This window comes from Cupressus sempervirens, chromosome 7 (assembly GCF_028749045.1).
Source record: "Cupressus sempervirens isolate cs-2001-9-10 chromosome 7, ASM2874904v1, whole genome shotgun sequence".
In the NCBI taxonomy this organism is placed as follows: domain Eukaryota; kingdom Viridiplantae; phylum Streptophyta; class Pinopsida; order Cupressales; family Cupressaceae; genus Cupressus; species Cupressus sempervirens.
Window position 1 is genome coordinate 660564607 of NC_143124.1, and position 72089 is coordinate 660636695.

The 72089-nt window shown below is 33.4% G+C and overlaps 1 pseudogene; it reads right to left on the reverse strand.

The window, feature by feature from the left end:
- Nucleotides 1-14552: 14552 nt before the first annotated feature.
- On the reverse strand, nucleotides 14553-47159 carry LOC149548389 (cellulose synthase-like protein H1; annotated as a pseudogene).
- Between the last annotated feature and the right edge of the window lie 24930 nt (nucleotides 47160-72089).

Genomic DNA, 72089 nt, shown 5'->3' on the forward strand with positions numbered 1-72089 from the left:
TTTCAATCCATTTGCTCATCCTGACTATGGATCATGAATCATTATCTAAAACATTGATGCTAAAAATATATACACAATCAAATCCAAACATAAAAAATTTACATATCACCTTATATATTAGATATTTGATGCAACCTACAAAAATATTCTATAGCATAGATGCTAACTCACTTTTGATTGGTTGCAGGTGGGATGAATGTATGGATCTACAGTTAAGGATGTTATGACAGGAATGAAGATTCATAGTCTAGGTTGGCATTCCATTAGTGTCCAACTAGAAGAACTAGCTTCTATGGGATGTACAACAACCACTGGTCTAGATACCCTTGTTTAGTAAAAGATATTGGCAATAGGACTTCTTGAAATATTTGTAAGAAAACTATGTCCTTTCATTGGACTTAGAAGAGGCATTAGCCTAAGGTAGAGGATACTTTATGCTTATTTCTTCCTATGGGTTGCTTGATCAGTACCAGTTGTCTTACTTCTTACCATAAGTCTTCTATATTATAAACCATTCCTGCCCAAGGTTAGTTAAATTTCATTTTATATTAATTATATCATATTATCTATCTAAATTGAAATATACTATTAACCTATTAGTCACTGGTCTCATCATATGGTTGTGGCATGAATAATATATTCTCTTTTTTATTCAAATCATCTTTAGGACAAGATAAATTTTGAAAAAAGGAAGTTAATTTTGACTATTTAACAATTAGACCTTAGTGTATGATGTTTAATCCACCCATTTGATTCATTGGGTTGGTGCATATTTAATCATACTAGTAAATGAGTCTATGTGATTTTAGATGAACCACCCAAACAACTCAAATCATAGAATGTGTGTCACTTAAATTATATCATGAAGATGGGTGATGAGTCACTAGAACAAGTCAAATCTTAGAATGTGTTGTCTAAACTATATCAAAAAGATGAACTCATTTTAATTTATAGATTTGTATACAATTATTTTCATTTTTTGACACTAGCTTTACTACTAATGCAAATTATAGAGGTTTCTTTCCCAATTGCACTAGCACTCTTCCTTTTGGTCTATGGATATCAACTTGTGCAGTACATTATTCCTGGGTATTCTATGAGAGAGTGGTGGAATAACCATTTCATATGGCTCATTGTGTGTACATCTTCATAGTTCATTACTTTTTTTGATGGTGTTGTGAAATTTTTGGGATTACTTGAGACAGTATTTGTTGTGACTCCAAAGAGGTTAGAGGAAGAACAAAATGGCAATGAGGGAAAGTTTACATTTGATTCACCTACATTTTTCATCATATCAACTACAATATTATTATTAAACTTAGCAACCTTGCTTGGAACACTATTTCAATTGTGGGCAGTGTCAGTGAGATCAAAGAGAGGTTGTTTGTAGATTATTTGTGCAGTGTTTGGGTAGTCATAAATCTATGGTCCTTTGTGAAAGGATTGGTTAGAAAGGGAAAGAGAGGCATTCCTTGGAGTGTTATCATGAAATATTGTGCTTTGGTTATTTTCATATACGCTACCCTAGCTTCTTCCAATCTCACTTATTTAAATTGTATGAATCTTCCTAGAAATATTCTTCTATCACAGAATGATTTATCTTTCATCCTTTCCTGGATCTACAATGAAATAATGGGTTTGAAGAAAAAGCTGGAAATTCTACAACATAACCTGGATACTATCAATGCTAAACTTAGTCATATGGAAGGACAGATGGGAGACATCCCTAACAAACTTAATAACTATGAGCAAAACCTCACAATGTTAATCAAGGAGAGTAGCACTAAGATGGAATAGGTCACCTCGAGTATTTGGGCAGCCGCTGCTAGCCTGGGCAAAAGGGCGAATGAAGATATCATTTCGGTTGAGGGTCCAAGCAAAAGAACAAGGTAGAGCTCGAGGAAGAGTGCTATGAAAGTTGTTGCTACTATGGATGCTATTTCCATTCAAGAGACTGTTGCAATTGGTAAGGAAGTAGCTAAATTGATCCTGAAGCTGCAATAGTGGCACTAGGGTGGGTTCTCTGGTTTGTTGCTTGTTTGGTATTGGTCGTTGGTTGGGGACTCTATTCTTGGTTTCTAGTTTTTTATAGTTTAGACTGTTTGTGGTTCCAGGTCCCTGTAAAACCTGGGTTAGTTTGTTTTTGGACTTTTCTAGTGGTTTCAGGTCCCTATAAAACCTGATTTTGATATTGTTCTTCAGTTTGTTGCAGGTTTTTTCCTGGTTGGGCTGTCTTGCTTTATCTTTCTATTTTTTGTTAAAGGGTTTCAGGGTCCCTTCAAAACCTGCTTTTACCGTAATCTAAAACAATATGTCTATAGCTATATACCATATCTAAATATATATTTGTGGTTCACTAAATTCTTCAAATAAGAACAATTAGAAAATAAAAATCTTTATAATTAAAATTTAAGTTGGAGAGATTCTAGGTACTTGATAAGTATGTTGTGTGTGCAAATTACAATTGATTGTCATTTTCACCCTTGTGAACATTTTTGTAGTTCCTTTCTCAATAGTAGACATGAAATATTGTTTTTTGTGTTACTTGTATAGGTCTCTTATAGGCATTTCTTGATATGCTTGACATGATTTTTCATTTTGAAATATAAATAGTTTCTCTTGTTTTTTTGTATCCATGCTAAAATATTTTGCTAGTTTCAATGTATAAAATGTCAATAGTTTAAAATGTAAATTTGAGATGATAAGTTGTTTTCTTTGAGTATTTTGTTAATTTTAAACTAATGCCATATAACTTTTAAGGATTTTTTTATAACTAAGTAACCATCTTCCTTTTTCTATTTTATTATAGGGAGATGACTTCTCAAAGAGAGATGGTAAACACTTGCACTTTATTATTATTTGATTACTTAATAGCTGGTTTATCTCTTAAGTCTCATGTTAAAACATATTCCCTATAAAGTACAATATGATCTAAATCCAAGAACCTTCCCCTTTCCATATTATATATTGGAATGCTTGCAAGGATGTTGAATGCAAATATAATACTCTTATGACTTTAGGTTTGAGTTCCCTATTCTATGAAGTGCATGTACATGCGATAACTGTAGACACTTTTCTTGGAGTTCTATTAGAATTTTCTAATATCTCTATTAGGTATATGAAGATACCCATGGAGCCCAATGTTTGTAAGAAAACCTTTTTTTATTAATGATTCTTGATGCAGTAAAAATATACTTGAACTCTTGAGATAACTACCTAATATAAACCATAGCTATCTTATTATTCTCAAGAATGCTACAAGCATTTGATCTATTAGGAATTTAGTGTCTCATTAAAAGGAAAAACTATATGCATGTCTCTTTGTAGGTACATTGTATCCCTTAATATTATATTATTAATATAAATTATAAATGTGGATCTATACCAAGACATTCTTTTTTTTCTTTAGTTTCTTGCAATAGTATGATATTAATTCCTTTTAAATCAACAATTTTGTATAAAAGCTAGACAAGTCAATGTATACACCAATCATGTTATTTAAGAATTATGTCCGAAAAAGATAGTGAGAGAAAAAACTACTAACAGAAACAAGTGAAGAGGCATCATAGTGCATCATAGTGAAAAACACATTGAATAACCTAGGTATGGTAGGATACTTCTTGTATTTTTGTTTCTATGATTTAAGTCTGATCATCCTTACATGTAGAAAGAAATTGGTAAAATGCATCTATTGTAATGTCCCCTATAGAATAACTTAAATTCTGTCCTCAGTATAAAAGATATAAAAGGATCCAAGGTTGCAAGAAACCAATAATTTCTAAAGTTTATATAAATTTATATAATTGGTTATAGAAATTTTCTAGTTCACCCTTGGTTTTATTCAAATTTGAACTCCTTTATGCTAGATTTTATTAATAAACATCTTATATGTTGATAGAGGAAGGTAATAGATAATATTACCCACACCCAAGTCTACACCCTTGGTTTTATTCAAATTGGAACTCCTTTACACTAGAATTTATTAATGAACACCTTATAGATTGATAGAGGAAGGTAATAGATAATATTATCCACACCTAAGCCTGATATAATTTAAGGTAATCAGTTTTGAGCACTAGTTCGATATTAAGAGTTGATAAGAGTATGAAGTTATTGTTCTAGATATATTTTGATGTGTATAAGATAGTACTTATCCAATTGTTATTTTCTCATTAAACCTATATATTTTGTGGTGGCCTATAGATGATTTATTTGATATAATATTATAGTACCAATGCATTCGTATTCTAGTCATAGATGGGTCATGTACACCCTTCACTAAATGTGTGTTAGGTTATTGTATCATCTTAAAATGGAAGAACTTATTTGTTAAGAGAATTTAGCCATCTAAGTAAGTGGTCTAGGGTCATGTCAAGTGCCTTGAATGGTTCTTTACATGGATTTGGTAGTTTCCCCCCTATTCTTCTTTTCTCTCTCTATTTTTAGCCTATTTCTAACAAATTGATCTATGAAACTAAGAACTTTGGCCTCTCAGTCAAGGAAAACCTTCTAGATTAAGGTTGACCTTGACCTTGACCTATTTTAAGGATGACCTTGACCCTAACCTACAGTAGGGTCAACCTCATCCATGATTCCAGATCCTATTTTCAATTTTTAGGTATTTCAAGATCTTGAGCTTTGAAAAGTTTATTTTCCTACTTCTGGGTCAGCTATTTTAGGTTTTAGAATGGTAGATTCTTAATTACATTTAATCTAGGTATATACATAGGGGTTAAGGTTAAATGGGATTTAATGCTCCTATGTCAGCCTTCTCTAGGAGCTAGTGTCCTAGATCTCTATATAAGGAAGCCTTCTTCCCTCATTTTGACATCTGCTTTCTATATACTATCTATGAGCGAAGATATGATCTACTATCCATCCACAATTTCATGAGAAAATTTACCTACATGAAGTGAAGATTTATTATTTATCAAGTATTCAAGCATTCAAGTACTCAAGCATCCAATGCATCAAGGAGATCCATTGTTATCCATTGAAGGATTCATTCTCTATGGAGCCCTCTTGTTGAAGATTTCATCCACATTCATCCAAGCCTTCTTCTATGCAAAGATTAATTCAAGATTGGTGTTGAAGATCTAATTAAATTGATTTGAGACATCCTACATCCATTTCTACATACATTTGGAGCATCTGCACTTCTAGATTCAAGGATTCAAATCCTCCACAAGGATTTCCACATAAGCAAGGTGAATAGTTCCATTTACTTTGTTTATGCATATTATAATTTCAATTATATTTCAAGTTTAATTCCAAACTAAATTTTGATTGAGGGAAACTCCCTATCCAAAAAATAAACCAATTTTCTTATAGGTTTGGAATAGAGAATTGGAGAGTAGATTTGAATACCCTTTTTGTTGCACTTACGAGATTTGTGAACAAATTTTTTGTCAAAGTAGTTCAGTTCAAGGTCAACTTTTTGGGATATAAGGTAATCTTGTGCCTTACCAATAGGGTCAAGGTTAACCTCCCTTCAAAAAGACAAAATTTTGGGTTTTCTCCATCTTGACATTTCTAGTGCATAATGGGTTGCAAATTTTCTAGAAACTACATACAGACTTTAAAAAAAAAAAAAAAAAAATTCTATATTCAAGGTTAGTATTTATCTTTTATCTATTTAAGGATTTAAGCACATACTCCCCCACAATAGGAATATCATATAACCCCCCTTTCTCCCTATTTTCCATCACTTGATCAATTTTTGCATTGAACACTCTCTTGTGTTTAATCAATTTGGATCATTTATTTTGGAAATTAGGGTTGTGAATAGGGTTTCCATTTTCTTTCTATTTAGTTATGAATCCTTTCCTATTTAAATTCCTTAAATATGTAATTGATAATTATCCTCCAATTTACTAGCTTATATATATATATATATATATATATATATATATATATATATAGAGAGAGAGAGAGAGAGAGAGAGATGTGATTTTTTTGTCTTTCCTCCTCAATATGTTTCATTGGACTCTTTCTTGAGAACATTAAATAAACTAGAGAACATGAAAGTAGCCATGTTTCACACCATCATTTCCTTGTATAGGTCATGTTAATTGAAGTACCAAAGATGAAAACAACCTTCATTCAATAAAACATTGGTGGGTTCATACAAAATTTTGGGCTTAGCTTTATTATTATATCTTTGGGGGTGGATGGCGTAGCTCACCTGGACATTGTGGTTAGAAATAGTGTAAGCATTGGCCACACTAATTCCACTAAACATTTAGCAGATGCTACGAAACCCTTCCTTGACTTCTCTATATATTTCTTTGATTCCCTACCTCACTCAAACCATCAAATAAACATTGGAATCCATCATTTGAAATTTCATTTAATCATTGATGAAATATATTTCTCATAGGCACATCAAAATCTTAATTGATAGAAATGTTATTTCTTTGTTTGATGTTTCATATACTACTATAGTTACAATGATTATGCTTCATGAGTCAAGATACACTATAGAAATCACAATATTGTCAAAAGAGATTTTGGGTACTATATCACCATAGAATATAGCGAACTCTTCTATCACTATATGGAGAAGGCCTGATCTTGACATAGCGATGAGTGATGAGGAAAGTATATCACTATGACATATAGAAATTCCTTTTATCACTATACAAAGAAACTACAAAAATAATATAGTGATGAGTGCTAAATGAGGCTTATCACTATAACATATAGGGATTGTCATCAAATGGAAAACAAATATAATATTTACAATGATGAGTGATAGAGATGTTGTATTGCTATCAATCATGGCACTAAGTGTTTTTAATGATTGAAATGGATGAGATATCACTATAGAATATAGAAGACTCTTCTATCACTATATGGAGAATTCCTAATCTTGACATAGCAATGAATGATGAGGAAAGTATATCACTATGACATATAGCGATCCCTTTTATTTCTATGCAAAGAAACTACAAAAACAATATAGCGATGAGTGATAAAGGAGGCTTATCACTATAACATATAGTGATCATTGACAAATGTAAAACAAATATAATCATTGCAATGATGAGTGATAGAGATTTTGTATCACTATAATTCATGATGATGAGTGTTTTCAGTGATCGAAAAGGAGGAGATATTGCTATAGAATATAGAAGACTCTTTTATCACTATACAAAGAAGGCCTAATCTTGACAAAGAAATGAATGATGAGGAAAGTATATCACTATGACATATAGTGATCCCTTTTATCACTATGTGAAGAAACTAAAAAAAAACTATAGTGATAATAAATAAAGGAGGTGCATCACTATAACATATAACACTCATCAAAAAATGGAAAACAAATATAATCATAATGATAAGTTTGATAAGTTAGAAGAGTGTGCTAGTGTGTTTGCTAAGCTTGTGAAAGGAAGAGGTTCACTAATGTTGAATGAAAAGATTATATGTGATGATACTTATTGCATTCAAGGTCTGAAACACAATTTGTTAAGTGTGGCACAACTGAATACCATGAGTTATAGATTGGAGTTTCAAAATAGAGAGGTGAAAATCATTAATGTTGATTGAAAATTGATTGGGAATATTGAAAAAATAAGAGGTTACCTATTTTACTTGGACTATACTATAGATAAATGCTTTTTTTGTAAATTTTAATATGTTTGATTATGGCATAAGAGACTTTGCCATGTGAATTTTGATAACATGGTTAAAGTTAGTAGGAAGAATAAAGTAAGAGGTCTATTGAACTTGCATAAACCTGATAATGTTATGTGTAAAGAATGTCAACTTGGTAAGAAGAATAAGTCAAGTTTCTAAAGAAAAACATATTCATCTAATGATATCTTAGAGTTGGTTTATATTGATCTTTGTAGTCCTATGAAATTTGAAAGATCTTATGATGATAAATACTTCATTCTATTTGTTAATCATTATTCAAGAATGATGAATGTAATGCTTCTAAAGTTAAAATCTTATGAATTTAATATGTTGAAATGGTACAAAAAAAGAGTAAAAAAAGAAACTAGTACAAATTTGAAATGTTTAAGATTTGATAGAGGAGGTGAATTCATGTCTAATGAATTTCCTAACTTTAAGTATTGAGCATGGAATTAAAAGGAAATTATCTGCACCTAGAAACACTAACATAATGACATTACAGAAAGGAGAAAAAAAATAATTTTTTAATGTGCTAGAACACTACTTATTAAGAAATGATTTGGACAAATGTTCTAGAGAGAGGTAGTTAGTACTAATGTCTAACCCTTAACTAAGTTTAGTTGAAGATAGTTGTAAATAAAATACCTTATGAACTCTAGTATGGACACACAGAGAATGTAAATTATTTCAAAATATTTGGAAGTAGGTATTATACTCATAACTATTATAGAAATGGAAATTTTTATTCAAAAGGATATGAAGGCATATTCTTAGGATACTCTACTTGGAGAAAGGAATATAAGTGTTTGAATAAGGTGAATGACACTATGGTTGAAAGTGCAAATGTGAGAATTGATGAGTTTACAAATAAGAATGATAAGGAAAGAAAGAGAGAACCTAAAGACTACAATATATTTTTCTATGTACAATAAAAAAGCACCTAACACTTAACCCATACAAAAAACCAAATCATAGCAAAGAATAACCAAACAATAGTAGAGAGCTATAGGGGAATCATTTGTATTACTTGAGAAATAAACAAAGCATACTGAGAAGAATGTTGAACCCCAACCAAATGATGAAAATGTTTGAGAATGAAGAACATATCCTATTTTATAAAAATATGTCAAAAGGAACCATTTATAGAATCAGATAATTGGAGATAAGAATGTTTGATTCATGACAAGAATTAATTTAAGAGACAACATGTGCTTGATTTATGAGTTTGAGATGAGAATTATAAATATGCATTTGAAGATGAATATTGGATTAATACAATGAAAAAATATAGAGTAGATTGGGAAGAATAATACATGAACACTAGTATCAATAATAGAGACCCCTCCACTATCTCACTACCAACTACTAGAATTTAAAGAAAGCCTAAAGTGGGGGCAAAATGAAAGACACTAGGAAGGAAAAAGGTTATTACTATTCGAGAAGAGGAAGTAAGTAATAATATTGTGGATGGAATACAATAGACCATATAGGAAGCTTATTCTAATTAAATTAAATGAAGATCATATCATGGAACATTCATGGCATACATGGGTCACACAAGTAGGATTTAGTTATTAATTTGATCAAGGTCAATTAACCAAATTTTGTTTTGATTCAAGAGACTAAAATAAATAAGGAAAGAGTGGAGGCTATCAAATTTGGAAAATTTAATATTGTTGGATCTAGTTATGAGGGAGCTTCTAGTGGGCTTGTTATCCTTAGGAATTCCAATAAATATAAATGACATATTATCTATGAAGGTGATAACATGAGAAAATTTACTAATGTTAGGGAGGGTGATAGTTGGTATTACTTGAATGTCTATGCTCCAAACACTAAACATAGTACATCTTAGTATTGAGATTGAATCAAAAATATTTCTGGAAGATTTTAAGGTAGATGGATTATAATGAGGGATTTAAGTACCCCCTCAAGAGCTAGGAGAAAAAATGTGTCATGGAGATTGACCTTGATAGCAAAATGAATCACATGAATCTTATTAGTGATTTAGTACTCATTGATCTGGACCTTCAAGGGGTGGACTTTACCTAGTCTAATTGTAGACTTGGAAAGGAGTGCATCCAGGTGAGACTTAATAGATCACTCATTACAATGGATTGGTTGGAAAATTTTTCATGCACCTTATTAGTAATGGCCAAGATAGGGTCATATCACTCCCTAATAGCTCTAATGATAGAATAACTAGATAGGAAAATAAGTTTTTCTTTTAGATTTGAGAGAATGTGTCTAGGGCATCTTAATATCAAGGACAAAATTAAGGAGTGGTGGTCCATTTAAGTTGATGGTACAACTATTTTTAAAGTGGATAAGAAGTTAAGGAATGTCAAAAATAAAATCAAGATATAGAATAAAACTAAGTTTGGTAACATTTTTGAACTTGAAGCTAACTTACTAGAGGAAATTTCCTAGTTACAAGGAACTATCTAGAATCTGGCATATGACAATGAAATTCTAGAGTAATAAAAATCCTTGTTAGTATCTTATCATGATATCATTGGTAAAGAGTAAACTTTCTAGAGACAAAGATCTAGATCTATCTGGTTGTGAGAAAGTGATCAAAACATAAGGTTCTTTCATCTCATGATCTCAAGCACATATTGCATAACAAGATATCTAAGCTTCTCAAAAATAATGAGACAATTACTAATGAAGCCAGAATCATCTTGAAAGATAAGGGATATTTTGAAGAGATCCTTTCTATTTCCCTAACAATATCTATCAATGAACATGAGAGGATATTGAAGAACATTCACTAGTACATTTTGACTCATTTTTTGATGAAAATTGGTCAACTTTTTGACTTATGTTGGTCAAATTTTTTACAAACTATTTTGTTGCTATTTTTTTCATAAAAATTTGGACCAATTTTCCTTTGGTCAAAATTTTGACCAAATTGTCAATGATCACTATATGTTATGGCAATAAGCCTCCTTTATATCATACAACAAAAACACTCATCACCATGACTTATAGCAATATCTCCTCCTTTTTGATAGAAAAGATCACTATATTCTCTAGTGATATCTCCTCTTTTATCATTGAAAATACTCATCACCATGACTTATAGTGATATCTTCTCCTTTTTTATAGAAGTGTTTGCTAAATTCTGTAGTGATATCTCCTCCTTTTTTATCCCCAAAAACACTCATCATCATGACTTATAGAGATATCTCTTCCTTTTCATTATAAGAGTTCACTATATTCTATAGCAATATCTCCTCCTTTTTTATCACTAAAAACACTCATCACCATGACTTATAGTGATACAAAATCTCTATTGCTTATCTCTAAAATGATTATATTTCTTTTCCATCTGCTGATAATTGCTCTATGTTATAGTGATAAGCCAACTTTCTCACTCATCATTTTATTATTTTTGAAGTTTCTTTGGATAGCAATAAAAGGGATCACTATATGTCATAGCAATATACTTTCCTCATTGCTCATCACTATGTCAAGATTAGGCCTTCTTTGTATAGAGATAGAAGAGTTTATTATATTCTATAGTGATACAACATCTCTATCCCCATCATTGTAATGATTATATTATTTTTTCATTTGCCAATGATCGCTATATGTTATAGCAATAAACCTAATTTATTGATCATCACTATATTATTTTTGCAATTTTTTCACATAGTGATAAAAGGGATCACTATATGTCATAGCAATATACTTTCCCCATTGCTCATCTCTACGTCAAGATTAAGCTTTATATAGTGATAGAAGAGTTTTTTATAATCTATAGCGATATCTCATCATTTTTTATCACTAAAAATACTCATTGCCATGACTTATAGCGATACAACATCTCTATCACTCATTGTTGTAATAATTATAATTTTTTTCCATTTTCCAATAATCACTATATTTTATAGTGATAAGTCTCCTTTATCGCTTATTGCTATATTTTTTTTGTAGTTTCTTCTCATAGCGATAAAAGGGATTGCTATATTTCATAGCGATATACTTTGCTCATCTCTCATTTCCTTTGTCAAGATTAGGCCTTCTCTATATAGAGATAGAATATTTTTCTATATTATATAATGATATAGTAACCAAAATCTCTTTTGACCATATTGCAATCACTATAGTGTATCCTTACTCAAGAAGCCTAATCATTCTAACCATAGTGGTACATGAAAAATCAAACAAAGAAACAACATTTCTATTTATTGCAGTTTCTAATACAACTATGTGAAATAAATCTCATTAATAATTAAATCAAATGTCAAATGATAGATTCTAATTTGTATTCAATGGTTTGATTAAGGTGGGGCATCAAAGAAATATATAGAGAAGTCAAGGCAGAGTTTCACAACATCTATTGAATGTTTGGTGGAATTAGTGTGGCATATGCTTCCATGATTTCTAACCATAAATCCAAGTAAGTTATGACATCCAACCCTAAAGATATAAAAAGAAAGATAAACTAAACATTTCATATGAATCCACCAATATTTTTTTGAATGAGGGGTTACAATGTTCGCATCTTTGGCACTTTAGTTAATGTGACCTATACAAGGTAGTGATAGTGTGAAACGTAGCTACTTGTGCATTCGTTGGTTCACTTAATGTTGTCAAGCAAGAGTCCATTGAAATATATTGAGGAGGAAAGCAAGGATACCACACACACACACACACACACACACACACACACACACACACACACACACACACATATATATATATATAAGCTAGTAGATTAGAGGAGAATTATCAATTACATATTTGAAGAATTCAAATAGGAAAGGCTTCATAACCTAGCACACATTTAGTGAAGAGTATACATGACCCATCTATAACTAGAATAAGGATGCAATAGTATTGTGATATTATATTAGGCAAATCATGAGTAGGCTACCACAAAATATAGAGGTTTAACTAGAAAATAATAAATGGATAAGTATTATCTCATACACATCACAATATATCTAGAATAGAAACTTCATACTCTTGTCAACTGTCAATATCAAACTAGTGCTCAAATATATTACCTTAAATCATATCAGACTTGAGTGTGGATATTATTATCTATTACCTTCCTCTATCAATGTATAAGGTGTTCATTAATAAATTCTAGTGTAAAGGAGTTCAAATTTGAATAAAACTAAGGGTGCAGACTTAGGTGTGAATAATATTATCTATTACCTTCCTCTATCAACGTATAAGGTGTTCATTAATAAATTCTAGTGTAAAGAAGTTCAAATTTGAATAAAATCAGGGGTGAACTAGCAAATTTCTATAGCATGCTATATAATTTTATATAACCTTTAGAAATTATTGGTTTTTTGCAACCTTGGATCCTTTTAGATCTTTTAGATTGAGGGTAGAATTTAGGTTATTCTATAGGGGACATTAGAATAGATGCATGTTACCAATGTCTTTCTACATGTGAGGATGATCAAACTTAAGTCATAGGAACAAAACTACAACAAGTATCCTGCCATACCCAGGTTATTCAATGTGTTAACTATTATACAGACTAGAGCCTAGTACTCTATGATGCCTCTTCGATTTTTGATGTCAATATTTTTTCTATCGCTATATTTTTCAAACATGATTCCCAAATAACATGATTGGTGTATACATTTACTTGCCTAGCTTTAATACAAAGTTATTGATCTAAAAGGAATTAATGTCATGCTACTGCTAGGAACTAAAGAAAGAAAAAAGTCTTGGTATAGATCCAAATTTATAATTTATATTAATAATATTTTATTAGGGGATACAATGCACCTACAGAGAACCATGCATATAGTTTTAGCTTTTAACTAGATATTGAATTCCTAATAGACTAAATGCCTACAGTATTCTCAAGCATAATAAGATAGTTACAGTTTATATTAGGTAGTTATCTCAAGAGTTCAAGTATATTTGTACTACATCAAGAATCATTAATAATAAAAAGTCTTCTTACAAGCATTTGGCTGCGTAAGTATCTTCATATACCCAACAAAGATATTAGAAAAGTTTTACAAAACTCTAGGTAAAGTTTCTACAGTTATCACATGTACATGCACTTCATAGAATAGGGTACTCAAAATTGAAGTCATAGGAGTATTATCTTTGCATTCAAAATCCCTGCAAGCATCCCAATCTAGAATAAGGAAAGAGGAAGGTTATTGGATTTATATCATATTGTACTTTATAGGGAGTATGCTTTAACATGAGACTCAAGAGATACACCAGCTATTAAGTAATCAACTAATAGTAAAGTGCAAGTGTTTACCATCTCTCTTTGAGAAGTCACCTCTCTGTAATCAAATAGAAAAAGGAAGATGGTTAGTTAGTTATAAGAAAATCCTTAAAAGATATATGACATTACTTCAAAATTAACAAAATACTCAAAGAAAACAACTTATCATCTCAAATTTACATTTTAAATTGTTGACATTTTATATATTGAAAGTAGCAAAATATGTTAGCATGGATACAAAAAAAGAAGAGAAGCTATTTATATTTTAAAATGAAAATTCATGTCAAGCATATCAAGAAATGCCTACAAGAGACCTACACAAGTAACACAAAAAATAATATTGCATGTCTACTATTGAGAAAGGAACTACAAAAATGTTCACAAGGGAGAAAATGGCAATAAATTGTAATTATCACACATAACATTCTTATCAAGTACCTAGAACCTCTCCGACTAAAATTTGAATTATAAAGATTTTCATTTTCTAATTGTTCTTATTCAAAAAATCTAATGGACCAAAAATATATATATAGAAATTGTATGGAACTATAGACATATTCTTAATGGAAGAAGGGTTATTCACTAGAAAGGATGAAAGATAAATCATTCCATGATAGAAGAATATTTGTAGGAAGATTCATACAATTTAAATAAGTGAGATTGGTAGATAGGAAAAACACCCTTCACTAAATTAAGCCATTGTAGCATATATGAAAATAGAAAAAGCACAAGATTTCATGATAACACTCAAAGAAATGTCTCTCTTTCCCTTTCTAACCAATCCTTTCACAAATGGCCAAAGATTTATGACTACCCAAACACTTCACAAATACTCTGTAAATAGCCTCTCTTTGATCTCATCGACACTATCCACAATTAAAACAATGTTCCAAGTAAGGCCTACTAAGTTTAATAATAATATTATAGTTGGTATGATGAAAAATGTAGAGGAATAAAATGTAAACTTTCCCTCATCACCATTCTCTTCTTCCTCTGACCCCTTTGGAGTCACACAAAATATCATCTCAAGCAATCCCAACAACTTCATTGGAACATCAAATAGTGAAATTAACCATGAAGATGTATACACAATGAGCCACATGCATTGGTTATTCCACCACTCTCTTACAGAACACCCAAGAAGAATATACTACATGAGTTGATATCCATAGACTGAAAGGAAGAGTGCTAGTGCAATTGGAAAAGAAACCTCTATAATATGCATTAGCAATAAAGCTAGTGTTAAAAAATGAAAATTATGGTATAAAAATATGTAAATAAAAATGAGTTTGTCTTTTTTATATAGTTTAAATAGCACATTATAAGATTTGAGTTGTTTGAGTGGTTCATCACCCATATTTATGATACAATTTAAGTAGTGCATTCTATGATTTGAGTTGTTTGGGTGGCTCATCTAAAATCACAGACTCATTTACTAATATTATTAAAGATGCACCACCTCAATGAATCAAATGAGTTTCTTAAACATCACACACTAAGGTATAATTGTTAAATAGTTAAAATTGACTTCCTTTTTCAAAACTTATCTTGTCCTAAAGATTACCTAAATCAACACATAGAATATATTGTTCATGCCACAACCATATGATGATACCAATGGCTAATAGGTTAATAGTGTTTTTAAATTTGGATAGATAAGATGATATTAATATAAAATGAAATCTTGGGCAAGAATGATTTATGATATAGCAGACTCATGACAAGAAGTAAGGCATAGCAGATAACCGGTATTGACCAAACAAACCATAGGAAAAAATATGCATAAAGCATCCTCTTCCTTAGGCTAATGCCTCTTATGAGTCCAATGAAAGGACAAGGTTTTCTTACAAATATTTCAAGCAGTCTTGTTGCCCATCTCTTATGCTGAACAAGGGTATCTGGACCAATGGTTGTTGCACATCCCATGAAAAATAGTTCCTTTGGTTGGACACTAAAGGAATGCTAACCTAGACTATAAATCTCCATTCTTATCATAACATCCTTAAGTGCAGATCCATACATCCATCCCACTTGCAACCAATCAAAAGTGGGTTAGCATTTATTCTATGGAAGATTTTTGCGGGTTGCATCAAATATCAAATATATAAGGTGATATGTAAACTTATGTGTTTGGATTTGATTGTGTATGGTTTTTTAGCATCAATGTTTCAGATCATGCTTTATGATCCATCATCAAAATGAGAGAATGCATTGAAACATGAAATATATAGACCATGACCAACCAAAGGAGAATAAAAAGATAAAGAGGATTGGTCTACATATTTCACTTTTCCATTCTTTCTTTCTCTTATCCTGATGATGGATTGCAAAGTGTGATCCAAAAAATTGATGCTAAAAAAAATACACAATCAAATCTAAAAACAATAATTTACATATCAAATGGATAGTGGACATGTGATAAGATTAATATAAGATGATGGGAAATATTTTAGTAGGAATTATTTTTAAGAAAAAAACAAGGTTATGCATCTTCTACCAATTTCCCTAAGTAGTTTTGGCTTCATAGCTACAACTAGAAACATTCAAAACTTCCTTTGTAACAAGGGAAGGAAGGGTATGGCTATTATATGGAATGTCACATAGTATAGCCCAAGCTGCTTCAACTAGGGTTTGGGATTGTCCAAATGCTTTCTTCAATTCTTCAGATGAATAAGATGATGCAAAGTCTAGAATCTCTACTTAGGAAACATCATACATGTTATTGATTGAATATTTAAAGGGTTTATAAAATAAATTATATAATCCTTTTTTTAGGATTAACCTAAAACAGAAATAACAGTTACATACAAATATAACCAATATTCAAAAATAATAGATTGCATAGAAGAGAACACAAGACACCAAGAATTAATGTGGTTCACCCAATCCCTAGGCTACACCCACCAATAAAAAGTCCAATACTATTATCTTCTAGTGATTACAATCTGTAATCCCTTACAACTCAATGCTACTATAAGAAGCTACAATATCACCATTACATTTTGAAATCCCTAACTCTAAGCCTTTTTTATGCAAGCTTTTTCCACTTACAAAATTTGGGATAGAATAAGTCATCCAATAAGAAAAATAATAGCCAACACCTTTTACAATATAAGGGCATTTTTGGCTTCAACGATGTTGTCCCCGAACACCCCTATGGGGTGTTACCAATCAACCCCACCCTGTACTACGATAGGGAGCACACTTGAGGCACTTCCCTAGGACCCCATAGAAAAAATATGGGGAGAAAATTGTACTAAACAAACCTTCAAGTATGATTTATCCACATCACAATAATATCCCACGTAGAGACTAATCAGACTCCAAAACAATAACCTCCAACTCAGAGACTATTCATAGCACTGCTAAACCTATAGCTCACATTGGAATATCTAACCACCTTGGACTCTACTATCATTTTATTCTCTTCAGTCTAGAAGACCAACTAAAGTTGGAGAGGAGTTAAACTTCTCCCTTTTCACTACCTTTGTAAACATATCTATTGAATTGTCATCTATATATATCTTGTCCAAATTTAACTATCCATCATTCAAAACTAACCAAATGAAATGGTACCGCAACTATATATGTTTTGTCTTTGAATGCAGAGCTGAATTCTTTGCAAGATGAATGACAGTCTAGCTATCTATGAGAAAATAATTATCCCTCTATGGATGTCTCAACTCTTCCATAAATAACTAAAGCCATATCATCTCCTTGGTTTCCTTTGTATTAGCAAAATACTCTACCTCTATACTAGATAAAGCATTAACCTTTTGCAACCTAGAAACCCAACTCACTGCTACCCCATTGACAATAAATACATAACCTATAGTACTCCACCTAATATCAATATCTCTTGCCAAATATAAGTCAACATATCCCTATAAATCAATAGTAGATCCCCCAAAAGTAGACACTTACTAGATGTCCATCTCTAATATCTGAGAATCCATTTCATTGTATTCCAATTCTCAATTCCTAGATGACTCGTATACCTACTAATGACTTCTACTGCATGTGCAATATCTAGCCTAGCACATATTATAGCATACATCAAGCTTCCTATAGCTGAAGTATAAGGTACCTTAGACATCTTACCCTCATCTTCTTATGTCTTTGGACACATCTCCTTAGTCAACTTCAAATGACTAGGTAAAGGTGTGCTGACAACTTTAGCATTCTCCATAGAGAAATGTTGCAACACCTTCACAATATAATCAACCTAATTTCTTGTGCTTCCTACCTCTATAGATATTCTTACCAAGAATTTTTTTTACTACCCCCAAATCCTTCATAGAAAATTCATGTGCTAACTGGCATTTCAACCCCTTAATGTGATCCATTTTAGACCTAGCTACAAGCATATCATCAACATATAAACATAAAATAATGTAGCTATCATCATCCAACCTCTTAAAGTAAACACAATGATCTAAACACCTATTGTATCCATCTTCATGCATAAACCTACCAAATTTTAGATACCATTGTCCAGGTGCTAGCTTTAAGCCATATAAACTTTTCTTCAATCTGTACACTAAGTTCTCCTTACCTTTGACCTCAAATCCTTGTGGTTGTGCCATATATATCTCTTCATCCAAATCATCATGAAGAAAGGTTGTTTTAACATCAAGCTATTCTAAATGCAAATCTTCAGTAGCCACAATACTTAAAATAGTGTGAATAGAAATCATTTTGACAGTAGAAGAGAATATTTCATCAAAATCAATGCCTTTTTTCTATGTAAATCCTTTTACCTCTAACATGGCTTTAAATATTTGCTTACCTTTGTCGTCTTCTTTCAACCTATAAACCCATTTATTTTATAAAGCAATTTTACCTATAGGAAACTTGCATAAATCTCATGTCTTATTTTTCAGCAAAGAGTCCATTTCTTCTTTCATTGTAGACTCCCACTGAATCTTTGTATCCACCTACATAGCTTCATAATAACATTTAGGTTCATTGGCATCTATTAGTAAAAGAGAATACAAAGAGGGAGACAATCTTTTTGGAGTTCTACTTAGCCTTGTTGACCATATAACATTCACTAGTGTGTGTGATATTTTTGTAGCAGTTTTTGCAGATCATGAGAATTATTAGAACATCATCTTTTGGAGTATCATCTAGCACTACATAATAATTTTTTTTTTTCTCATGTTGCTGCAACAGATCTTTGTATAACTTTTTCTCATTGAATATGACATCCCTACTTCTTTCAATTTTACAAATTTCAAAATCTCAAAGCCTATAACCAAATTCATTAATGTCATATCCAACAAATACACATTTCTTTGACTTATCTTCCAGCTTGGTTCTATTTTCAGAATCTATATGAGAAAATGCTTCACAACCAAAGGTTCTAAGAAAATAATAACTCACCTTTTTACTATTTTATTCTTCCTCTACAATACCACAACCCAAAGAAGTAGAGGGACCTTTATTAATCAAATATATAGTAGTATTGATAGCCTCTTCCTATATGTTTAAAGCAAACCCAACACATAACCTCATGCTCCGTACACACTCCATTATAGTCTTATTCATGCATTCAACCACTCCATTTTCCTATGGAGTCCTTGGAATAGTTTTCCATCATTATTAGATCTAATACATTTTAAATTCTTACCAATCTCATTTTCAACCAAGCATTTCCATTTCTTAAAAGTTTTAAATACATCAGATTTATGTCTAAAGAAATAAAACCATACTTTTCTAGTTGCATCATCAATAAATATAACATAACAATGAGACCCACCAAAGGAAGATATCTGGGCTAGTCCCCATACATCTATATGCACGAGCTCTAATCTTTGATTTTTCTTTTCCTTTCCAGTCTTCACAAAACTCACTCTCTTTTGTTTTCCATACACACAACTTTCACAAAAATCCATATTAACACATTTCAAACCTAGTAAAACTTTCTTTGAATGAAGTACTTTCATACATTTCTACTCATGTTCCCAATTCTATTGTGCCACAACTCTATATCAGAATCTACAACAACTATTTGTTCTCCCTACTCAACTACAATAATTGTTCCTGGACATTCATTTTTCTCTAAAAAAATTAAAGTAGAAGGAACAATATGACCTATACAAAAGATATAAGGTGCCTACTTTCACACCTTTTGGAACCTTCCAATTTTTATCATTAAAAGTAACTACACAACTCTCATCACCAAATTTTCCTACTAAATTAAATTCCTACTCAACCTTGGAACATGTCTTACCTCATTTAGTAGCCAATGATTCCCCTTCTACAACTTAATCTTAACTTTTACCTTTCCAACAATCTAATAGGATTCATTATCCCCCAAATAAACAAGCCCAAAATCCCCTTGGAGATAATCAATAAAATAACCTCTATGAGGTGTAGCATGAAATGAAGCACTAAAATCTAAAATTCATGAATCATCAATACTTTATAAAGAAAGAAGCAAAGCATCCTCTTTGGATTTGTTACTTACCACATTTTCCTCCTTGTTCCCTTCTAGTTTATCTCCTTCATTGTTCTTTCAATTCCAACAATCTTTCTTCTTATGCCTAGGTTTACCATAGTACAACAATCTCTTAGTCCTTTGGAGTGAGACCTCTTCCCCTTTGACTTTCCTCTTGATTTCCCATAATTTTTAGAATTATTTCCTCTCTTAGTCATTTTGCCTCTACTTTGTACATTCAAAGCACTTCCTGATGTAGATCCACTTGAGGTTTTCCTACAAGTTTCCTCACTCAAAATAACACTGATCACAACATCAAATTTTAGGGTATTAGATCTAGAAATAGAATTACTTATAGCCATTACTGAAATTTATTTTTTCTGATTTTTTATGATATTAAAAGCCTCTAATCAGATTTTCAAAATCAAACAACCAATATCCACCAAATTTCTCAATAAACCCCAAATCGGGTATGCCAGAAATAGTGCCAAAAACTTCACAGCTTCACATATTATTAATAAATCTGAAAATGAACATTTTTACAAAAATTTCAGCAGAATAATGGCCTAAAAAATGACATTTACAGATCTTTATAGCATCTACACAACAGCTCACAAATGTAGGACAAAAACTATGCTCATCGGGCTCCCGAAATAACACAAAAATGCCCAGAAACACCACAAAAACACTAATAAATGATCTCAAAAGTTGAACCACATCCCAATACATATATTCAGCTCTATTTTAACATCTAAAGGTATAAAATACAGCATCAACCCAAACTGATATGAAATACTCAATCGGAAACACCAAACTCTTACAAAAACACACCCGAAAAACTACAAATGTGCACTATTAAGCACAAAGGCAAACTCTGCATGAGCATGCACATGGAATGGCTTCAAAATACCATCTTTAGCCTTCCTAAAAACCTAAAAACTCCCATTCTTGGGTCTCCTTCTCCACAGGTTTGGCAACCTCTGAAGAATAACAAAGAAATGAGCAAAAATCAAGTTCTGAAATCAGCCCAAAATGCCTCCAAACTCCTTAAAAGAGGGCATAACCCTAACTCACATCCAAGAGGGGTTAATAAAACATATTTTAATAATAATTTTCATTTATTAGTCCATTAGCTTCCACATATTATCCCTTTTTTTTGAAACTTCACCTTTTTGGGCCTGCCTGTCTTAGAAAAGATTATTATTTTTAATTATTTGAAAAGGGAACATGACAAGTCCTCTCCTTCCAAATATTGCTTGTCCTCAAGCAATGGCTGAACAATAAACCAATCAATCCACCTAGATCCCAAATGTAGTCATGAACTATACTATTGTCAATTAACATAGGCTTTTGCAATATCCTCTGCAATATAACCAAGAGGAATCCATAATCAAACTGACAATAACTGCTCAACCAAACTCCAAAGTCACAACTTCCACAGTCAAAAACACATGAGACACAAACTCTTAGAACATCAAAACCCAAGTAAAGTGGACAAATCAAACTACCAACATAGTAAATACCATCAACGCATCCCACTGGCCTATACAGAATGTACAATCCAACTCTGCAACAATGGTGAATGCTCCCGAATGAAATTGTACCAAGTATGGATAATCCACACACTGTACAACTCCTGCAGTCAACACAACTTTGTAGATCACCAGCCACTGTCTCATAACCATAACTCCCATGGACCCCTGATGGTGAAAAGCCATCACAAGATAAATAGTAAGAAATGGAACCCAAACCAAATTTGCCTACCATCAACTCCTCAACACAAGGATCAAATGCTAACTGATGTACATACCTTGCAATATAATGTTGATAAAGAAAACCAACCTCAGTCAACAGCTCACCATGAACAAGTGATACAACCCACTGTGACTGATCACCAGCTAAGTTAGGAGATGTCATATCCAAAGGAGTAGAATCAATAACAACACCCACTAAAGCATCACTCCAAAACTCTTGCTCTAAGTCATGTATTATCAAGCTGTAAATTGTAGAACCTATCACCATGTCATGCCCATCACGAATCTCATCCCGAGGTGTCAAACTATCCCATAACTGATGATAAGGACTAGGAACTGAAGTACATCTCTGTATCATCATCTCATCAACATGGTCATCAAAGGTAAATTGATGAACATACCTCACAATGTAATGTCGATAGAATGCGCCAATCTCAGTCAGTGGCTTAGATTGCAATCCAGATGTAACTAACTACAATCAATCACTAACCAAGTTGGAACTGACTACTACATCTGAAGACATCACCAAGGGAGTAGTATTACTAGAAGGAACCATGCCAACTAACAGCTCACCAACATCACACATGGTATTTGATACAACATCTCTAGTCTCCATGCCATTAGTACTAGAGGTCACCACCATGTTAAGCATATCACAACAATCTGCTACAGCACCCAACTCAACTGAACCTAACTCTAGTGGGGACGAACCCGATATGCCAATGTTAGTATCAAGGATGGATGTGTCCCCATCTCCACTATCTTTGACAATCTCGACCATGGACATCCTCAGATCACCAGACACCATAGCTTGTGACTGTATAGAATTTAGTAAAGACTGTAGTTGCTCTAACTCCATGGTCACCTTATCCAAATAAAACTGTGACTCCTTGAAAGCCAACTGTGTACTCTCAAGAATCTCAAAAGTCACCTCAAGCTGCTAAGTAAGCTCACTCACCTCATCTTCCTTTGCCAACAATGCATCATATGTTGTACTGCCCCACTCCATAAGATAATCTCTGTCGGCTACCAACTGCATATAATCCTATCTCAGAATCTGGATAGCCTCCCATAAAGAGTGGAACTCTGTCAAGGAAAGATAACTGCCTCCCTGCTCATCACTAGTAGGAGAACCCCATCCATAAACTGCTAACAATTGATGAGCAGCATCGAAATGTTGGCAAGTGATAGCAATGTCTCGCTCACTAACTCTCAATTAATTAGACACATGATGGCACTAGCTTGACTGTCTCCTACAAACCTCCTTTGATGCACTATCTAAAGGAGTATCCTCAAAGTTACTAGTCTCTAGAGTATTACCATCCATATCCTGTGAATCAACTCTAAAGCTCATATCAACATACGGAGTATCAAAAACTGTAGCACTACTATCCAAATCCTTTGTACCCAAGGAAACTAAGTCTTCAAAACTGCCCACTGCATCCTCCAAGATGTCATCAATGCCAATATGATCCTGGGACTCATCTATACACACTACCAAATATGAAATATCATCAACACATTCTAGCAAGTATGGTCGACTGGATATATGAACAAAGCCCAACACCGGTGTATAAAATGAATACCAACATTGAACAAGCTGCTAGCACAAGAAAAGACAACACTGTGCAACCTGCTAATCAAATCCATGATAGCACCCAAACAAACACTGCTACCAAAAAGTGTTAAAGATCTCTAGTTAGCTGAATCCCAAATGCCAATATAACAATCTCGAGTCCATATCTGTAAACTAGAATTAGCTGGTAACTCAAGAAAAATCCTCACTTGAGTAATATGACCAATACCAACTAACTCCACATACCTGTTGTGATGAGATAATGAAGTCACAATACTGTCTTTGTTCACTTTCAACTGGCTGGACAAATCGTGTGAAATACTACCAGCCTCAACCTCATGTGACGAAGCATCTAACTGTGTCTGGTACTCTTTCTTAGCATAGTCATGAATGCTCAATGTCTGCTCATCTCTACTAGGTATCTCACCATCATGCACAACAACATCCTCATAATCATCATCTGAACCCACTACGCTGTAGTCACTACCTGTTGTAACTATACCATCCTGAATACCTGTGATATCACCCTTTAATAACCTGTATACAATTGTCTCAATTTGAGTATCAAGTTGACCATTACTATCAATCTACGTAATATCCTTTCTCACTACCTCCTATGGCAGAGTAGAATCTGAGACCTCAGCCTAGCTATAAGCTAGTTTCTCAAACTCCTCATGCAAGTTCTTGGTAATTGTGTCATCTACCCTGTGAGAAAATCTTCCAAATAGAAATCTAGTCAACTTATCCACCTTATCTAGGTCCAACAACATGTCATTCATTATAAAGTGGTGCTCAACCAACTGTTCAGACATGTCATGGCTTATTTTCCTAAGTTTATCTCGAATGTCTAAATAACCATCCTTTCTACTGTTCTGACTCTGGATATCAATTGTCCAAGATCGTGTCCTCTAAGACTCTGTACTATGCTTGTCCATTTTGGATAAAGTAGAGTGTAACCCCAATAGGTTATAACTTCTTCAAACACCAAAAACTAACATGCAATTGATTAGAAGTAGCATGCAACCATAGATTTTGACATGCAGCTGATTAGAAGCAACATGCAACCACCAAATTCACCAAGAACTAACATGCAAATGATTAGAAGTAGCATGCAACCATAGATTTTGTCATGCAGCTGATTAGAAGCAACATGTAACCACCAAATTCACCAAGAACTAACATGCAAATGATTAGAAGTAGTATGCAACCATAAATTTTGACATGCAAGATTTGGGTAGTTGTCAAAACTAACATGCAAACTTCTACAAACCCTCAGGCTAGCAAGATCATAGCTCTGATACCACTGAAATTTCCCTTTTCTAATTTTTTATGATATTTCAAGCCTCTAATCAGATTTTCAAAATCAAACAACCAATATCACAAAGATCCACCAAATTTCTCAATAAACCCCAAATCAGGTATCCAAAAACTTCACAGCTTCACATATTATTAATAAATCTGAAAATGAACATTTTTATAGAAATTTCAGTAGCATAATGGCCTACAAAATGAAATTTCTAGATCTATATAGAATCTACACAACGGCTCACAAACCTAAGACAAAAACTATGCTCATCGGGCTCCCAAAATAACACAAAAATGCTTGAAAACACCACAAAAACACTAATAAACTATCTCAGAATTTGAACCACATCCCAATACATATATTCAAATATATTTTAACATCTAAAAGTCTAAAATACAACAGCAACCCAAACTAATATGAAATACTCTACCGGAAACATCAAACTCTTACAAAAACACACCCGAAAAACCACAAATCTGCACTGTTAAGCACAAAGGCAAACTCTGCATGAGCATGCACATGGAATGGCTTCAAACTCCCATCCCTAGCCTTCCTAGAAACCTAAAAACTCCCATTCTTAGGTCTCCTTCTCCATAGGTTTGGCAGCCTCTGAAGAATAACAAAGAAATGAGATAAAATCAAGTTCTGGAATCAGCCCAAAATGCCTCCAAACTCCTTAAAAGAGAGCATAACCCTAACTCACATCCAAGAGGGGTTAATAAAACATATTTTAATAATAATTTTCATTTATTAGTCCTTTAGCTTCCAAAAATTATCCCTTTTTTTTGAAACTTCACCTTTTTGGGCATGCCTGCCTTAGAAAAGATTATTATTTTTAATTATTTGAAAAGGGGACATGACAATTACCAAGTCATTCTAGCTTTTAGGAAAAGAACACAAAATCAAGAGAGCCCTAATTTTTTCTTCAAAATTAATACCCACAAAAGATAACTAACTAGTAACAATATTAAACTCATTTAAATGATATGCAATAGATCCAACTTCTTTCATATTCATATTAAATAAATGCTTCACGAGAAATACCTTGTTTGAAGTGGAGGGCTTTTCATATAGTTTTGCTAGGGTTTGAATCAAATCTTCTATCATCTTCACTTCTATAATATTAAATTTCACTGATGGTGCCAAGCATAAATAAGTGCTTCCAAGTGTATTTCTGTCTAAAATCTTCTAGTCCTCATCTATCATAGTTCTCTATAGCTTGAATTTTCCTTCCAATGGCTTCCATAAATCCTTTTGATAAAGATAGTCCTCCATTTGTACCTTCCATAGCTAAAAGTTTTGCCAATTAAACTTCTCCACCTTTATCTTACCCTTGTCTGCCATTTCTCCCACTCAATCATGAGACCTTCTTGTAGAGGATCACTAAATAAAAAATGATGATGATTTGGCTAAAAAAATGACAACTGTCAGGCTCTGATACCACTTGTTAGTATTAACCTCAGATATAAATAATAGTTACATGCAAATATAACCAAGATCATAAAATAATAGATTGCACAGAAGAGAACACAAGGCACCAAGATTTAATGTGGCTCACCCAATCCCTAGGCTATGTCTACCAATAGCAAGTCCAGTATTGTTATTATCCAGTGATTACAATCTGCAATCCCTTACAGCTCAATACTGCTGCAAGAACCTACAATATCACCATTACATTATGAAATCCATAACCCTAAGCCTTTTTTATACAAGATTTTGCCACTTACAAAATTAGGGCTAGAATAAGTCATCCAATAGGAAAAATAGCAGCCAATGTCTTTACAATATAAGGGCATTTTTGGCTTCGGTAGCACTGCCCCCCAAAAAACCCCATGGGGGCATTAAAGAGAAAAATTAATGTCTCAAAATTTGATATAATTTTATAGTCTAATCTTTACTCTTTTAAGCCATGAGAAAACATTTCCAAAACACTTGTTTTAAATATCTTAAGAACTTATACTGCATACAACTAGAACCTATTAAACCTATGGATAGTGGTTATGATGTACCTTGCTTAAATATTATATATAAAGTGCAGTATTTCATATAAATTTTTTAAGCTATGTTTTAATATTTTAGTGAGAGTAGAAATATTGTTGTATATGTTTAGATGTTACTAATTTGTAGGAAATATTGAAGTGGCACGAAGAGTGGCAAATAATGTGTTAAATAAGGAGTAATGGAGACTAGTCAATGCATGAAACATAGGTCAGTTTCGAGTAATAAGCGATGTATGGGAAAGGAGTTATTTCTTAAAAGCTGACTTGTTACCCTATCTGTAGACCATTATTCTATTATTCAATCAATGTTTCAAGAGTCATGGTTGGCATCCTTGCCCTTTTTCTACTGATGATGTTTGCTTATGAGTTTTATGTTATGTTTTGTAATAAGTTCCAATCTTCTATATATATGGAGCGTTAGAGTTAGTAAAGAAATTCAAAAATTCTAAAGTTGTTCTTTGTTCTCTAAAAATTGTTCAGACATGTAACAAAAAGAGAAATTCTAATGAGAGAATGATTTTCGATTATTTGTGTTTTTAAGTTAGCTGAAGCCAACCAAGGGGGCCCTAAAATGTCCCTTTACTGATTTTGTATGATATTTCAAGCCTCAAATTAGATCTTTAAAATCAAACAACCAATATTACAAAGATCCACCAATTTCTCAATAAAACTCAAATCAAGTATGTCCGAAATAGTGCCAAAAAACTTCATAACTTCACAAATTATTAATAAATCTGAAAATGGACATTTTTAAAAAAATTTCAACAGCATAACAGCCTAAAAAATGAAATTTCCAGATCTGTATAGCCTTTACACAATAGTTCACAAATGTAGGACAAAAACTATGCTCATCGGGCTTCTGAAATTAACACAAAAATGCCCGAAAACACCACAAAAACACTAATAATATATCTCAAAAGTTTAATCATGTCCCAATACATATATTCAGCTCTATTTTAACATATTAAAGTCTGAAATACAGCAGCAACCCACACTGATATGAAATACTCAACTAAAAACACCAAACTCATACAAAAAACACACCCGAAAACCCACAAATCTACACTGTTCAGCACAAAGGCAAACTCTGTATGAGCATGCACATGGAATGGCTTCAAAATCCCATCCTTAGCCTTCCTAGAAACCTACAAACTCCCATTCTTGGGTCTCCTTGTCCACAAGTTTGGCAGCCTCTGAAGAACAACAAAGCAATGCGAAAAAATCAAGTTTTGGAATCAGCCCAAAATGCCTCCAAACCCCTTAAAAGAGGGCATAACCCTAACTCACGTCCAAGAGGGGTTAATAAAACACATTTTAATAATAATTTTCATTTATTAGTCCATTAGCTTCCAAAGATTATCCCCTTTTTCCGAAACTTCACCTTTTTGGGCCTGCCTGCCTTAGCAAAGATTATTATTTTTAATTATTTGAAAAGGGGACATAAAAAGTCCTCCCCTTCCAAATATTGCTTGTCCTCAAGAAATGGCTGAAAAATAAACCAATCAATCCACCTAGATCCCAAATGTAGTCATGAACTATACTATTGGCAATTAACACTGGCTCCTGCAATATCCTCTGCAATATAACCAAGAGGAATCCATAATCAAATTGACAATTACTGCTCAACCAAACTCCAAAGTCACAACTTCCACAACCAGAAACCCACGAGACACAAACTCTTAAAACATCAAAACTCAATTAAAGTGGACAAATCAAATTGCCAACATAGTAAATACCATCAACGCATCCCACTGGCCTATACAGAATGTACAATCCAACTCTGCAACAATGGTGAATGCTCTCGAATGAAACTGTACCAAGTATGGAGAATCCACACACTGTACAACTCCTACAGTCAACACAACTCTGTAGATCACCAGCCACTATCTCATAACCATAACTCCCATGCACCCCTGATGGTGAAAAGCCATCACAAGATAAACAACAAGAAATGGAACCCAAACCAAGTTTGTCTGCCATCAACTCCTCAGCACAAGGATCAAATGCTAACTGATGTACATACCCTGCAATATAATGTTGATAAAAAAAGCCAACCTCAGTCAACAACTCACCATGAAAAAGTGATACAACCCACTATGACTGATCACCAGCTAAGTTAGGAGATGTCATAACCAAAGGAGTAGAAGCAATAACAACACCCACTGAAGCATCACTCCAAAACTCCTGCTCTAAGTCATTTATTATCAAGCTATCAACTGTAGGACCTATCGCCATATTGTGCCCATCACAACTCTCATCCAAAGGCATCAAACTATCCCATAACTGATGATAAGCACTAGGAACCAAAGTACATCTTTATATCATCATCTCATGAACATGGTCATCAAAGGTGAATTGATGAGCATACCTCACAATGTAATGTTGATAGAATGCGCCAATCTCAATCAATGGCTCAGACTACAATCCAGATGTAACTAACTACAATTGATCACTAACCAAGTTGGAACTGACTACAACCTTTGAAGACATTGCCAAGGGAGTAGTATTACTAGTAGGAACCATGCCAACTATCAGTTCACCAACATCACACATGGTCTCTGATACATCATCTCTAGTCTTCGTGCCATTAGTACTAGAGGTCACCACCATGTTAGGCATACCACAACAATCTGTTGCAGCACCCAACTCAACTGAACCTGACTCTAGTGGGGACAAACCTGATATGCCAATGTTAGTATCAAGGATGGATGCATCCCCATCTCCACTGTCTTTGACAATCTCGACCATGGACTACCTCGGATCACCAGACACCATAGCTTGTGACTATATAGAATCTGGTAAAGACTGTAGTTTCTCTAACTCCATGGTCACCTTAGCCAAATGAAACTATGACTCCTTGAAAGCCAATTGTGTACTCTTAAGAATCTCAGAAGTCACCTCAAGCTATTGAGTAAGCTCACTCATGTCATCTTCCTTGGCCAACAATGCATCGTATGCTGTACTGCCCCACTCCATAAGATAATCTCTATGAGTTATCAACTACATATAATCTTGTCTCAAAATTTGGATAGCCTCCCATAAAGAGTGGAACTCTGTCAAGGAAAGATAACTGCCTCCCTGCTCATCACTAGTAGGAGAACCCCATCCATAAACTGCTAACAACTGACAAGAAGCATCAAAATGCTGGTGAGCGATAGCAATGTCTTGCTCACTAACTCTCAACTAATTAGACACATGATGGCACTCACTAGACTATCTCCTACAAACCTCCTCTGATGCACTGTCTAAAGGAGTATCCTTAAAGTTACTAGTCTCTAGAGTATTACCATCCATATCCTGTGAATCAACTCCAAAGCTCATATCAACATATGGAGTATCAAAAATTGTAGCACTGATGTCTAACTCCTCTATACCAAAAGAAACTACCAAGGAAACTAAGTCTTCAAAACTACCCATTGCATCCTCTTAGATGTCATCAATGCCAATATGATCCTGGGACTCATCTGTACACACTGTCAAATATGAAAGATCGTCAACATATTCTAGCAAGTATGGTCGACAAGATATATGAAAAAAGCCCAACACTAGTGTATAAAAACTAATACTAGCATCTGACAAGCTGCTGGCACAAGAAGAGACAACACCGTGCAATCTTCTAATCAAATCCATGATAGAACCCAAACAAACACTGCTACCAAAAAGTGTTAAAGATCTCCAGTCAACTGAATCCCAAATGCCAATATAAAAATCTCGAGTCCATATCTGTAAACTAGAATCAGCTGGTAACTCAAGAAAACTCCTCACCTGAGTAATATGACCAATACCAACTAACTCCACATACCTATCATGATGAGATAATGAAGTCACAATACTGTCTTTGTTCACTTTCAGTTGGCTGGAAAAATCATGTGAAGTACTACCAGCCTCAACCTCATGTGTCAAAGCATCTAACTGTGCCTAGTACTCTTTCTCAGCAAAGTCATGAATGCTCAATGTCTACTCATCTCTACCAGGTATCTCACCATCATGCACAACAACATCCTCATAATCATCATCTAAACCCACTACATTGTAGTCACTACCTGTTGTAACTATACCATCATGAATACCTATGACATCACCCTTTGACGACCTGTATACAATTGTTTCAATTTGAGTATCAAGTTGACCATTACTATCAATTTGCGTAATATCCTTTCTCACTACCTCCTATGGTGGAGTAGAATCTAAGACCTCAGCCTGGCTATAAGCTAGTTTCTCAAACTCCTCATGCAAATTGTTGGTAATTGTGTCATCTGTCCTGTGAGAAAATCTGCCAAATAGAAATCTAGTCAACTTATCCACCTTAGTTGGGTCGGACAACATGTCATTCATTATACGGTGGTGCTCAACCAACTATTTAGACATGTCATGGCTTATTTTCCTAAGTTTATCTCGAATGTCTAAATAACCATCCTTTCTACTATTCTGACTTTGGATATCAATTGTCCAAGATTGTGTCCTCTGAGACTTTGTACTATACCTGTCCATTCTAGGTAATGTAGAGTGTAACCCCAATAGGTTATAACTTCTTCAAACACCAAGAACTAACATGCAATTGATTAGAAGTAGCATGCAACCATAGATTTTGACATGCAACTGATTAGAAGCAACATGTAACCACCAAATTCACAAAGAACTAACATGAAAATGATTAGAAGTAGCATGCAACCATAGATTTTGACATACAACTGATTAGAAGCAAAATGCAACCATAAATTTTGACATGCAAGATCTGCGTAGTTGTCAAAACTGACATGCAAACTTCTGCAAACCCTCAGGCTGGCAAGATCATGGCTCTGATACCACTGAAATGTCCCTTTACTGATTTTGTATGATCTTTCAATCCTAAAATCAGATCTTTAAAATCAAACAACCAATATTACAAAGATCCACCAATTTCTCAATAAAACTCAAATCAGGTATGTCCGAAATAGTGCCAAAAAACTTCACAACTTCACAAATTATTAATAAATCTGAAAATGGACATTTTTACAAAAAATTTTGTGGCATAACAGCCTAAAAAATGAAATTTCAAGATCTATATATCCTTTACACAACAGTTCACAAATGTAGGACAAAAACTATGCTCTTCGGGCTTCTGAAATTAACACAAAAATGCCCGAAAATACCACAAACACACTAATAATCTATCTTAGAAGTTTAATCACATCCCAATACATATATTCAGCTCTATTTTAACATCTTAAAGTCTGAAATATAGCAGCAACCCACACTGATATGAAATACTCAACTAAAAACACCAAACTCATACAAAAAACACACCCGAAAACCCACAAATCTACACTGTTCAGCACAAAGGAAAAATTTGTATGAGAATGCACATGGAATGGATTCAAACTCCCACCCTTAGCCTTCCTAGAAACCTGCAAACTCCCATTCTTGGGTCTCCTTCTCCACAGGTTTGGCAGCCTCTGAAGAACAACAAAGCAATGCGCAAAAATCAAGTTCTGGAATCAGCCCAAAATGCCTCCAAACCCCTTAAAAGAGGGCATAACCCTAAGTCATGTCCAAGAGGGGTTAATAAAACATATTTTAATAATAATTTTCATTTATTAGTCCATTAGCTTCCAAAGATTATCCCCTTTTTCTGAAACTTCACCTTTTTGGGCCTGCCTACCTTAGCAAAGATTATTATTTTTAATTATTTGAAAAGGGGACATGACAGGCCCACTTGAGAGGTGGACTAGATTTAGGTAGAGTAGAATTTTTTCTTCTATTTTTCTATTTAAGATAGATTTATTTTATTAATCCTGTAGCATAATTACTATGAGAGTTCCTGCAACACTTGTGGAAAATTGTCATAGTGGATATTTGAACTGTTAACTAGTTTAGAATTCTCTTTTCTATAGTTTCTACAGTTCCCTATTTATAGTCTAAGTGTGCTTACTATTCTATATTAGTAGTATAGATTCCTTTCATGCATTTTACTTTCTTGTAGCATAGGTGTTAAGACTTAAAGGAACTTAGTGCACATATTGTGCTAACCCATTTCAAGTCTTACGTCCCTGGGTTGACAATTCAAATGTATTTTCATAATGGAATAGATGGTCCTCAAAATTGGATATAGAACCCTTGTTAGCATAATAGGAGTATGATTATCTTGATCTATTATGGAAACTTACATTTTTGGCGTTGTTGTTAGGGATGGTGTCAAACTAGGAACCTTCCTAAGTCGTTAGTTTCTAGATTAGTGTGTTAGGTAGAAACCACAAGATTGAGTGCTTGATTCACAAGTCACCAATTTGATTGCATGCATCCAACAGGAAGACTACGAGATGAATATGGAAAATTTATTCCATGATAGCCTATTAAGTTTAATGAAGAAATTGAAGAAGAAGCTGAGTTTCCTTTTTTAGATGCAAGCCCTATTTTTCCTATAGAATCATCCTCAAGGGCAGAACCTTTGGATACAAATGGCCTTCAACCTTTTGCTAAAATTTTGGCCAATATTCTTGATAGTACTACTCCAAATCCACTAGTTGTTAACAATCCAGTACCCAATATCCTTTTTCAATAGCAACTTCATAATCAAATACCTCTAGTAATGGTACAACCTAATTTTCCATTTCTTCTCCCAAGCCTTGTAACTAATGCTAATCTAAAAAATATACCTCCAAATGCTCTCCCAAAGTTTTATGGCCTTGCAACTGAAGATCTTGATACTTTCTTGTTTGAATTTGGCATACTCTATCATATTTTTTACTACAACAATGATGCCCATAAGCTCAAATCATTTCTACCAACATTGAAAGAGTCAGCTTTATGATGGTTCATGTGTTTAGGAGCCAATGCAACAGTTACTTGGGATGAAATGCAAACTCTATTTCTAGATAAATACAAAGAGTATTTCAAAGCAAATGATTTAAGAGGAGATGATATTTTTTGAATATCACAAAAGGAGGAAGAAATATTGGAAGACTATGTTGCACATTTCTTGTATACAGTATAGAAAAACCCTCAGCATGTGATGTGTAAGGATTCACAAAAGCTAGTCCTTTTAAGAGGTGTGAATGATAATTGTCTAGAAGAATTAGACTTGATGGCTAGAGGAGATGTGTATCAATCTTCTTGGATGACCTCAAAAATATTTGTCTTAATTACTCAAGATCAACCATGAACAAAGGGAAACGACACTAGGCTATAGTTATCAAAGGAATTAGTTAGGGTATTTCAAAGCTTGAGATATCTAATATGCTCTTAGATTTTAAGCAAGATATTATAAATGATGTTTCCATAGATCTCAACACAATGAATACAAAGAAGAAATATGTAGAAGCCAAAGTACAACTAGCTGAATACTGCCCTCATTGCCAAAAGCAAAAGAAGGATTGCAAATGCAAACTGGTCGCTAGCATGGAAAACTAGCATCTTCCAACTGAGTACATCAAGATAGATAAAGATGATGAGCAAGTATTCTTTGTTTCTCAATGTCATCCATGGGTCCAACATCAAGGTATGCCTCTGCACCCTTTGCAAAATTCAAATCTATATGATAATCAATGGCAAAACCATAATACCAAAGGTCCTCCACAATATAGTCAACCTAATTGGAATAATGCTTGGAAAAATAATCCACAACAACCCCAATGGCCTCAAAAATCCCAACCTTCCTAGCCCAACCAATAAAATAGTCAATGGAAAAACTAGTAGAACCAATGGCAACCACCCCAAGGGAATTGGCAGTTCACAAACCAATGGAGAGGACCTCAACAGTGGCCTAACCAAAATCCTAGTACTCCACAACTACCACCCCTAGTCCAACAACCTACACTAATGCCACCACCTCTAAATCTTGGATCTAAAAAATAGATCCAGTTACATACACAACCAAATCCAAATAACCAGCAGTTGCAACAAGCCATCCACTCTGTTGATGCACAACAATATCCTACTTATGCTCTAAATGTTGCAAATATACATTTGAGATCTAGTACAACCATACCAGTACCTAAGCTACCTCTTATAATTGAAATACCAAACAGTCCTTTAGCATCAAAACCCCTAGTTTCTAAGAAGGTTGACCCAACTAATGTCAATATTTCAGCTCAAGCCTAGCTAGCAGTTAAACTACCTTTTCTAGAAAACCATGTAAAAAGTAAACTTGGACAAAGAGAAGAATTGTCTTTTGATATTATTGATCAATTAAAGAACATGCATGTCCAAATACCCCTATTCCAAGCTATTAAAGATGTTCCCATCTATGGAAAATCCATTAGAAAAACCTACCTAAAGAATCTTGGGAGGAAGATAAGGACCCAACAGTAGTCCATGTTGTGGGACAATTGGTTGACATTATGTTAGGAAAATTGATCGCTCCTAAATATTTTGATCTAGGTAGTCTAGTTGTGAATGTGATTATAAATGGTCAACATATTAAAAATTCTTTAATTGATCTTAGTGCCACTATAAATTTCATGACCAAGGATACTATTAAGAAGTTGAAAATAGAAGGATTAAGGGCTACTCCAACAATTTTGCAACTTGCAAATAGTTCTACTGTCACTCCTAATGGGATGATAGAAAACATAGTTGTGACCCTAGAATCTCTAGAGTATCCTGCTGATTTCATGAGTTTGTCCCCAAAAGTTAATTTATCTAGTTACCCTATCATCCTAGGATGACCATGGTTAGCTATAGTTGATGCAAATATAAGTTGTAGATTAGGGAATATGGCCATATCTAATGTCAAGCAACAAAGAAATTTGATTTATATCATCCTACCCAACCACAACTAGATTTAAGCACATCTATCTAGCCAGATCTAGGGGATGAAGAAGAAGAGTTAAACTCTATAGCACAGCTTATGGTGTTACATAGAAAATCTTTCCTAAAGTTGTAGGAAGAGGATTCAGTAATTCAAAGTATCCTTTCTAACACTTGTGTGGTAGAAAAAGATGTATTTGATAGTTTCATATTAGAGTTAACCACATATGAGGAATGTAATGAGAATTGTATTATTCTCAAAGAACCAGACATTATTCATCAACTCTTACCGTGTGAATTAGATACAAGTATAATCTCTAAAGCTACTATGATAGAGTCTACCACTACTATTGAGCTATCAGAAGGTCATAATCTTCATGTTAATCCTAAATTATCTTCCATACAAATGAACCAGTTAATAGAGCTACTTCAAAAGCATGAAAAGAATTTTGCATGGGACTATGGGGATATGAAAGGGTTGAGTCCTACATTATGTAATCATAGAATATACATCAATGAAGGGTGTCTACTATTCTATCAACCCTAGAGAAGGATTAATCTAGCCCTTAGAGAATTAGTTAAAACTGAATTGCAAAAATTGCTTGATGCTAGTTTTATTTATCCTATATCTGATAGTAGTTGGGTGTCACCCCTAGTCATGTTGCCTAAAAAGGGATGGAAATGGTAGATTTTTGTAGATTATAGAGAATTAAACAAGGCAACCAAAAGGGATCACTTTCCTTTACCATTCATAGATCAATTTTTGGATACTCTAGCTAGAAAGAAGTATTTATCTTTTCTAGATGGGTACAGTGGTTATAATCAAATAAGTATTTCTCTTGAAGACCAAGACAAAACCATATTTACATACTCATGGGGTACTTTTGCATATTCAATTTTTCCATTTGGCTTGTGCAATGCTCCTACAACCTTTCAATGAGTTGTCATCAACATTTTTGTTGATATATCACATGATTGTATGGAAATATATATGGATGATTTCACAATATTTGGAGTCACCTTTGAAGAAGAAATGATGAATCTTGAAAAGGTTCTTATCTAATGTAAAGAACATAATATTGCACTTAATAGTGAAAAATGTTTTATACTCATGCAAGAAGGTGTGGTACTTGGTCATTTCATATCAACTACAAGAATACAAGTAGATCCAGCTAAGATAGAGGTAATTCTAACATTTCCCATACCTACAAAACCAAAAGACTTAAGATATTTTTTAGGTCATGCTAGCTATTATAGATGTTTCATAAAAGATTTTAGAAAAATAGCTAGTCCTTTGTACACATTGCTAACTAAGGAAGTTGAATTCATTTGGACACTCAAATGTGATGAAGCCTTCCTATAGCTTAAGAAACTTCTCACCATGGCACCAGTTTTACAAGGACTAGATTGGTCAATTCCATTTCATATTCATACAAATACATTAGACTATGTCGTAGGAGCTGTATTAGGACAAAAACCTGCCAATCTTGAGCATGCCATATACTATATTAGTAAAACTCTTCATGGACCTAAGATAAATTACATAGTAACAAGAAAAGAACTCTATGCATTGAACACATTCAGGCATTATATGACTAGATATGTAATTTTTGTTCATACTGATCACTCATCTATAAGGTATTTAATGAACAAACTAGTTATCACTAGTAGATAAACAAGATGGCTCTTACTATTAAAAGAATTTGGCATTACTATCATTGATAAGCTGAGAAAATCCAATATAGTTGCAGATTATTTGTCTATATTTACCATTGCTGATGAAGATCTAACTCTAATTGAAGACACATTTCCAGATGAGCACTTGTTCCATATAGTAACCCATACACCATAGTATGCAGACATTGCAAATTATCTTGCTACAAATAGATTGCCCCTACACTTCTCTTATAAGGAAAAGAGAAGACTAGTAGAGAAAAGTTTTTAATATTCTTGGATAGATAACAACCTCTTCTATGTAGGACTATACCAAGTTATGAGGAGGTGTGTCAAGAAAAATGAGATATATGATATATTGCATGCTTGTCATGATGATCCATGTGGAGGCCATTTTGTAGGGAAAAGAATAGTACTAAAGATACTTACAATAGCATATTATTGGCCAACTCTACATAAGGATGCAATGCCATATACATCTAAGTGTGACAAATGTCAAAGGATGGGCTGACCAACAAAAACTGATGAGATGTCACTCACTCCACAAGTTGTAGTCACTCCTTTTGATAAGTGGGGAATGGACTTCATAGGCCCAATTGATCTACCATCAAGTGGCAAATATTACATCCTAGTATGTACAAATTATGTCACCAAATGGGTGGAAGTTAGAGCAATGACAAGTGCCAGAGATGAGAAAGTAGCTAAGTTCCTCTATGAAGAAATATTTACCCGCTATGGAGTACCAAGAGAACTTGTCACAGATCAAGGAGCTCAATTTCCATCAAACTTGATCACTAAGGTTATGAAGGAATATAGCATAAGGCATTATAAATATATTCCTTATCACCCTCAAGAAAATGGACAAGTAGAGGTTACCAATAGAGAACTTGAAGCCATTTTGACAAAAATAGTACACATACAAAAGAAGGACTGGACAAGCAGACTAACTAAAGTTGTTCAGGCATACTGGACCACATGGAAGACAACAACTAGATTCACTCCATTTGAGCTTGTCTATGGTAAAGTAGCAATGTTTCTCATTGAATTCCAACACAAGACACTACACACTACTTTAGAGTTGAACATCAATCTTCCTATAGCACAACAAGAGAGACTCCTCCATTTAAATTCATTTGATGAAATATGAAAGAGAGATTTAGAAAGAACAAAAATTATTCAAAAACAATGAAAATAGTGGCATGATGCACATATCAAGAATAAAATATTTCAAGAAGGAGATTGGGCCCTTCTGCATGATTCTCATTTCAAAGAGAACCGAGAAAATTACAAACTTGTTAGTTAGGGCCTTATGAAATTTAACATGTATTTGACAATGGCATAGTGCAACTCAAAACCATTGATCTTGTTCAGTTTAAGTTACTTGTAAATGGCCATAGGTTATGTATCTATCATAAGACATAAACTAAAGCATAGTTCTTATAGTAATTTCAACCAACCAGTGCTCCAACTCTTTTAAATACAGTTCATGCAGTAGAAGATGAAAATCTTCTTCCTATAGCCCTATAATGATAGAATTTTTGGAATTTTCATAATAAGCCTCATTTAAGTATAAGGCCTCATCCTTCCATTCACTTTCCTCTTACTTCATATCAACCCATCTCATTTATTTATCTACCATCCATCCACAATCCATGTCACCCGTACTCTATTTTTCTTGCTTTCAATAAACAAAACTATCAACAATTTTTGAGATCATCAGCCTTTGCCACCTCATCAACTTGCACATAGATGTACAATTTCAAATTTTTAGGTACAACAATTTCTTTTACTCTTTATTCATTTTTAAAACATAGGTTTTGATCTTTATATCTAATACTGCATTATATATATCATATAAGCCTTAAACTAGTTTCCCCTTGCCATACCAAAATTTTTAAAGTGAGGACACTTGTCAAATTTTAGTGGGAGGCCAAGAAAATGTAGTAATTTTCAAATTTCACATCCATGATATCCTACTCATGTCTACATCAAAGAATATTCTTTGGTGGTAGTCTGATAGTTTTCATTTCATTAATTTTAAAAATCTCTTTGTATCCGTCGTACCTTTTATTGCAATTTTTTGGAAAAGATATCTTGTACTTGGCATGATTGAATGGACTAAGAGCTATTATAGAAACATTTGTAGTTAAAGCCTCAATGTACTCCACCATTAATGCATCATTATTCTACATGCGAAAAATAAAGAGGTCTTGATTATGAGAAGTTGTAATGAAATACGATATTTTTATGGCATTTTTACAAATTAGTTTTGAAGCTCAAGGAAAAGAAAATTTATAGAGTCAAGAGGGCTAAAAATTGTCATAGTAGAAAGAGTGGTATTTAGACATTTTAAGATTGGGAGGGCAGTTAGAGAGGAATGAGCCAGTCATGCATAATATTTTACTCGTAGATATTGAAACAATGCGGTGATTCCATGCTTGTGGATGGCTCGATTATTTATTACAATTAATAGAATTCAGTGAGGAAGTGGCAATGGAGTTCATGACAACAATTGATGAAGGAAAAGCCTTAGTTTGGGGATTAAGAGTGGTTTCTATTGAGGAAAGAGTGGCAGAGGTCACCAGGTTACCATCAATTGGGGAACATTATCCAAATGAGCATGATGCTAGATTTGCAAGGGCACAATTTACTCAGCAAGGTGACCCTCAACTAGACATCACAAAACAAGGATGTAAGAGACTTTCTCTTCCACCTCCATATCTAGACCAAGAAACCCACATTATCAAATATTTAACCTATGAATGTAGGTTCTCAAATTTATATGCTCATCATTTTAAATTGCTTAGATGCACAAGGCATAATATGCAAGTCAATTTTCCCAACTTTCTTTACAATATGTTATGTATCAGTGATGAGGAAACCCAAAAAGGAAAGCCAAATCTTGTCTCCCATCTTGCCGTTATTAAAATTTTAGTGGAAAGATCTCTTAGGGACTCTTCCCCTATTTCATGGATAGAATTGATTGAAACCAAAACCTTATAGCTGCAAGTTAACCCTACTACTCAAAATTTAGAAAATGAGGAAGAAACCATAGATAAAATTCAAAATCTAGCTAAGAAGGAAAATGAACCCTCTCCTGATAAGTCTACCAAGCCTAATTTAGAGGAGGATATGCCAAGCTCTTCTAGGGTTAAAGACAAGGGTAAGGTTAATCCTAACCTAGAGAAGGAAATGCAAAATCCCTTTATTAAGGTAACAAAAAGAGAGAGGTTTGTTCCTATAGTAACTGATCCTGCAACATCTACTTCAGTCACATGTAAGCCAAAATAGACCCATAAAGTGGTCAAAGCTAAAGAAGCTCTTGTAAGTAGAAGCCCTCGCATGTGAGGCCAAGTATCTCCAGCTTTTGTTGAAAAATAAAATGCCCCAATTTCAAAATCTCAAATAGAGTTAGTAGTTGAAAATGTCCCAGATGATTCTCTTGCAAAAGTAGAGCCCCAAAACATAGAAACATATGAAGCTGAGTCTATAAAGGAGACACCACAAGAGAATCAAGACACGTGCCAATAAAATCTTACTACTATCCTAGAAGAAACACCTAGTAATGAGCAACCTATTATGCCATTAGTCTTTGAATATTCCAATGTCTCTCTGATCCCTTATAAATCTTCCTAATACACCCAGTATTTCCAACAAGCTTCCAAAGACCAAAAGATGAAATCTAAAACTCAAGAAGGTTCGTCATCAACAATTTAGTCAATATTGTTTGGTTTATAAATCATTTTATTTTTTAGAAAGCCTTGTGGAAACAAGAGCAGGACCAGATGTAAAAAGCAATATTTGACAGAGACAAAGAAATTGAATCACTAAAGGAGCAACTAAAAAAACAAAAATCAACAAATGAATAAAGCCTTCAAGCTAGCTAATTATGTTATAGCCTATAGACTACCCCCAAGGGTTTATGCTATGTGCTTAAAAGAACAGTTTCTATTGTTCCAGTTGATGATGACGATGAGAAATATTGATTGTGAATTTAAGAATGTTCGAGATTTCTATTATGTGTATCGAACCTTGCCCTCATGACAAAATAACTTTTTGTGTGAACCCTATTTACATAATTTTATAATCCCATAAGAAATAGAATGGAATCCCTTACTCTACATAGGGGATGTTCACTTAAGGGTTCTAATGTCATGGATACACAATGAAACCAATTATGATAGACAATTGGATGCTTATAGAGACCTTGAAAATTATGAGCCACTATCACTCTAGGCTAAATCCCATAAGCCTTATAATCTACTAAGAGATTGGTTCAAATTGAATTGTTGAAGGCCAAAACCAGAAATTAGAGAGAAGGTTTTTGAAGAAAGGGAGAAAGTTTATAGGGAGTATCAGACACTTCCTAATTTTACACAATAGAGAGCACTTGTAGGACTTAGAAATAGATGGAACTGACTACCAGAGTCTTTTAAGAAGGCTCAACCACATAGACCTATTAATTTTGAGGTAGTATTGAATAGAGTGCCTAAATATACACAATTGGGAAGGCATATCATAAAAGAGTTACAGATGCCACTAACCTTCTAGCCTCCTACCCTTCTCTAGACCCTGTATGAAAGAAATGCCACCAGGTTGGATCCATTAGTTGAAGAACATTTGGGTGAGCATTAGAGATGATCTAGAGGATACTTCTATACCTTTAGAAGTGGAAAATAGGGGAAGAGAATAGTGGGAGTTTCAAAGAAATGGTGAAGAAGTACAATGCTTGAGGACAAGCTTTGGCATAGTGGGGGGGTAGATGATGAGACAAATTAATGTCTCAAAATTTGACATAGTTTTCTAGTCTGATCTTTACTCTTTTAAGCCATGAGAAAACATTTCCAAAACACTTGTTTTAAATGTCTTAAGAACTTATACTACATACAACCAGAACCTATTAAACCTATGGATAGCTGTTATGAAGTACCTTGATTAAATATTATATATAAAGTGTAGTATTTCATATAAATGTTTTAAGCTATGTTTTAATATTTGAGTGAGAGTAGAAATATTGTTGTATATATTAGATGTTACTAATTTGCAAGAAATGTGGAAGTGGCATGAAGACTGGTAGACAATGTGTTAAATGAGTAATGGAAACCAATCAATGCATGAAATAGATGTCAACGCTAGGTAATAAGCCATGTATGTGGAAGGAGTTATTTTAGAAAAACTAACCTGTTACCCTATCTACAGACTATTATTCTATTATTCAATCAATTTTTCAAGAGTCATGGTTGACATCCCACCCTTTTTCTATTAATGATGTTTGCTTATGAGTTTTATGTTATGTTTTTTAATTAGTTCCAATCTTCTATATATATGGAATGTTAGAGTTAGTAAAGAGATTTAGAAATTCTAAAGTTGTTCTTTGTTCTCTAAAAGTTGTTCAAACATGTAACATAAAGAGAAACTCTAATGAGAGAGTGATTTTGGATTACTTGTGTTTTTAAGTTAGCTGAAGCCAACCAAGGGGGCCCACTTGGGAGGTGGAATAGATTTAGGTAGAGTAGATTTGTTTCTTGTAATTTTTTATTTAAGATAGATTTATTGTATTAGTCATGTACTATAGTTATTGTGAGAGTTCCTGCAACACTTGTGGAAAATTGTCATAGTGGATATTTGAACAGTTAACTAGTTTAGAATTCTCTTTTTTGTAGTTTCTAAAATTTCCTATTGATATTCTAACTATGCTTATTGTTCTATATTATTAGTATAGATTCCTTTCATGCATTTTACTTTCCTGTAGCATAGGTGTTAAGACTCAAAGGAACTTAGTGCACATATTGTGCTGACCCATTTCAAGTCCTACATCCCTGGGTTAACAATTCAAATGTATTTTCATAATGGAATAGATGGTCCTCAAAATTATTAGTCTTAGAATGGTTTTGACACTTGAGTGCCAACACACTTAACCACTTTCTACATTAGAGCTGAGTACACCATGTATGCCGAGCCACAACATGAGCCGAGTCAGGAAAGCCTTTAGGTGTCGAGCAACCTTTAGATGCTGAGTCAAGATTAGGTGCCAAGTAAAGATCAAGTGTCGAATGACTTTAGGTGTCGAGCATGATACAAGTGCCGAGTGATATTTGAGTGTTGAGTCACAGACGATGTCAAACAATACAAAAATACAATAGGAGCTGAGTAAGCCAGTTTAATATAAGTGACGAGCATCAGGAATCAGTAATTGCTAAGCAACACAGAATGCACATATGAGTTTGTAACTTTACAAATGCAAATATAAACCATTTTCATGGCCTACATATGACGAATCTTGAAGGATTAAAAGATAAGATCGAATCTTTTTTTTTTCCTATGCAATCTACATACAGCCAATAAGAAAAATGGAGAAGGCATGCAACCAATAGTAAATGTGTGAGGAATGAGCGGGAAACAGAGATTCAATATGGATTGTAGATCCATACCTAACCCTAAGTCTTTGAATGTCTTTATAAGGAAGACTAAATCTCATTGTATATGTGAATGGATAAGGGTGTGTAAGGAAAACTCTTTTTAGAGTGAAGAGTATCAGATCACAGAGGATCAAGATCAAAGAAAGTAGATCAAGTGCCTATATTCAGCAATCAAAGGATTGTAAGATATCAGGTGTATTATACCTAATATTCTCTAGCAATTGTATTAGAAAGGAAGCCCTATGGTGATAGGTTAGCTTAACAACTATTGTGTAGATCCTTCAAATAGGTGATTAAATCCTTTAACAAGGTAACACTTCATGTAAAGTGTTTGAAATCCTTTAATCAAGTCACTATTGATACAGTGTAAAGCCTTTAACAGGGTAGGCCTTTAACAGGACAAACCATCAGAATTGGTTAAACATTATTACTGCAGTGATTTTGTGGGTATCATCCCCACCCCAATTTTACCTTCTTATTTTTGGAGGGTTTCTGGGTTACCAAAATCTCAAGTGTTATGTGGTGATGCTTATGTGTTTCTCATAATTGTTTGATATGTGTATATGCATGCAATCTACTTTCAGGTAAGAAAAATTTTTAATGGTCAAAGTATAGTACTTCTGATTCACCCCCCCCCCCCCCCCCCCCCCTCTCAGAAGCATTGTTCCTATTTGAATATTCCAACAAAAATTGGATATAGCACCCTTGTTAGCAGAATAGGAGTATGATTACCTTGATCTATTATGGAAACCTGTTGGCATTCCCCCTTAACCCCACCCTATACTGTGACAAGGAGTGCACTTGGGGCACTACCCTATGACCCTATAGGGGTATTGCCCCTTGTCCCTATCTTAAGGACATTGCCCCCAAACCCTAATAGAAATAATATGGGGAGAAAATTGCACCAAATAAACTTCTAAGGCTGACTAGGCTCTACATCACAACAATCTCCCACTTGGAGACTAATCAAGCTCCACAATAATAACACCTTTTATGAATCACTATTCCAACCACATGTCAACATGATTGTTCCTCACATTTCATTTTCTATAAATAGATTTTATTTAATAAAAGATAATAATGAATTATTAGATGAAGCTTCTTAGAAAATAATAAATTAAAACATGATCGAGTGTAGTAAAATCTAAGTAAATAAAAGAAATTCAAAAAGAGGTTAGAGGAGTCCTTATCATATTTTTCTCAAACATCTACTAGACACTATATTTTTTATGTGGCTAAAAACAAAGTAGTGTACAACTATAAAAGTAACTACTAGAAAGCTTGCTTTAAATAAGATTGAAATTATAATTTATTGTTTTTATTAGGTTTGGTGAATTTTCCAAAGGACTCCCATAGTTTTACAATATTGTCAATACAAAAAAAATAGTCAATAACAAAAAAAAATCAGCAAAGATATCAAGATTATACCTAAATATAAAAACAATTAAAGAGTCACTATTAATATACAATACTATTATGAACATTAAGATATTAAAAGACATTTACTAATATATATCATTATTTCATGTTAAATATTTGAATTTGGTAAAACAACATGCCATATTCTAAACTTCAATCTCTAAACTAATTTAATGCCAAAGATTTTCTATTACCTTATCTTTGTCTTTCACTTCCTTTCCTGTGGTGTTGATCAATCTTAGGTGGTAACCGATACAAGCCTTTTGTCTATGAAAGTAGTTGGTTCCCCCATTAAGAGGGTCTTTGAGTGAATTTGATCCCTTCCCAATAGTGTGGATACACCCAAAATCCCTATTGTTACATCTATAATCATGTAATAACTCGGTCAAAAATGCTATAGAGATCTTACATGTTAATCAGTTCAGAAAAGATAGTAAATTATTTCATACTTCTATAAGTATTTTCAACTAGTCCCCAAAGGGATCATCCTTGAGACTTCCATGGAACACTTGAGGGAATTGAATAAAACCACATTCTTTCTTTGATTTAAATTCAATGGAGAAACACATAGCATGTTGTATAGCTCTACAATCACTGACATGTATATCATTGTCCAAATTTAGTGTGAAAGGAGCATCTGTCATCAACATTGAGACATGGTTGAAAACCCAACACCACATCAGATCAATAAAAATCATGTTAAGAAATAGTATATATTTTCAATACCATAAAAACCTATCATAGTTGATAGCACAATATTATATATTTCATGTTATTCTTCATAGTTGACATTACTATTAAAATTTCCAAACAATTATTCAAAAACTTTTTCAATCACAATTTATACTAGAAAGTTTTTAAATAAGTTCTAGAAAGATAAATAACAAAAATCTACTAAACATGACATTCATGGTGCCAGTCTTATAATGATGGTTGACCTTGGGGTGTTTCTCTCTAGCAACATATATCAGGTGGGGTAGAGCATCAACTTTCTTGTCATGGACCATTTTATTTTCATGAATAACCTATACATATAAAGAATTAATAGTGTGAGATATTCATCCTGTAGACAAGCTCTTACTATCTTGATTAAAGTTTATACTACAAAAACATAATAAATAATCATTTTAACTTCATATTCTCCCTATTACCTATACTATACTTGTTTGGTTTCTAACATTTGAGCTTCTATGCACAAAACCATCAACACTATGATGAGAAGTAAAATCAAGTGGAAATTTTTTTTCTTCTAATGTTCTACTTATCCTTTTCTTGAACCCTTCATAATCATCCTACAAATTATCATTTAACAATGTTAAGGAGGCATGAAGACTTAATAACACAAGAACTAATGATTTATGTACTTTAATCAATCATCATCACCTTCATATCTTGTCATTCTCAGACAAAATCAAGATCAAGTGACTCATTTTCTTTACAGAAATACATAAAAGGTGCCATATTCTTTATTTTTAACTTTTTATAGAATGGTACCCATTTTTTGGCAAAGCTCAAAGTTTCTACAAGAGAGTAGAAAGTGATGGGAGATGCACCATCATCTGAGATATAAAAATAAATATTCTCTATTGGATAATCAATTGCAAGAACATAAAGAACTATATTGGATGTTATCAATGCGAGCTTCTTGAACAAATCTATTGTAGTGATGATAACACCCATAACAAAAAGCTTGGAAATAGATTCTCCACAATATCTACAAGATAAAAACATAAAAAAACACCCAAGTTTTTGTAGTGTTTCAAAGAGGAATAGACATATAAGGCCTTCACTCATAGATAAATAAACATATAAGACCTCCACTTTTTATGATAATAAAACAAATATGTAAATGAATAACATTTACTTCTACCTCTCTACAAGCCTCTTTGGGCATGTATTATACCCAACAAAATTCCATGCCATTTTGTGATAGAGCATCCATATCAAAAGAAAACCAAAGCTCACATGCAAAATCTATCATCTAAAAATTCTAAGAAAATGTTTTGGCTCTCAAAGTGACAAGGAAAGGGAAGGAGATAATCAATGATCTCATAATTCACATAGAACTATGAGAAAGATGAAAAATATTTCAAGAATGGAAATTGAAGTTTAGAGACAAATCAAGATAATTCCTTGAGGGATGGTGGGATCAATCAATCCTCCCTCATGCTCAAAATCTACCCCATAAAGAAGAGGACCAAGGAAGAAAAGGGAGATGCTTTGAGAAATCAAAAGATAAAAATATGCCTTCAATTCACTATAAAAACAAGTCAATCTTGAAGTAGGAGGAATAAAATGATTAAATAAAATATTTTTACTAGCTTTAAGAGGTCAAGTCAGCATTCAAAGGGACACACACCTTCAAGGTATTTATTTCCTATATTAAGAACACATGAATTCATTTAAACAATTAAAAAAATATGATTTAACTCTATTAATTAGTAGTGACTTCTCTTGTTAGTAACAATTTCTCTTCATCTAAGGCTATGTTCTCCTCCCAAAATTGCAGCAAACTCATCCTAAAAGAGAAATAATATGTCATAAGCTAAAGTGAAATATCTATTGTGATGTGGAGCCTAATCAGACTTAGAGGTTTATTTGGCCTTGTTTTCTCCTCGTATTATTTCTATGGGGGTTTGGGGGTAGTACCCCAAATGTGTTCCCTATCATAGTATGTGGTGGAGTCGAGGGGAAATGCCTTTATGGGCATTTTGGGGGGTAGCAGTTCCCCCAAAGCCAAAAATGGCCTTATATTGTAAAAGACATCAGCTACTATTTTTCTTATTGGATGACTTATTCTAGCCCTAATGTAAGTGGCAAAAGCTTGTATAAAAAATGCTTAAGATTAGGGATTTCATAATGTAATGGTCATATTGTAGCTTCATGCATCAGTATTGAGTTGTAAGGGATTACGTATTGTAATCAGTAGTTAATAATACTATTAGACTTGCTATTGGTGTACATAGCCTAGGGATTGGGTTAACCACATTAAATCTTGGTGTCTTGTGTTCTTTTCTGTGTGATCTATTTTTTTTTGATATTGGTTATATTTGCATGTAACTATTATTTCCATTTGAGGTTACTCCTAACAAGTGGTATTGAAGCTAGACGATTTGTTTTTTTTTTAGCCAAACCATCATCATTTTTTTAGCGATCCTCTATAGGAAGGTCTCATAATTGAAATGGGAGTCTCATAGTTAAGTGGGAGTAATGGTAGACAAGGGTAAGCTAAGGGTTGACAAGTTTAATGGGTAGACCTTTTAGTTATGGAAGATGCAAATGGAGGACTATCTTTATTAGAAGGATTTATAGAATCCGTTGGAAGGAAAAACTAACTAGGGAACTATGACAAATGAGGACTGGGATATTTTAGACAGAAAGGAACTTGGAAGCATTTGATTATGCCTGGCACCATCAGTGACATTCAACATTACAAAAGTGAAGATTATGGAAGAGTTAATGGAAACCCTAGCAAAATTGTATTAAAAGCCCTCTACTTCAAATAAGGTATTTCTCATGAAGTTTTTATTTACCATGAAGATGATAGAAGGTGGATCTATTGCAGATCATTTAAATGAGTGTAATATTGTTACTAGTCAGTTATCTTCTATGGGCATTAATTTTGATGAAGAAATTAAGGGTCTCTTGATTTTGTGTTCTTTTCTTGAAAGTTGGAATGACTTGGTAATGGTTGTGAGTAATTTTGTTTCTATATCTAATACCATGAAATTTGATGATGTGATTGATGCTAGTTTGAGTGAGGAAACTCCTAGGAAAACCTTAGGTGGATCTACATTAGGAAGTTCTTTATCCACTACAAAGGTAGATTATGTTGGTGCTATAGAGGCAACCAAGGAGATGATATGGCTTCAGTTCTTCATGGTAGATTTTAGACATCCACAAAGGAATAAATATTTGTTTAAATAGTCAGAGTGTCATTCATCTTGTGAAGAATTTTTTTGTGCATTCAAAGATAAAACACATCCAGTTGTGGTACCATTTCATTTGGTCAATTTTGGATGATTGACAATTAAAGCTAGGCAAGATACATACAGATGAAAATCTAGTGGATATGGTTACAAAGGTATTGATAGGGAAGAAGTTGAACTCCTCTTCAGCTTTAGTTGGTATTCTAGACCAAATAGAATAAAATAGTAGTAGAGTCCAAGGTGATTTGTTATTCTAGTGGGTGTTATAGGTTTAGTAGTGCTATGATTAGTCTCCAAGTGGGAGGTTATTATTATGGAATCTGATTAGTCTCCAAGTGCGAGATAATTGCGATGTGGAGCGTAATAAAACTTAGAGGTTTACTCGTCATATTTTTCTCCCCATATTATTTTCTATGGGGGTTTGCGAGTAGTGCCCCTAAGATAGGGTCAAGGAGTAGCACCCTTGCAGGGTCCTGGAGCAGTGCCTTAGGTGCACTCCTTATCACAGTTAAGGGTGGGGTCAAGGGAAAATGCCCCCATGGGCTTTTTTGGGGGTAGCGTTGTTGAAACCAAAATTTCCCTTATATTGTAAAAGACATTGATTACTATTTTTCCTATTGGACAACTTATTCTAGCTCAAATTTTGTAAGTAGCAAAAGCTTGTATAAAAAAAGGCTTAGGGTTAGGGATTTCATAATGTAATGGAAATATTGTGGCTTCTTGTGGTGGTCTTGAGCTATAAGGGATTATAGATTGTAATCATTGGATAATAATAATATTGGAATTTTTCGTTGGTGGACATAGCCTAGGGATTGGATGAACCATGTTAAATCTTGATTTCTTGTGTTCTCTTCCATGAGATCTATTATTTTCTAATATTGGTTATATTTAAATGGAACTATTATTTTTATTTGAGGTTAATCCTAAAAATATCTAAAGGGTTGGGGGGGCAGGGGAAGGGGGGATTTTTTAGGAAGGGCCAATTTAGACAACAATAAGAAGGTCTTGTCAAAAATCAGAGATAAGGAGGGCAAGAAAAGAAAAATTTGGGTATGTTATATTGTAGAATTCATTGGTTTTCCAAATTTAGCAAAGCTTCATTTCAAAATTTTCAAGAGGTAAATATGGGATCACTAGAATAGGTTTCATTTTGAGTTCTAGTTTTCTTTTGGAAACTACTTAGACTATCTTAAATAAGGAAAGCTAGGAAATCATAGATAGAATTCTAATCTAGTTAAGCATTTAGAAAGAGAGCAATAGACCTATGTTCAAGGAAATTTTTTGGATGCTACAAATATAAAGTTAAATGTGGAGTTTGAGAAGGATGAAATGGAACAATTGGTAGGGATAGGGTTGTGGTGATCCCATCCAGATCCAGCTGTAAGACCCAAAATGAGGCAAGTGGTAGAGTTATTGAAGCTGGAAGATCAAGTACTTAATCTTCCTCTATAGATTCATACCTATACCATAGAGTATCACCCATTAGTCTAGACCTAAAATTAATGAAATTGATTAATTAATGAAGGTATGTTAGTTTGAGCTTCACTTAGTTTTGAGAATACTTTAATATTCTCTACTTAACAAGGTTTGGATAAGTTTGAATTTTTTTTATTATTGTTTTGTATTGATACCATAGTATTGAGTAGGTGGTTTTTCTTAATCCAATAGATTGGAAACTTGCTCCATCCTAAATTTAGTCATATCCATTGTAAGCCAAAATATCGTGATCAAGTCTTCCCTCTATTGTTTTTGAGGTAGAAACTCAATTTGTAGCTCACTAACTCTTTTCTTATATACACCATTCAAATCCTTGATAATTTTATAAGTTTTATTGATATCACTAAGACAATTCTTGATCTACTCACATTGTAATTGAAAATTGGCTACTACATGGCATGCCACTATAGAAAATATTTGTAGAAGATATTAATTTCATAGATACATATTTTGATCTGACCAATAGCAAGGGACCATACCTATAATACAATGTTATACTTCTTATCTATTTACTTCTCAACACATTGATAATAAATGTCATATTGTAACAACTATTTCTCAGTATCTAAAACCAGATCACTAGACTACACTCCACAAATATGAGATACCACTACATCATTTTAAATCATATGATCAATAGCTAATAACAAGGGGTTAGTGTGGCATTTTATATTTCTTCTTATTTTAACCATGAAATTTTTTTAATTATTATGACACTCCACAAGTTTCCATTTTTTAGTGATATCCCAATCTAAGGACTTGAGAGGACAACCATGACCAAAAGGATGAAAAATCATCATATTTTCCTTGATTTTATGGATAAGGGCCTAAAAAACACCATTGGCATCTTTCTATATTTCAAAATCATATTATTTCTCTCTTTCTAGATAGACCAACTACCAATGCAACTCAAAACAAATGAAATAAACTATTCATAATGATGTAAAAAGAAACTTAGGAAAAACTCTTAATAACTTACCTATGTAAAATATTGTTAAAATGTTACAATAACTCTTAATTATAGTAACAATAAACAAACCTCCTGCAACCTATAGAGTTCAAAAATTATACTTTGAAATCCACATGACTCAAATTTAAATGGATGAATATGATATAAGATTGTAGGACAAAACATTATATAAGAAAAAAAATACCACAAGGAATGTCTTGACATCTTTCCCTACTACAACATCTTGTAGAAAGCTTAAGAACTAATTAATTTCATTTCTAATAGTAACAACAACATCAATAAAGATATTCTCTAGAATAGAAATTTGGGGAACACTTGGAGTAGACTCAAAAAGAAATAAATATGAAGCTTAAATATTTTTTAAAGCACAAAACCTATTAAAGATAGACTATGTTGTGAGCCATTACATAGAAAAATACCCTAATCTATAATACATTATGAAAAAAAGTCTAACATGTTTAAAAAAAATGCAACATTCAACCAAAGAAATAAGATTGTCATACAAAATACAAGGCTGATGCAAATCAACATCAACAAGTGGTACTCTAGCCACTTTAAAAGCAACCATATGAATGTGGCACTAGCAAGAACTCTTAAAGAAATTTTCTTGTTCCTCCACAATAAGACATTGGAAACTATATACAATACCAAACATTGAGAAAAAATAGCTTAATGAAAATTTTAGTTTCATTGTTTGGCACAACAAATACCCCTGCCCCTGCCCCTATTTCAAATGAGGGATTTTCTACGATTGTACAACAACCCTTATTTTGCATTATTGTAAAGTAATTTTTTGTATAAAGTTCTTAGGTATTTAATTTTTTATGATCTACAAAAAAGTAATGAAATTCCAAAAATCTAGATTAAATCGGGTGCTTTGTTTCTAAATTACAAAACAATAAAACTTCCCCCTATAAAAACACACCATTGCTCAAAATGTTAACCATAGGACTTTAGAAAAATGTTTCTTCTTACATTTTCCTCTGTTGAGCAGATGATGAACAAGTTTCTAGCATCCAAAGAACCAATTAAATAAGTCAAAAACTAATAATTTTTCACTCCTTTTGAATAATATCTTTGAGCTTTATTTGGGAACACTCCTCCCAGACAAATGGTTTACCAAAGAAATGAGCTTTATTTGTTAGGTTCATATAACAAAGTTCTAAAAAAAGTTGAAAAATTCATAGCCATGAACTTACATGCTTTCACATAATAAACCTTCATTAATGTCTTCTAGCTTTGAGATCTTTATTGGGTTGTACCAAAATGGGACTTCCAAAGATTTAGCAAACTCTATAAGTCTTCTTCTGATGTCTTCTAGGTTATCAAAATTCACACCAATGATTGTGATCTTGAGATGCTTAACTATAGAAGAAGAAGATCTCATAGAGAGGGATTGAATCAACATCATCCATTGACACCCAGTTCAAATTCCCAGATCAATCACATGAATTCTCTTCCCATGCTTCACGACATCAATGATACCTTGGATAGTCATAAATTGTATCACTGTGAAAAAGGGAAGTATAGTAGTATAGAGACCAAGTAAAGAATAGAACTTGGAATTTGCATTATCACTACACCAATTCTTAGTGAAACTATTCTTGTAGTTATTGGTGAATTCATGGGTTTTTTCTTTGACCTTGTTATCTTTTTGGTTATCCCTCCTCCTACACCCGTGAGATCGTAGTGAAAATCCCTCCTCTTGTGCACTTTTCTCTTTTTTGTTGTTGTTTATAATTGATGTTGGTCAAAATTTTGACCAAACAAACTCATGGTGGCTAAATTTTTGACCAATTCAGGATCTTAACAAAAAAAAAAGTTAAAGTCAAATGGAAAATGGTATAATGTCAAAAATTAACACCAAATCTACTAGTGATTGATCTAGATATAGGGGATAATTCAAAAAAATGCTCTGTGTGATCCCCTCTAAGAAGTAGGTTGAAAAGGCTACATTTTCTTATGAAGGTGAAAAAGCTCTAGGACCTAATGAATTTCCCTTGTGCTTCTTCCAACATTTTTGGAGTATTGTTAACACCATGTAGTGAAGGTTGTGCAAGAATTTTTTGGTTCCAAGAACCTATTAAAGGAGCTTAATGCCATGTTCCTAGCCTTAATCCCTAAGGTTCCTAGGGCTAGGAATATGGACGTATTTTCATGTATTAGTCTCTATAATTCATTCTATAAGATTATATCTAAGGTTCTAACTTTGAGGATGTTAGAGATCCTGCCAATGTTAATTCCCCTCTAGCAATCTAGATTTACTCTAGGAAGGAAGATTTTGGAGTCTATTATGTTGGTTCATGAAATTAACCACTCCCTTGAAGTGGTTAAGAATCAAGGTTTTCTATTCAAGTTGGATCTCTCGAAAGCCTATGACACAATGGACTGGACCTTTTTAATTAAAATCTTGCTAGCCTTTAGTGTTGATAAGAAGATTCATAAATTTTTCTTCCAATTGATCTCATATGTTTCCATGGTTATCATGGTCAATTCATCTCCTTCCTCATTCTTCAAACCCTCTAGAGGCCTCGGATAGGAAGACCCTCTTTCTCCAATCATTTTTATCATCATAGTTGAATGTCTAGGGAGGCTTATTTTTTCAAATATTAATTCTAATCTTTTAGCTGGAGTTAAACCATCCTCAAATAATGTCAAGTTTTCCCATCAACAATTCATTAATTATATCATTATAGGAGGGGCAACCACCATTAAGGAAGCTAAAAGCCTTTAGGAGTTTCTCAATTGTTATTTTCATGTTCTTGGTCAACTTATAAATCGAAACAAATGTTCTTTGTTTTTTGTGAATGATCCACCTCACAATAGGTGTGTGATAATCATGCCCAAGGCCTTACTTAGGAATAGTACATTCAATCTAGGGATTACTTCCCCCACCATAGCATGCATTTAATTTTTCAACCCAGTGATGTATACTTGAAATGGTTGGCATGGTATATGCACTAGGTTTCTTAAGGAGCCATTATGCTTATGCCACAGGAAAGTAAAATGCAAAGAAAGAATCTACACTAGTACTACAAGAAAGTAACACATTTAACTCTTTATTAAGATAAATGTTGGAAATACAATTAAATGCTAACTTATATTTTGACTCATACCATACACTATAACTACTCTTGTAGATACTAAAGGAATATTCACAAAGTAAGATGTTGCAGGAAAAACTTATAACTTCTACATGAAATACTAGAAATGCTAGAAGTAAATCTACACTACTCTAGTCTAATCAACCTCCTAAGTGGGCCCCCTTGGTTGGCTTTTGCTAATCTGCTAACACATAATGTAAACTAAGAATTACTTCATTATATTCTAGAACTTTTTACATAACAACAATACATAAAATTGTCAAACAATTCACTATGAGAGCCAACAATATTTTTTTCATAAACTTTTCTCTAACCCCCCAAAACTATTGATTCCATCCCTATAAATAGAGGATCGATACTTATTCTAAAGTAAGAAAGAAAACAAGCTAACTAAAAATTTGCTAGATAAGAAGAAGAAAATATAACAACTTGTAGTACAAGCAATAAAGTGTGGATGACTAATTAAACACAATAGTAAATGTAGAGTGAATATCCTAACCAACCACATGCATACTCCTTTAGTTTCAAGAAATATCCTAACCAACCACATGCATTATATCTTCTCATTGCCTCTACATCAGAAAGTAAAATACTACATTCCATTGGTTCTCATCTCTGCAACTATCCTCCCATTTTTGCTTGTTAATTTCAATATCTACTCTATTTTCACAATTACCTTCTTCCCTTCTGTGCGAATTCATACTTTCTTTTTGTTTTTGAAAACCATGGACCATTTTCACATTTCACATTCTTTTCTATGAATTTTCGTCATGATCAATACGTCATGAGCAATAATAATGTGGTTTAAATGGAACTAAATCATAGATATGTGAGAATCATCCAAAATTGAATTTAGGTCACATACAAAATTGAATTTGGGTCACATCCAAAATTGAATTTGGGTCACAGCATAATTTGACAATAAGGGATTATTTAGGAATAAGGGTACCACACTTGACACTTGCATACTATGGCAACTAGGTTTTAATCAAACAAAGAGAGAGTACATTTATGAGGATCTTTAATGAATAAATAGAAATGTCATTGGGAATTAGTTACCTTCCCTACCCCCTAAAAAACATGGCAAGTGTCCTCACTTGTCATACTTGGCATGAGGTATGGAAATGGCATAACACTGCAATAATATATTTAATGCAATAATAGATATAACCAACGAAATCTATGCACTAAAAATGAATAAAATATGAAAAGCTTATACCTACTAATTGATCATTGCACATGTCAGTTGAAGGTGGTGAGAGTTAAAGGTCAACAATGAAAACATATGTTAGCAAACTCACTGTGTTATTGAAAGCATTGTAAAATGATGGCGTGGAAGATGGGTAGGTGGTAGAGAAAGAAATGAGATGAGTTGAAAAAGAATAAAATAGAGAGAAAATGGATAATTTTGAACTTTATGTGGACATAATTTTTTTTATTATGGACATGCTCAAATAAATTCTTACTGAAGAGTTGTAGGTAGGAGGTCAGCACCTTCTACTGCAAGAAGTGTTAGCTATTGTGCATTTGAAACCAATTGTTGAAATTTTTGCAAGTAGTATTCTTTTGTTTGGGGCTATTTATACAAGTTGATTAGATGTTCATTGACTAATAACTTAAAGTGTACTGGATCAATTGTGGTTAACTAGATGGCTCCATTGGCAAATACATGGCTTATTTCATAGGGACCCAGCCATTGTATCTGTAGCTTGCCTAGTATGTTTTTAAGTTTGGAATCATAAAACAATGCCTAGTCACCAAGTTGAAATTTCTTACTTTTAATGTGAGAGTTGTGTCATTGTTTCCTTTACTTTTATATGATTTCTATGTATTCCAAGGAAAATTGGTGCACTTCATCCAAAGAATTAAGATGTAGTAGGCACTCTCGCTGTGCTTTAGGAAGGTCAATGGTTAACTCTAGTATTGTTCTTAAAGTTTTCCTATTCAAACTCAATGGGTAGCATTGCTACTTTTCCATACAATAGTTCAAATGGTATGAACCTTGTGGTAGTCTTCCATGTTTTTCAGTATGCCCAAACAAATTTTGGTAGTCTATTGCTCCAATCCTTATGATGCAAATGAACTATCTTTGTTAAGATGGCTTCTATCTCCCACTTCGCAACTTCTACTTTTCCATTAGTTTGAGAGGGATAGGGGCTTGATTTTTGATGTCTAATATTATACTCCTTCATGATTTCTATGATCAAATTGGATGTAAATTGAGCACCCTGGTCAATAACAAGTTCTCTGGGTATGCCATATATAGCAAAGATGTCTTCATATAAAAATTTGGCAACTTTATGATCATGGCCATGCTTCATGGCTTTAACTTCAACCCATTTTGTTAGGTAGTCAGTGCATACAAGGATAAATGATTTCCCATTGGATAGAGGATCTATTGGACCAATGAAGTCCATGCCCAATTTGTCAAGTGGTGTCAACACCATTTGTGGATTGAAGATCCTCTAACTAGTTATTAAAATCTTCAATGTTGTTCTTTTAGCTACAAAATGCCCTCCACATGGTTCATCATGAAATACATGTAGAATGTCTCATCTTCTCTCACACATCTCCTCATAACTTGATTAGGTCTAGTGTAAAACAACATGTTATCAATCCAAGAGAAATGGAAGCTTTTCTCTACAAGCATCCTCTTTTCCTTGTAAGAGAAATGTGTTGGCATTTTATTAGCTACAATATAGTTAGAAATGTTTGCATAACATGGGGTTTTGATAGCAATATGAAAGAAATGCTGATCTAGAAATGTACCATCTATCAAATTAGTATCATCTTCATCAGGGTGTATTCTTGACAGATAATTGGCTACCACGTTTTCTTTCCTAGGTTTGTCAATGATTATAATATTAAATTCTGGTAAAAGAAGTAGCCTTCTTGATAGCCTTCATAAAATAGAAGGTTTGTTCATGAGATACTTAATTTTTGCATGATCAGTATGAACAAATATGGGTTAACTAGTTATGTAATGCCAAAATTTGTTCAAAGCATAAACTACTACTAACAGTTATTTTTTAGTCATTGTATAGTTTAACTCTAGTCCATTAAGGCTCTTACTAATATAGTAGATTTCATTTTCAAGATGTTGAGATTTTTGTCCTGGGACTACACCTACAGCATATTCAGAAGCATCAGTATGTATTTGGAAGGGAAAATTCTAATTAGGAAACCTAAGTATTGATGCAGTTGTCAATAGTGACTTGAGCTCCTAAAGGAGTCATCATATTCCTTTGTCCAAGAAAATTCAGCCTCTTTGGTAAGAAAAGTATAAAGAGGACCAATTATCTAACTAAAATTCTTGATAAACCTCATATAATAGCCAGCATTTCCTAGGAAAGATCTAACTTCTTTTTTCCTTCTAGGAGGAGGGAGTGTGAGAATTACCTCTACTTTTACATGATCTACCTAGATTCTAGGTTCAAAGATAAAATGTCCTAACACCACACCTTTGTACATCATCAAAAAGAATTTCTTACTATTGAGAAATAGGTTATGCTCTTCACATCAGATTAGTACTTTCTCCAAATTCTCCAATGCTTCCTCAAATGTGACACCAAATGTAGTGGAGTCATCCATGTATATTTCCATGCAATCATGTGATATGTTAGCAAAGATGTTGATGACAGCTCTCTGGAAAGTAGTAGGTGCATTGCATAAGTCAAATGGTAATATAAAATAGGTATAGGTACCCCAAGGACATGTAAATGTGGTCTTCTCTTGATCTTCTAAAGCAATACTTATCTAATTGTATCCACTTTGTATCCATCTAGAAATGAGAAGAATTTCTTTCTAGCCAAAGTATCCAAGACCTTATCAATAAAGGGTAAAGGAAAGTGATCCTTCTTTGTGTCATTATTTAATTCTCTATAGACTACACATATCCACCACTTTCCTCCTTTCTTAGGTACAATAACTAATGATAATACCCATTTTCTATTAGAGATTGGATAGATGAATCCAACATCCAACAACTTTTGTAACTCAGTCTTAACTATTTCATGCAATGCTAGATTTATTCTCGTCTGAAGCTAATGGAGTGGTAAACTTCCATCATTGATGTATATCTTATGGGTGTAGAGTTTAGGACTCAACCCTACCATATCCTTATAATCTCAAGCAAAGGCTTTCTCATGATGATTGAGGAGCTTGGCTAACAATTCCAATTATGATATGGAAAACTTGTTTACATGGGGATTATGACTAGGAGAGAGTTCCATAGTAGTTGTTAATTCTACAATTGACACATCTAGTACTAGACTTATAGCTACTTCACTTAACAGGAACTGGTCAGTTATCTTAGAGCTTGCTGGGTAGATATCATCTTCATAGGTACATAGTTGTAAGACAAGCTTTTAGCAATATCTCTAGCCACTATACACTCATTGGTAAGAATGTTCTATACTACATCATCTTCTTCCTACATTTTTAGAAATTATTGTCTATTCTACATCATGAGCTAAGCTATAGAATTTAGTTCTTCCTCTTCATCCCCTAATTTTGGCCAAATAGGTTCTCCCAAGTCTAGTTCAGGTTGGCCAGGTGGATATAGCTCTAGCTTCCTTATGGTTTGACCATTTGAAATTTTCATTCTACCTAATCTACAACTAATTTTAGCATCAATGGTGGCTAACTAGGGTCTCCCTAATATGACAAGATAGCCAACAAGTTATACTTAGGAGATAAGATAAGAAAATCATTAGAATATTCCAATGAATCTAAAGTTACTATCACATCCTCTATGAGACCATCTGCAGTGATAGTTGAACTATCAACAACTTGTAACACTATGGGAGTTGTTCTTTAGCCTTCCATAAATAACCTATGCATTGTATCTTTACTCATTACATTTGTTACTACTCCTAGATCAACTAAAGCATTTTTCACAGCCTATCCATTTATGATTAGATTAACTACTGGACTACCATGATCTAAATACTTTGGTATCACTACTTTCCCTAACATGATATCTGCTAATTTCCTAAAAATATGGACTATTTGAGGATCTTTCTTCTTTTGCTTCAGCTTCTTAAGGCATGCTTCCTTATAGCCTTTCCATAAAGAGGGACATCCTTTGTAGCTTGAAACAAAGGGATTTGGGTGTGTATATTTTTTAGCTGCTCAAAAAATATCAAATGTCTCTTCCTTTTGGGATATAGATTTCTCTTTATTTAGTTGATGTGGAAAGGGAGCATTCATGGTGGTATAGTCAGTAGTCCTATTGGGTACATCAATTGGTAGGTTGGTATTTGGCAATATAACTTTTGGAAGGAGTTCTACAAGAGTTTCAACAACTTCTATGATAATAAGGTATTCTGGTATAGGTAAGGTTGTACCTAATCTCAAATGGATATCAGATACCTCTAATGAATACACAAGGTACTATTGAGTATCTGTAGTGTACATTTGTTGTTGTTGTTGCTTGTTTTTTGGATTTGGTTGAGACTAAGCAAGCAATTGGGTTAGCTTAGGATTAATATTATTTGTTGTAGGAGGTGGAATTATTGCAGGTTGTTGGAGTAGAGGTGGTAGTTGTGGGTTACTAGAATTTTGGTTAGGCCATTGTGGAGGCCCTTTCCATTGGTTATTTTGCTACCAATTTCCTTGCAGTGGTTACCATTGATTCTATTGGTTTTGCCATTGGTTTTTTTTCTACTTTGGCCACTAGTTGTTTTGTTGGTTTGGCTAGGAAGGTTGGGAGTACTAAGAAGGATTTAGATAGCTTTGGTTTTTCCATTGATTATTGTAAGGATTTGAAAATTGTAGAGGATCTTGAGGCATACCTTGTCTTCAAGCCCATGGTCAATGTTGAGCAATGAAGAACACTTAATCATTGTCCCCATCCATCTTCATGTACTTTGTTGGAAATTATTGATTCTCTAGTTTGGCTACCAGTTTACATGCACAGTCTTGCTTTTGTTTACGACGGTGAGGACATTACCCTGCCAATCGTGATTTAGCTTCTACATGTTTCTTCTTTGCAGTCATTGTGTCAAGATGTGTAGCATCATCATTTATGATATCCTGCTTAAAATCTAAGAGTAGATTAGATATCTCAAGCTTTGAAATGCCATGATTGATCCCTTTACTAGTTGTGGGCCAATATCCCCTACCTTTCTTCATAGTTGACCTTGAGTAGTTAAGATAGATTCTCTTGAGGTCATCCCAAGAGGATTGGTATACATTACCACTAGCCATCAAGTCTAGTGCTTCCAAAAAATTATCATTTACCCCTCTCAAGAAGACTAGTTTCTGCGAATCCTCTGCTAGTACATGCTGGGGGTTCTTCTAGAGTGTATACAAGAAATGTTAAACATAGTCTTCCAATGTTTCATCCTCCTTTTGAGATATTCTAAAGATGTCATCTCCTCTTTGATAATTCCCTTTGCAATACTCTTTTTATTTGTCTAGGAAACAAGTTTACATTTCATCCTAAGTACCAGTTGCATTGGCTCCTAAGCCCATGAACCATCATAAGGTAGATTCTTTCAAGGTTGATGGAAACAACTTGAGCTTGTGGGCATCAATGTTATAGTCAAAGCTATGAAAAAGTATGTCAAACTCAAACAAGAAAGTATCAAGATCCTTAGTTACAAGGCCATAAAACTTTGGAGCTATGGGTATATTTTTGAGATTAGAATTGGTTACAAGGCTTGGGAGAGGAAATGGAAAAGTAGGTTGTTCCATTACTAGAGGTATTTGATTATGGGGTTGCTATTGAAAAGGAGTATTGGCTATGGGATTATTAACGATAAGTGGATTTGGACCAGAACTATCAAGAAATTTGGCCAAAATTTTAGCAAAAGGCTGAAGTTTGCTTGTGTCCAAGGGGTTTTCTCTAGAGGAAGATCCTATTTGAAAATTAGGGCTTGTATCCTCAAAAGGAAACTCAACTTCTTCTTTAATTTTTTCATTCAAATTAATAGACTCCCATGGAACAAATCTTCTATATTCATCAAGTTGTCTTCCTCTTTGATGCATGCAATTGAATTCTTCATACTTGTGAAGAAACTTTTAGGACTACAATTCTCTAAAAATTTAACTAAAAAAAAACTATGACCCAAAAAGATATTCCTAGCTTGATACCATCCCCAACAATGGTGCCAAAAATGATCCACCTCACAATAGATGTGTGATAATCATGACCAAGGCCTTACTTAGGAATAGTATATTCAATCTAAAGATTACTTCCCCCATCATGAGGTGCATTCAATTTGTCAACCCAGGGACGTATACTTGAAATGGTTGGCATAGTATATGCACTAGGTTTCTTAAGGAGCCATTATGCTTATGTTGTAGGATAGTAAAATTAAAAGAAAGAATCTACACTAGTGCTATTATAAAGTAACACACTTAACCTTTACTAAAATGAATGCTATAAATACAATTAAATGCTAACTTATATTTTGACTCAGACCATCCACTATAACTACTCTTGTAGATGCTACAGGAAGAGTCACAAAGTAAGATATGGCAGGAAAAAATTATAACTTCCACCTAAAATACTAGAAATTATAGAAGTAAATCTATACTACTCTAGTCTAATCCATCTCCCAAATGGGCCCCCTTGGTTGGATTCTACTAATCTACTAACATAGAATGTAAATCAAGAATTACTTCATTATACTCCAAAACTCCTAACATAAGAAAAATACATAAAACTGTAAAACAATTCACTATGAGAGCCAACAATGTTTTTTTCATAAAATTTTCTCTAACCCCCCAAAGCTATCAATTCCATCCCTATAAATGGAGGATCAATACTTATTCTAAAACAAGAAAGAAAACAAACAGACTACAAATCCACTAGATAAGAAGAAGAAAATATAACAGCTCACAGTACAAGCAATAAAGTCTGGATGACCAATTCAATGCAATATTAAATGTAGAGGGAAGATAGTAACACTTAATCCCTACATTACTAGAATAATAGCTCCTCCTTTGTAGTAGTCATGTCTCATGGTATCATTTTGGTTCTTCCACCGCAACTAGGTCTTAACATTCCTTCTTGAATTTTGTTGACCATACTGCAGCTTCTTCTCTAACAAGTTAGTTATGATGTAGAAATATTTGCAAATAAGCATAATAAAATTAAATCCAAATATAAGAACACACATTTTGATGGTTATATGAAATACTGTAGTATATTATAATATTGGCAAAATATGACATACTATCTACCCATGGGTTAATAGTTCTACCTAGACTTAATCATAATTTCAACTAATCATAAGTTCACAAATGTCTTGGAAATATTAAAATAGATTATCTAAAATTAACATAAAATAGTAGCAATAATTAGCCTCGTCAGTGACCATGCATGAAGACAAATAGAGGAGGATCACAAAAATTTGAGGCTATAATATTGAGAACATGCCTTCAACCTACCTGGGCTTGCCTCTTGGTCTAAAGCCACCAAAGAACTTTTTTCACATCATGGTGGATAAATTAAATAGTAAGATGGAAGGTTGGAAAGAAGTTACTCTTAGTCAAGATATAAAAATCTAATTGTTCAAATCTACTCTGTAGAACATCCCCTCCTATGCTCTAAGTTTATTTCTAATCCCAATCAAGTTTGTCAAGGCTATAGAGAGGATTCAAAAAATATTTCTTTGATCAAGTGCTAAAGATAAAAAAAAGGTTGCCCTTATCTCTTAGGATAAGGTTTTTCTTCCTAAGAATCTTGGAGGGATGGGTTTAAGGAATAGTAGAGTCTTCAATGCATTCATGCTAGACAAGAAATCTTGGAGGCCATATCGAAGTAATGAGGATTGGAGAATAATTTTTTTTTTAGATCTATTAGATTTCCACAATCCATGCTAATGCATTCAAATTTCTAGATTTGATTGTGTATAGTTTTTTTATCATCAAGGTTTTGGATCATACTATATGCTCTTTTCTTTCTAGCATCCTAATTATGGATCATTAGTATGATCTAAAACATTGATGATAAAAAAACTATACACAATCAAATCTAGAAATTTGAAAGAATTTTTCTTTTCTAAGTACCTTTCTAATCATGTATCTCTTTATGATTTTCTAATGGTTGAGGACATTCCTAATTGGTAATTCATTTGGAATGAGATTCTTAAAGCTAGGAAAGTGACAAATCTAAAAGCTAGATGGAAACTTGGCAATGGAACTATTATTCAATTTTGGGAAGATAATTGGCTTCCCATTGGACCTCTATAGGATCTAGAGGAGGTTAAAGATTTGAAAGAATTTTGTGTGGTTATATTTGGGACTAGAGTTATTGACTATTGGAGGAATGACATGTGGGTAATTGATTGCTTCCTAGAACTTCAACCCCCATCTTTATTGTTTCACTCTATCTTTCCTAATAATAATCAAGATAGTTTAATTTGCAATGCTACTAATTTTTGGATATATTATGTGTCTTATGCTTATCCTCCATTTTGGGAAAAGGCTTGGATCATGTCTCTTATCCCCAAGATTAACATTTTCTTTTGGACCCTTCTTCAAAATATAATTTTCACTGTTGATAATCTTTGCAAAAGAGGTTTCCACCCCACAAATAAGGTAAGATAAGAGAGCAAGTGGACTTTTCCTCTAGAGGGATGGTGTAAAGCTCAATTTTATGGGGTAGCTAAGGGAAATCATGGGTTAGTTGGGTGTAGAGGAGTGATAAGAAATCATCAGGGTCAAAGCATTGTAGTGGTGACTCTCCCCTTGGGATCATAGACTAACCATATTACTGAGGCAATGGTCACTCTCCAAATAACCAAATTAGCAAAAAACCATGGTATATGCAAACTTTGGTAAGGATATTCTATAAATATAGTTAATTGCTTAAAAGGAATTAATAAACACTCTTGGGATATTGATTTATTTGATGCCTTCTTCTTAACTACTCTGATCTAGGTTAGACTTCTTGACCTTCCTTTAGAATTTTGGCATGAAGATATCTTTAAAGGAATTGCTAGTTTCTTTGTGAAACTAATTGCAATGGGTCATGCAATGGCCTCGAAATCTAAACTTTAGAGTGATAGATTATATGTGAAAGTGGAAAACTTGAATCACCTCCCTGAAAAAGTGGAACTAATATCAAAACTTGGGAAAAGAATGCAAGAAATTATATATGAAGATCTCCCGAATACCTATTTTGCCTATAAAAAATTGAGCCATTGGGTGAAAAACTATCCTAATAAAAGCAAGAACAATCCTAAGACTGATAAGGAAGATAAAAAGAAAGAAGTAAAAATCTAGAAGAAACTTTGGAAACCTAAAGTTATTCATGCAAAAGATGTGAAGGATAACCTGAACTCAGAATTTTAGGAAACTGGTAAAATGCCAATTCAGTCTTGAAGGAAAACTTGAGTAGTGAAAATTAGGAGGTTGGGGTGATGCTAGACTCTGCCTCACCTAAGAAAAATATAGAGAATATGATGGATATGAAAAACCAATTAGTTATTTATCAGAAGACTAAGACAAACTAGGAAGATCTAGTTGAAATGGAGGAATTAGAGGAGGGTGAAATTCTATTAGATACTAGTAAATTGATGGTGCTAGAAGAATCCTATAATTTCTAGTTGATTGAAAATTAGAATGTTACTCTTAAGCCTCTTGAGACACCTTTGTGCAAAGAAATTGTTCCCTTTAGGAATGATTTTGAATTTGAGGAGAAAAATGAGAAAGGTAAGGATTTGAAACATAAATCGACTCAAAGGAAAAAGATGGAAAAGAAGAGTAATATAGTTCCTAAAGGAGTGGAGACTCATAGTAGTAAATTGGAGCAGCAAGCCAAGGTGAAACCAAATGTTGGAACTTCAAAGAAACCTGGAAGGAAATCTAGGAGAACTAGAGAAATGGAAAGTATGTAGAATATTGTTGATGGAAGACAGGCAACTATTCTAGATTTTACACCTAAAAGAAAAACATGAAAATTATTACTCAAAATATTAGGGGTTTGAATAGTAGTCATAAACTTGATGTTGTTAGGAATTTTGTTAGAGAGCATAAACCAAATTTTTTGTTGCTACAAGAAACAAAGATGGAGAAGGAGAGAGCTGGACAAATCAAGTCTTTTAAAGATTATTATTTAAAAGCAAGTACTTTAGAAGGGGCTTTAGGGGGAACTTTGATGTTATGGAAGAAATCCTACTACTCAAGAACTATTTTGAATGCTAGTAAACATTTTATGGTGGTTAAAATTACTAGCATTTATCATAATAATGTATGGTATATTGTTAATATGTATGCTCCAAATATAAAGAATTCTAGGGAAAAGGTACATAGGACACTCTTTCTCATATAAAGAGTAAAGATTACTTTGGTAGATGGATCTTCATGGGGGATTTTAATGTTCCTCTTTATGACCATGAAAAAAAGGAAGGTAATTTGAGACAACTAGATGGGAGACTAGATCTTACAGATTTCATTAATAAGGAGGGCTTAATGGACCTAGATCTTCATGGAATTGAGTTTACCTAGAGTAATAAGAGGCTAGGTAATGATTGTATTCAAGCTCGATTGGATAGAGCTCTTATTTCTCTTGATTGGACTAAAGAGTTTGTTTGTAAATTGGAGGCATTACTGAAAATTGGGTCGGATCATTTTCCTTTATTTTTTTCTACTGAAAAGATAAATTTCAAAAAAAAATTCCTTTTAGGTTTGAAAAAATGTGGATGCAACATCCACAGTTTGAGAGTAAACTAGTTGAATGGTGGAACATAGATGTTGAAGGAACTACTCTTTTTAGAGTGGCTTCAAAATTAAGAAATCTTAAAAAGGAGATTAAAATATGGAATAAAAGATGTTTTGGTAATATTTTTGAGAGTAAAGAAACTATTAAGGAAGAACTCCACAATATTTAGGGCAAGATACATAAGGAAGTTTATACTTCTACCCTTGTTAGAGAAGATAATGAAAAATTGGTAGAGTATCATGACATTGTCACTAAAGAGGAAATTTATTGTAGGAAAATATCCAGATCAATCTAGCTAAATGAAGGAGATAAGAATACTAGGTTTTTCCATCTTTCTACTTTGAAGCATAGAGCTAAAACTCATATCTCATATCTTTAAAAGGGTAATTTGAAGATTAATGAGGAAAAGGATATTTTGAAAGAGATGGTCTCCTTTTTCTCTTCTTTAATGACTATTGATCCTAATATTGATTTCTCTCACCAAGCTAAACTTTTAAAAGTGATTCCTTCTCTAATTACTAAGGAACAAAATAGCTTGTTAGGTGTCATTCCTAAGGGAGAGGGGATTTGAAAATTTTTCTGATCCTTAGGAGGGGATAAGTCTCTAGGATCATATGGTTTTCCCATGTTCTTTTTCTAGAAGGCATGGAACTAGTTGGAAGAGATGTATGTGATGTTGTTAAAGAATTTTTTGGGGCTAAAAGAATGCTTAAGGAGATCAATTCTACCTTCTTATGTCTTATTTCTAAAATGATTGGGTTTGATTCTTCATACCAGTTTAAGCCTATTAGTCTTTATAATTACTTTTATAAGATTATCTCAAAAGTCCTCACATCCAGTTTGCTTTTGGTGCTTCCATCTCTTATTGTTGTTCAACAAAATGGTTTTATCCTAAGTATTCAAATTCTTAACTCTATTACTGATGCTCATGAGAATATTCATTCTTTATCTTGCTCTAACAACTAGGGTTTCATCATGAAAATTAATATTGCAAAAGCCTATGACAAAGTTGAATGGGCTTTTCTTGTTAAGATTTTACAGGCCTTTGAGTTTAATCATAAGATTGTAAGGGCTATATCTTAATTGATCTCTACTACTTCTATAACTATTTTGGTGAATGGGTGCTCTACTGAATTCTTTAGTCCCTCGAGAGGATTGAGATAGGGAGATCCTTTATCCCCTATTCCTTTTATTATTATGGCTAATTTCTTGGGGAGATATATTGGAAAAATAGTTTTGCAAGGGGATATTAAAGGTTTACAACCTTCTTCTCAACCTCCTACTTGTTCTCATGCTCAATTTTTTGATGACACTATTTTCATGGGCAAAGCTAAAGTCAAGGAAGCTAGAAATCTCAAGAAAGCCCTTAGTTTGCACTCTTCTTCTTTAGGTCAGTTGATAAATTGGAATAAGAGCTCTTTGTTTTTTTTTAATACCCCTGCTCCAAGATAGAACAAAATTGCTAAAATTCTAGGGTGTTCAATAGGATCTTTTCCTTGTATTTATTTGGGTCTCCCTTTGGGAACTAAAGCTCCAAATTATTTTTGCAAAGATGTCATAAAGAAGTTCAATAAGAAAATGGTGAGCTGGAAGGGTAATCTTTTGAGTCAAGATGGTAAAATTACTCTCCTTAAAGCTTATATCCAAAGCATCCCTACTTATGCTTTGAGTCTTCTTAGAATACCAACAAAATTTGCAAATCCTATTGATAAAATCCACAGAAATTTTCTCTAGTCTGGAATGAAGGAAAGGAAGAGAATGGCTCTGGTAGCCTAGGATCAAATTTGTAAACCTATTAGGGAAGGTGGATTGGGAATCAGGTCAATGTGAAGTATGAATAGAGTTCTTTTTGCCAAACAAGGATGGAGAGCTTATCATGATGATAAGGAATGGAGTACTATATGGAAAAATGAGTATCTTTTAATGCTCATTCATTATCTAATTCTCTATCATCTCCTATAGTTCTTTACCCTTCTTCTATTTGGTGGGTTGTGCAGGGAACTAAGAATACCTTAAGCAAAGGATGTTCATGGAAAATTGGAAATGGGCAAAAGGTCAAATTCTGGGAAGATACTTGGATAATGGATCATCCCCTAATTGAGAACTTTGAGGATAGGACCCAAGTTTATAGGTGCAAACAATTGTATGGGACTCTTGTGGGACATTACCAGTTTAAGCCTATTAGTCTTTATAATTACTTTTATAAGATTATCTCAAAAGTCCTCACATCCAGTTTGCTTTTGGTGCTTCCATCTCTTATTGTTGTTCAACAAAATGGTTTTATCCTAAGTATTCAAATTCTTAACTCTATTACTGATGCTCATGAGAATATTCATTCTTTATCTTGCTCTAACAACTAGGGTTTCATCATGAAAATTAATATTGCAAAAGCCTATGACAAAGTTGAATGGGCTTTTCTTGTTAAGATTTTACAGGCCTTTGAGTTTAATCATAAGATTGTAAGGGCTATATCTTAATTGATCTCTACTACTTCTATAACTATTTTGGTGAATGGGTGCTCTACTGAATTCTTTAGTCCCTCGAGAGGATTGAGATAGGGAGATCCTTTATCCCCTATTCCTTTTATTATTATGGCTAATTTCTTGGGGAGATATATTGGAAAAATAGTTTTGCAAGGGGATATTAAAGGTTTACAACCTTCTTCTCAACCTCCTACTTGTTCTCATGCTCAATTTTTTGATGACACTATTTTCATGGGCAAAGCTAAAGTCAAGGAAGCTAGAAATCTCAAGAAAGCCCTTAGTTTGCACTCTTCTTCTTTAGGTCAGTTGATAAATTGGAATAAGAGCTCTTTGTTTTTTTTTAATACCCCTGCTCCAAGATAGAACAAAATTGCTAAAATTCTAGGGTGTTCAATAGGATCTTTTCCTTGTATTTATTTGGGTCTCCCTTTGGGAACTAAAGCTCCAAATTATTTTTGCAAAGATGTCATAAAGAAGTTCAATAAGAAAATGGTGAGCTGGAAGGGTAATCTTTTGAGTCAAGATGGTAAAATTACTCTCCTTAAAGCTTATATCCAAAGCATCCCTACTTATGCTTTGAGTCTTCTTAGAATACCAACAAAATTTGCAAATCCTATTGATAAAATCCACAGAAATTTTCTCTAGTCTGGAATGAAGGAAAGGAAGAGAATGGCTCTGGTAGCCTAGGATCAAATTTGTAAACCTATTAGGGAAGGTGGATTGGGAATCAGGTCAATGTGAAGTATGAATAGAGTTCTTTTTGCCAAACAAGGATGGAGAGCTTATCATGATGATAAGGAATGGAGTACTATATGGAAAAATGAGTATCTTTTAATGCTCATTCATTATCTAATTCTCTATCATCTCCTATAGTTCTTTACCCTTCTTCTATTTGGTGGGTTGTGCAGGGAACTAAGAATACCTTAAGCAAAGGATGTTCATGGAAAATTGGAAATGGGCAAAAGGTCAAATTCTGGGAAGATACTTGGATAATGGATCATCCCCTAATTGAGAACTTTGAGGATAGGACCCAAGTTTATAGGTGCAAACAATTGTATGGGACTCTTGTGGGACATTACTGGCATGATAACAATTGGGTTAACCTTATTGATGTTAAACAAGTTGTTCATAACATCCAGATTATGTTGAATGTCTTTTCTTTGTATCCCCTTTAGGAGGATAAGATGATATGGAGTGTAGATCCTAGTGGTTAGTTCAAAGTTTCCTCTATTTTCAAATCTAAGGAGACAAGTAACTAACCTTTATGGACAAAAGCTTGGATAAAGGGTCTTATACCAAAAATAAATATATTTTATTGGATCTTGCTTCAAAATAAAATTCTTACTTAGGATAATTTTCAAAAGAGAGCCATTAATGTGGTTAATAGGTGTAATATATGTAAAGAAGGTTTTGAAGATAGAGGTCATTTGTTTTTAAACTATACTTATAGTCAACAAGTTTGGACCTCTATTCTCAACTACTAGAATATTACTTGGGTTCATCAAAATAATGTAGAACTTTGTTTTAAAAGTTAGATATATCCATCTAAGGATAATGATGTTGATTTCCTAAGGAAAATTACTCTCCCCCATCTGTGGTAGGGTATCTAGAAAGAAATAAATAAAATAATCTTTAGAAATAAAGAAATGCCAAAGTGGGTGCTTGGCCAAAACATTGTCAGGGCAATAAAGGAAAATTTTAAGTCCTAGAGAAAATGTAATAAATATCTTCAAATTGACAATCCAATGTTTTCCAAAGGTTCTAATATGAAGAAAGAAGACCCAAGATTGAAGACTAGATGGAAGGCTCCTCCTATGGGATGACTAAAAGGGAATTTTGATGGTCCTACTAAGGGAAACCTGGGCAAAGTGGGTTGTGGAGGAATTCTAAGAGATCATATAGGTAATGTAATAGATGTTATTTTTATACCTATTGGTATTTCTAATAGCCATAAAGCTGAGGTTGTTGTAGCTCTATTTACAATGAGGTTAGCAATGGAAACTGGTTTTTGATACCTTTGGTTGAAAGGAGATTCCTTAAACATTGTCAATATGCTTAATGGTAAAAGTTCAATTACTTGGTTGATCGAAGCAATTTTAATGGAAATTAAATCTTTAATGAATAAATTTGAGAAAGTATTTATATCTCATTATTTCCATGAAGGTAATGTTGTGGCTGACGAGATTTCCAACCAAGCTGTCCAACACGAGTGTAAGATGACATGGCATGATGAGTTAAACAGGTGTATGGATTTTAGAGCTCTTATTAATTATGAAAAAACTCACATGAGGGAGGGAAATATTTGCTAATATTAGCAATTTAATGATATATGGAAGTGGGGTTATGAAAGTCAGTGTTATTTTCTCAAGAAAGTACATTAATGTGATTTTTATCCTGGTTTTGCACGTATATGCTTTAATGGGTTCCTTAGTTGTTTTAATGAATACCTTGGCTTTGATTAATACTTTATTTCTTCTGGTCCACTTGACTTTGGCTTTGTGCAGTAAAATGAAGTCTTTGGAAATGGGTGGGGAACCAAGAAAATAGGAGCCTAAAAATTGTAAAGCATGGAAGGCCAAAGCCTCTATTTGGAAAATTCTATAGAAGGGTAATGTCGCCACTTATCTAGAGTGCCTTCATGGTTGTGGACTACATGTCACAGAGGAATTCTTCAAAAATTGGATCAAAGAAAGGGTTTCTATGCATGGGGTGACGGTGCATTTGTCTAAAGATTTCATAGAAGAGGTGACGAGTTTGCCTAAGGAAGGCATAAAATTCAGTAAGGAAACAAGTATTTCAAATGCTGTGTTTAATAAATTTCCAAAAATGGATGAGGAGGAAAAGAATTTGGAGAAGAATGGTGACTTTTATGAGCTGGGTCAAATTAAGGTTATTTGGTAGGAGGTGCTCTCTTGCATCTATGAGTATTTTATTTTAGATGGTAGAGCTAAGCATGTTCATAAATTTTATTTTGTGTTCCTAAATCACTTTAGGCACAAGGATAGGATATCATTTCCTTTTTATCTAAGATTTACTTTACTCTAAAGTCTTCAAGCCCATAGGGAAAAAGAGTCCTGTCTAATTTTACATGAAGGGTTAATTTTACTAACTGAGGATTACTATAAGAACAAGGCTATTGTTTCCTCCCCTCCCTTTGAGAAAAAGAAGGGCTCTATTAGAGAAACTTACTCTACAAAGATTAAGGGTGAGGAAGGGGTTAGTGGGAAAAGGAGGAGTCTGAAGCAAGAAAC